Raw genomic sequence first — 72,089 nt, 5'->3', positions numbered from 1 at the left:
TGGAGGAAGCTTTCCCCACTGAAATCCCTTGATTGGTGGATCTACTCCCTTGATTAGTGGAACACATTCCTAGATTTTCTCAATCATTGGAGTTCCACAATTTGTGCCATAATTCCATAATATATTGTTGACTTATTATTTATTATTGATCCTCCAGTAGTAGGGAACAAGTCCCTAAATTATCTCCTCCTCCAACTCTTCATAATCTGCCCAATATTCTCATAATATTCCACAAAAAATAAATAATATTAGGCACAAATATTCAGTTATTCATAAACCTTCCTAATGAATATATTAAAGTTAAAAATAAATTATCTAATGCAAAAAGAGAGGTTTAATGTGCTGAAAGATGGTCATAGGCCTTAATTTATGTTTTAAATTAGAGGCATGGGCCTTAATTTATGTCTAATTTAGAGACCCATCACCTGCTTCGATGTGCCCTAAAATGAAGAGGAGACATCTTGACCATGGATGGATAATTTGGTGAGCTTCTGAATGTCATCCACATGGATGGGATACTCCTTATCGATCCATAGTGAGCCATTATGTATCCTACTGATATGAAACTTGGTACACCTCATCGCTTCACCAATAGTACCAAATACAGGAAAATCTCACAATTTCATAAGGGTAGACCAAAATTCAGGTTTGAGTATTTAAATAGTGTCGGCAGATGGAGCTGCAAGAGAATACATATAAAATTTTTGACTTAAGGTTGTAAACAATGATAGGTCAGACAAATCATTGTCAACCAGAGTAGCCTTCTCATATTTCCCCAATATTTCCTCTACAATCTCAATGTAATCATCGGAGAAATAAAAAAAGTAACAGTAGATTTATCATAGTGGCCCATAGTGGATGATCATTGGATATAAACTAATTGAACAGGGGGATGGCGATGAACTTGAGACACAAGGGGGAATAGACACAGAATCCAGGGCAAAAGACTCTAAGTATACAAACACAAATGAGTAATAAGCTTCTGTGTGTGGCACTTACAGAAAAAGAAACAACATAATGTGGAATGACTCAACAGTTGGTGATTAACTGTGACAACTTGAAAAAATTGGACTCAATTCAGGTATTGACGACAATCAGGACAAAAATCCCCAAGATATGACGCAAATGACCCAAAAAGGAAATGTCACGACGACAAATTTAATGGAAAGTACTTTAATTCTTTAAATCATAAATCGAATCATGAAAATTTCACTATTATGGGGAAATTAATAAATTATTGAAATATTTGCATTAAATAACTGAATAAAAGATGAAAATGACAAGATACATCTCCCTGAACACAATGGGTTATAGTGGGTTGCAACTAAAAAAATTAAGACAATTGACTAACCCAACTAGACTAAGAAAATAACTAATGCAATTGACTTGATCCTAAACCTAACTTGTGCCCCTTTACAAAAAGTGAAAAACCAAAGTGATTTTAGTGACCATAGTAGGGCTTCAAGTGTGCACTAGTCACCCATCCAAGAAAAATAGTTCCATCAAGTTGTGTGATCTTAACAACTCTAGACTCTCTTATTTTTGAAAAAAAGAAAGGACCCAACCAATGCATTTGTAGTTTTCCAGGGTGCTTAAGGTAATTACTTTCATATAAAAACACTTGGTCTCCCATGGAAAAAGACTTCCTTTTGATATGTCTATCATGTCAAGGTTTTTTCCTTTGCTTCTCAACACTTCAATAAAAATCTGCAAGAAAACATTGCTCGTCTAATTTCCACAACTCTTGTAGACAATATCAAATAGACTCATCATCAGACATTTTGGTGACTTGCACAATAAATAGATTCGGAATAATAAATTTAGTAGGTAACATTGATTCTCTTCCATACACAAGCTAAAAGCGAGTATAATTGTGCAGGCATTTGACAGTAGTGCGATAGGCCCATAATGTAGTAGGAACTTTCATCCCAATCATCCCTATTAGCGAAACATACATTAGTGAGTCCCTTCTCCAAAACCTTGTTAAAAGCTTCAACAGTCCCATTCGCTTGCGGATTATATGGGCTACTAGTATGATGTTAAATCATGAACTCCTGCAATAATGTAGCAAGAGTTTCATTGATGAAGTGTGATCCTTGATCACTTGTGAGGCTCCTTGGATAATTAAGCATTGTAATAATATTTTCAAATATGAATCTAGCGACAGTACTAGCGTTATAGGCCATTTTGTCGCATCTAGTCAATAGGCATACAAACCATATCGATCATCATCCATGAACATATTCTCATCATTCCCTACATAATGCCCTAAGCATGACCTTCCAAATTCCTGAGTTTTTGGGTCTAATTGCTTCAAAACAATGCTTTTAAGCCCCAATGCACCCTGGCCCTTTAGGGACCTGTGTTCAACAGCAAGTTTCTCCTTACTACACTAGCGCTAATCAGCAATAGCTTGTCCCTTGCTGGGGGTGTGTTGATTTTAGAAATTTAGGAAAAATAAAAAGAATCTCGAAGCTTCCTCTTCCAGAATCTTCTAGGAGTTGTTTGAACCATTTACCTTGGATAACAAGTTTGAATCCTCTCTAATTCTACCTTGGAGATTTCACCTCTTATCCCTTGAGCTCATCCTCCCATCATAAGTGGATCTTACGCCTATATTGGTAAATGGATAATAATTCCTAAAGTACCACACTCTCCTATATATTTACTTCCATCCACAACATCAGGGTTTGATTTTGGAGATTTATCATGCCCTCATGTTTTTGCCTTGAGTCTAAGAGAGACATATATTCATGCATTAGGGTGACATTGAGGTGTGCATTGTGACAAGGAAGGAAAAGTCAACTTGGGGAGATCTATACAAGATCAGCACTATATTTGGTTGTAAACTCTCTTCTATTTGTATTAATAAAAAGAGTATATTGTTTTCCTATATGTGTTATGTTATGTTTACATTCATATATGCCAATTCCTCGTTGATTCATTGAATAGAGTAATTGAACCATGTTACATAGATTTTGTAGATCCTTGGTTTGTTTCAACTGAATGTGCAGGTTCTAATTACAACAATTGAAGCTCGGGTTGGTGCTTATAAGCCTGGAGGAAAGTAAATCTTGCAAAAAAATTCCAAGTAGGCCTCTTTTTATCTTTCAATTTCTCTAAGGAAAACTTTATATTCTTTGCTTTAAGTTGTTCTAGACCAGTCCACTAGGTATAGGGGAGATACTTTGTCCATAATCATAAATCTCACATAAAAAATTGGCGACTTTGCTAGGGATTGTTTCATTCCCTTAGTGGTTTCCTTGTCACTAATACTTGTTTCACCTCTTAAATAGACCTTCATTGCCTCACTCATCTCTGAATTGACCCTAGGAAGACCTTTCATTGAGCTTCGTTTGATTTTTTATGTCGAAAATTGCCCTTATCTTGATCAGTGCTCCCCCTAGTTTGGATATGGAGCGTTGCAGCGCTCCCCATCCTTCTCAGTACCTATGCTGCAGAGCACTGGTTTCCTTTCAACACTACGGTGACCCATGTTTGATGCAAAAAATTGCCTATTTGTGATTTTCTCTCTAATTAGTTTTATTCTAGCTGGTTCTCATTGTGTCCCTAAGTGTGCTTTGGTCTCTCATAAGCCTTCACCTTGTTTTCTTTTGGTTTTTAGTGACTTTGATAAGAATTTGTTTGGATTTTCCTTTGCTCTTGTCAATTAGGTCATTAGCAAACTAATTGCTTAATCGTTGGTTTCTTGGAAGAAATTTTGTTTCAGTCATCGTTCTGAATATTTTTTAATATCATTGATTAAGCAAGTATCTTAGTTTTCATCTGAAAAGAAAAATCACATGCATTTTGCATTACATATATGGTTTTGTGTGTGAATTGGAATTGGAACAGTTGCATTAAGGGAATTGCATTTAAAAAATATTGTTTGTTGTATCTTGTATGTTGAATCATTATTTGTTCTCTTCCCTCTCATAGATTTTCATTGAAAAGAAAAATTCATTTTGTCATGATAGATTGCACTTTTATGATATTCAGCTGAAATTCACGGTGAGCCTTGAAAACTGAAACTTAATTCACCATAAACTTTAAAATTTATTGAATCAATCTTAAGGATCATTTGAAACATTAAATCAAACATTTAGAGGTCTAGGCTAGAGATGTGTTATGATGTCTTTAAATGTAGGGGCTGTCATTTTTTTCCAGCATTGCATTCTGGTGGTGATATCTCATTCCACATACGTAAGTGTATCAGATCGTTATCCATGTACCTCTGGGTATAATGGATGGGGCTCCATGCATGAGAAGTAAATGGGAATGCTCTCATCATATGGTTATGCATTAGACAACATTACCATGGACTGCACTTCCATGTATCGTCAAGTGATCTAGGTCGGGGTGTGACAAAGGACTCTTCCAAGACCTTTTACTTTCGTGATATGTTAAATTTAATTTTTAAAAGAACATAAATGAATACATCTGCATGTTTTAAAGAAGAGGAACATGACAATCATCAGCACATGAAAACATAAGTCATTGATAACGGAGTTCGTCCAATAGGTACTACGTCTTTGGGCCCCGGTGTCAAGATGGTGTAGGTCGTTGCATTAAGTGCTATCAATAGTGATGATGTACATAAGAGGTGATGTCGCTATCATATAAGGAAAATGCCCTCAAGCAGGAGTGGCTCCAAGAGATGTTCCACTACAGGAAGTCTCAATCAAAATGACTCCTATCAGTATGACATAAACTCATGCATGATGATAATGAGCATCCCGCCAACATGGCATAAAAGGGATCTCAATGCAAACATGCATGGCGACACATGAGTATCCCATCAACATAACGACAAACGGATCTAAGACAAAACATGAAGAATCATGACAATAAGTACATCCCACAGATGATTTTGCATCACATCAAGCAGGAATCATGAAAACAAGTAAGAAACAAGATCCCTCATCAAACATCAAACAGGGATCTGTACAGCACAATGCATAGAAAAAAGAAGTACATTGACACATTACATATACCTCACATCCTGGGACCATCTGAAGAAAAGGATGTCAAGTTGCTGAAGTTGTTCGTACCATCGATCTAGCGGCGTCGAATCTCATTGGAATGACAGCTCGCACATGAATGCTGACACCTGCATTCCACTTAGAAAAGTGGCCGAAAAATGAAATGATAAAATGGAAAATCTAAACACACCATCAGATTTGTGGCATCGAATAGTGCAAAATTGACTGTCAAATTTCTGAATTCTAAGAAAGTGAAATTATAGGCTTAAGGAATATTTTAGATTCCCCCTTAGATTCCTTAAAGATTCCCTCCTCCGGATCCTCTATAAATCGGATGCTCAAATCAAGAAACTGACTACGTCATCAGGTTCGTGTCTCTGAGAAGTGTAAGATCGACATAAAATTTGTCCAATTTGGACACTACACAAATTTCACCCTCCTGAGAATTTTGCTGAATCATGGTTCTGCCTGCAATAAATTAATTAAAAAAATATTACGTCTCGATTTCTGTGGCCGCTCCTGGTTCCTCCATGCCTAGGCGCACTGGGAAAATGTTGGGTTTATATTAAATTTTTGGGTGGAGTTTTATCAAAAAGCCCGTTTGGGCGGATTGGTATAAGATCCAAATTTGGTGGAGGAGGTCGGGTGGTAAACCTCGCCTCCTCCATGTTTAAACTTTTCTTGTTTTAATAAAACCGCAACATACTGTTTTGGAGGGGGGTTAGGTCCGCATTGGACAGCCTGCCCCATAACTCCCATATCTCCATTGAATTAATTAGCGTATTAAGCATTTAATTAAATGGGAGGTTCGATGGTTTATGTGGTGCATTTGTTTGAGTTGTACATGGGGCCGCCACATGGTGGTGGGCCAGCCCGCGTGGCTAGCATGGGTACCCACCGGCCTCCTCATTAAAATGATAACATATGTTCTTATGGAGAGGTGTGGGGTGGTGGGGGTGGTGGTCCACCACCTCCTTTCTATATATATATATTTGTTAATTTTTAATAATAATAAGGCCATTTCGAAAATTCCAAAATTTGACCAAAGGAGTCAAATTAAATAGGCCACAAATTTTCCCAGAATCTGGCCAGAGTTGGCCGGATTCTGTCCACCAGAAAACTTCCAAATTGTGTCTCCATTAAGCCTACCTAGTCAGCAAAAGTCAACCAAAACTTTGACTGGCTCGTTCTCCATCATACGAGCTTGGATTGACAAACCATTCGCATCGTTTCGATCAAGACGACGAGATCTACGCTCTGGTCCTAGTTCGAAAGAATTCTGATCACTTTTATTTTCGAGCTTCCATAAGCTCTCTTTGTCTTATGTGTGTCTCTGGAGCCACCTGGATCAATCCTCCCCACTAAGTAGCTTTTGGTCCTCCAAAGGCATAAAGAATAATCTGCAACTTCTTTGTACCTTGTCTGTATCACAAGCATCCTGAAAGGTCTCGCTTCCATCTCCTTCACCTTTGTTCTTTGGAGCCTTAAGCGATGAGCTGACACCTGCAACCTCTGTAACCTGTAGTACATTTTTTTGCAAATTACATGCTTGACTTTCATAACCAACTAATGACCCGAGCATCCCATACTTTCCACGATTTTATAATACATACTCGGTGGTCAAGTTTACATCAAGATGGACACAATACTCCAACTACGAAAACAAGGCCAAGATATCATTGTTGCTTCAACAAGTGATGGAAAACACTTCATCACTGCAACACATGACTTACAAAGATAAGGCCAAACACTATTTTCTTTGACAAGTGATGGAAACACGACATCACTTTCAGAGATTAAAATGCAACTTAAAATAAGACTAGACATCATTGTTTCCTAACAAGTGATGGAAACACGTCATCACTTTTACATTTTAAAATGCAACAAATGACTTACAAAAGTACGACCGTGACATGCTAACATGTCTGGAAACCATTTTTCACTTATCAATGTGAATGGGTCACCCCCCTATGGTAGTTCTGCTTGTCGAACAATCGTTTCACCTAGTTCATGCACCGACACTTTGTCTTTAAGGTGTTGTTCTGGATGGAGCCTCCAACAAGTGGCTCTTTGATGGCCACCCTTGTCGCAATGACTGCAATACATCTTCTTCCTCCATATTTTCTTAACATGTTTCTTTCCCTATTGTTGAGAGGGTCTTTCATGCCTCCTCCTTTTGTGTGCTGCTATTCTTTTCCAACACTTAGAAAATGTATGGTTATGTAATCCACAAAAGGTACATGTTTTTCGATTCCATGATTTACGTTCATCTTTAACAACATGATTATAACCAAAATGAACATTCGAATATCGAGAGTGGTTATACCTTTCCTTGTTGTCTCTGGTGTAAGTATGGCGATGAGAGCTTTCCTCAGCTCTTTCCCTGCCATGGGCACTGCCATGGGATGATGGGGATGTGTTCCCATCATTCTCTTTCCTCGACGATTTCAACGATGTCTTGGAAGCATCTGACACCTTCGAGCATTCTCATTCGATGTATGCAAAACCTGCAAATTGAGGTCTCTGCACAACCTCCAATGGTTGAGTAATGCCTTGGTTATTAACACCAAGTTATTTTTCCTCCTCCTGCCTTGTCCTGGTAAAGAGCCTCATGTTTGTCCCTGTAATTGGGATCTCCAAATCTCCAATAGAAATCATACTATGTGAAGATGAAATCGAAAGGAAATCAACATATTTTACCTCCTCTGTCGATTTGGAAAGAACTGATGAGGGCTTCTCATCATCTGTTGTTGGTGGTTCGCTAGCTATCTCGACGCATTCCCCAACTTCCTTTCTGACATACCCAATTCCTACCTGATGGGGTAATTCTTCTACTTTGATGGGGTTGACAATGCCTTGGCCATTAACACCTAATCCTTTTCCTTCATACCCCATTCTCTTCAATAGTTTGGAGCCAATTCCTGTGGTATGATTTTCAAAAACAACGAAATCATCATCAGAACACATACATGAAGATGGAGAACTACTTTTTACCTCACATGGGTCACGCTGCAGCTTTTCCAAGGCCTCATCCTTAGCTTACAGTTGTTGTAACAAAATTTGTTTTTCCTCCTTCTCTTCATGTAGAAGCATCTTCAATTCAAAGTTCTCTGTTTGAAGATTTTGTTTGTTGTGCTTCAATTCTTCCAGGGCCTCTTCCATGGCTCGCAACTGAAGTTGCAATCGGGCCTTTTCCTCTGTCTCTTTCTATAGAGTTTCATACATTATTTCCACCCTTTTGGAAATTTTGAGCATGGTCTCATACATCGCTTTTTCATCTTATGTCGTTGCATTTTCCATTGTTCCCGCTTTCAATTCACATCCACACAAAGACCGCTCTGATACCACTTGATCTAGGTTCGAGTGTGACAAAGGACCCTTTTGAGACCTTTTACTTTCATGATGTGTTAAATTTCATTTTTAAAAGAACATAAATGAATTCATCTGCATGTTTTACAGAAGAGGAACATGACAATCATCAGCACATGAAAACATAAGCCATTGATAACGGAGTTCGTCCAGGAGGGACTACGTCTCTGGGCCCCGGTGTCAAGATGGTGTAGGCCGCTGCATTAAGTGTTGTCAATAATGATGATGTACATAATAGTTGATGTCGTTATCATACAAGGAAAATTCCCTCACACGGGAGTGGCTCCAAGAGATGTTCCACTACAGGAACTCTCAGTCAAAAGGACTCCTATCATTATGACATAAACTCATGCATGATTATAATGAGCATTCTGCCAACATGGCATAAAAGGGATCACAATGCAAACATGCATGGCGACACATGAGTATCCCATCAACATAGTGACAAAGGGATCTTAGACAAAGCATGACAAATCATGACAACAAGTACATCTCACATATGATTCCATGTCACATCAAGCAGGAATCATGAAAACAAGTAAGAAACAAGATCCCTCGTCAAACATCAAACTGGGATCTATGCAGCACAATGCATAGCAAAAATAAGTACATGAACACACTGTATATACCTCACATCATGGGACCATCTGAAGAAAAGGATGTCAAGCTGCTGAAGTTGTTCGTACCATCGATCTCGCGGCATCGAATCTCATGGAAATGACTGCTCGCACATGAATGTTGACACCTGCATTCCACTTAGAAAAGTGGTCGAAAAATGAAATGAGCAAATGGAAAATCTAAACACACCATCAGATTTGTGGTGTCAAATAGTGAAAAATTGACTGTCAAATTTATGAATTCTGAGAAAGTGGAATTCTGGGCTTAAGGAATCTTTTAGATTCCCCCTAGATTCCTCAAATATTCCCTCCTCCGTGTCCTCTACAAATCAGCTGCTCATATCAAGAAACTGACTACGCCATCGAGTTTGTGTCACTGAGAAATGTAAGATCGACATAAAAATTTTCCAATTTGGACACTACACAAATTTCACCCTCCTGAGAATTTTGCTCAATCATGGTTCCGCCTGCAATAAATTAATTAAAAAAATATTACGTCTCGATTTCTGTGACCACTCCTGGTTCCTCCATGCCTGGGCGCACTAGGCAAATGCTCGGTTTATATTAAATTTTTGGGCAGAGTTTTTTCAAAAAGCCCATTTGGGCAAATTGGTATGAGATCCAAATTTGGTGGAGGAGCTCGGGTGGTCAAATGGAGGAGGTTGGGTGGTCAAACCCCATCTCCTCCATGTTTAAACTTTTCTTGTTTAAATAAAATTGCAGCATACTGTTTTGGAGGGGGGTCGAGTCCGCATTGGGCAGCCCACCCCATAACTCTCGTATCTCCGTTGAATTAAATGGTGTATTAAGCATTGAATTAAATGGGAGGTTTGATGGTTTATGTGGCGTGTTTGTTTGAGTTGAACATGGGTTGTACATGGGGCTGCCACATGGTGGCAGGCCAGCCCACTTGGCCGGCGTGGGCTTGATACTCGCTGGCCTCCTCATTAAAATGATAACATATGTTGTTATGGAGAGGCGTGGGGTGGTGGGGGTGGTGGCCCACCACCTCCCTTATATATATATATATATATAGATAGATATCTCTCTCTCTCTCTCTCTCTCTCTCTCTCTCTCTCTCTCTCTCTATATATATATATATATATATATATATATATATATATATATATATCTATATATATATAGATATCTCTCTCTCTCTCTCTCTCTCTCTCTCTCTCTCTCTATATATATATATATATATATATATATATATATATATATATATATATATATATATATATATATATATATATATATATATATATATATATATATATATATATATATATATATATTAGTTTTAATAATAATAAGACCATTTTGAAATTCCAAAATTTGACCGAAGGAGTCAAATTAAACAGGCCACAAATTCACCCAAAATCTGGCTGGAGTTGGCCAGATTCCATCTGCCGGAAAACTTCCAAATTGTGTCTTCGTTAAGCCTACCTAGTCAGCAAAAGTCAACCAAAACTTTGGCTGGCTCATTCTCCCTCATACGAGCTCATATTGACAAACCGTTCACACCGCTACGATCAAGACGACGAGATCTACGCTCTGGTCCTAGTTCAAAAGCATTCTAATCACTTTTATTTTCGAGCTTCCATAAGCCCTCTTTGTCGTATGTGTGTCTCTAGAGCCACCTAGATCATCGAGTATATTTTGGAAGTCCACCATAGGTCGCTATCCTCACCTTAGGTAATAGAATCGGCACCCTTGCACACTGTGATACACCAAACACAACATTCAGGGAGATTTCCTTCCCATACATAACTCCTTGGTTCTCCAAGGTGGTATATTGTAGTTCACAATTGCTTGGTAATCCCTTTTGCCTAGATTACCCCCTTTTGATTTATTTATTTTGTTAATTTTTAAAAGTTATTAAACCAACGTGGAAGAAAAACCCCCTCAACCCCGTCGTTCGTGTAGGATGCAAAGATTGCCTCCTCTTCCACCTGAGCCAACTCATGGATGTTGTCAGAAGAATAAAAGGATGCATACTACCAAATCTAGTGCTTCAGGAACTACTACCTCTGGCTCTCCACCTGAGATAGATCCACCATAATCATCATTTCTTTTTAGTACTAAAACCGAGATTACTTCTTCATTTTCTACAGAGTCCAACAGAATCGAAAAAGAAGAACCTAAAACTTTATTACCTGAGGTTATTGAACCTGACTATATTGAATCAAAGATAGTACAAACTAAGGTTATACAACCTGAGGTACCTCAGTTACCTACATCTATTACTTCAGGACCTTCTTCTATTCCTCTATCTCAGACCCAACAACAAACCATATATCTTGGACCTGACAGTGAAACCCTTCCACATGGTCTTGTGAGTATTGAAGAGATTCCTTAGGAAGAGTCTCAACCTTCTTCTCTAGTTGACTTGAGAGGAACTCATATTTACGAGGCCCACCCTTTTCCTTCTCCTCATACTCCATAACACACTCTTTTGTCTGATTCTTTTCCTTTCAACTCACCTGTGAGTTTCTCATGACAATATTCTTTGGCACAATTAACCATGATTGAATCTGCTATGTTTTCTCAACCTACATCTACTACTATGACCGAGACAACCCATGTTGCAACTTCATCCATGTTTGTAACATTGCTAGAGACACATTTATATGGTGGTTCATTTGTCCCCCCTGATTACCAATCATTATCTGGTACCTTTTCTGGTGCAGCATCTAGTCCATGGACCTCTCCCATGTCATATTTTTTCTGGAATACCTTCTAGCACTTCTTTAATGAGCGCTACATAGTCTACTCTTCCCCCTTCATCACAACCAACCTTTGAGCATAAATATGGCCCATATGTTAGCAGATATGGGCACTTACAATAATTCAATTCATCTTATGTTGGGTACCTTCCTCCTGAGGGGAATTTGCCTCCATATTCCCCTCGTCTATCGGCTGGGGGGGAACCTGTTGCGGGAACATATCCAACCTCTCATCAAATATCACAATTTAGTGCTCAGCCTCATCATAGTCCTCCACATTCAGGAATGATTGTTAATTCTTGGAAACCTACTCTGCCTATACAACCTAGCCCGATTGTGAATCAAGTTCAAACTTATCAACCTGTTCCATCTTCATATCAAATTTATGTTGGTCAACCCATATCTCAACTTGTTCAAACTCAAGTTCATGTAAGTCAACATTTATAGGTTTGACATTTAACTTGACCTCTCCCACTGGTATCTGGGGCCTCTCAAACCCCACTTACCTAGCCTCTTCAAGGTCACTTACAGCCTCCTCCAGTTGGACAAGATATTCCTCAAGTCCAGATAGGTCACCCTCTATATGGTATGGCGCAAACACAATCTATATAGCCTTATGTTGGGATGATGCAAAATCCCACAAGGCAATCATACTAATTGTATCAATGAGTACCTTGCTAAGGTCACCAAATTCTCTATCAAAATCAACATATCCAAACCCATCCATTTCAATGTTTAGAAGGTTATCTTGGTGCTGGGAAGCAAGGTTATGTATTGTGGTTACCAAAATCCTCCCTATCCTAGAACACGATAATTGTTGCTCAAGCCATCCCATCCTATCCAGGATATCCTCCACCACACCTTAATAGGCAATTGCCATTTGTAGAAACTCTTCAATTACCATATTTAACCAGGCTTACTAACGATCCCATTGCCCGTTCTCCTTGGGGGTCGGTTATTCTGACGAAATTGTCCAATGATATCCCTAAATTCAATGGAAATCATAGAGAATATCCATCTACACATGTGATGAGTTGTCATTTGTGGTGTTCTTCAAAATTTATCAATAATGATTCTATTTATTTACGACTTTTCCAGTGCACACTTACCGGTATGGCATAAAAATGGTATATTAAACTACCATGAGCTTCTTTCAATAATTCTAGTGCCTTGGCTACCACATTCCAAACACATTTCAATTACCCATGCGATATGAAGTTGGAACTAAACTTTTAACCAATTTCAAATAAATTGATGCCACTCACAATTCCGTTCACATTCATGAGTGGTGATGTCATCGTCAGTTGGTTAAAATTTTGTTCCTGACCAATTGTTAGTTGAATGGTTTATTAAGTCTCTATTGCCATCCATCATAGAAGATGTCGCTAAGGGCGGTGTCATGAACGAAAGGTAGGTAATCGCTCGAGACCAGTATTTAGATCTCATTTATACCCAATCGAGCATGCTCTATGATAAAATACCAAATGATATGTGACCTTCTAATATTGTTCCTCAACCTCCTAGTAAATAATCTCATGCCACCGATGGCATGATTGGTTTTTCCAATCAACATTCGATGAGTGAACCATCTGGCTCAACTCTCGATGTGGCTACCAAAAACCCTCTTTCCTCCACTCTTGCGGCTTCTACTTCCGAGATCAATTTCAATCAATCATCCAAAGGCAAATCTCAATAACTAGGAATTAAGAAGAATGTCAAAGGTAAAAATAAGAAAGATAATCATCCGCAGGATAAATAAAATAATCAATCTTCTGAAGAGAAGGATAAACTTCATTATCCATGTTTGATTGGTAATGAGGAGCACTTCACTCGTAACTGTCCACATCGATAAAAATTCAATCAGTTCCTTAAGTCATCCACTTCACGCACCGTGGTGACAGATCCATTTCTGAATCAGGAGACTAATATGGTTTCCCAAGATCCTACTTCCTCTAAATCGATTTTTATGCTTTCCTCTACTAAGCCAAAAAATTATGTTATGTTGGCCACTCGAAATAAATATTGCAGTGACTTGAACCCATTGAATAGTTAGGCTACTGATCAACCTGCTACTTCAAGCACATCTCCGTCATATCCTAATCTAAATGTGCTTCCTACTTAGTTTATGATTAAGCCTTTGAAAGGCGTTATCTGTAAATCTACTTTCAACCCTCGTGCAAGAGCTACTAGGAATTATAACATAGTTCAAGACCTCGCTCAAGCTCCTTCGGCTATGTCCAATTTTGTACGGTGCTGGAAATCCATCAACTAAGGGGTCTCCCTGATGTGAAGTCCCAATTAGCCCTCACACTGTTTGGAGTAGGAGCCCCATCTGGAATATCAGCCCAGTTACCAGTTATCTTAGATATATTTCTTGGCTCTAACTATCAACAAGAGAGATAGTGCACATGCGCCTTCGAAAAGCAAGGGGGTGTGCCTGGTGAGTGTCCGATCATATGCATGTTAAAGTTATTTCACTGCAGAGGGGAGGAAAAGTGAGCCTGTAATAGAGAGGTGTAATACCACCCTATTAGAGACACACATGAACGAGAAGGATATGTGCAACATCAAATGGAATAGTCCATAGAGGTGCGACAATCATTGAAACCAATATAATGAGGAATATTTGTCTAATATCCAGTGGAATAGTCCACGAGGATGCGACAGCAATAATAGCAATTACAGCACATTCTCAATATGATAAGTACCAAAATAACTAAAATAGTTCAACTACTTTAGCGCAGATGAAAGAAAACATGAATTACAAGCATTCAAAGAATAGTATTACAAATATCCATAATCCATGCATGATGAACATGTTGGCCTTGAAGGCTTTTGTTATTAAGTAAAATTTCCAAGACACGTGTATACAATGAACATCACTAGCTCCAACAGTGGAGTGTTGGAGCCACTCCTTTCTCCTCAAAAGGACTGATCTATCTCTCTAATTCCTTGCAGGAGGAGCCAAGGTGAAACGTCTTTTGCTCATACAATGAGGGTGTATATATAACGAAGGGGTGAAGCTTCACCCTCCTTGTGACTCTTTGACTACCCTCATGACTATTTGACTTCCTATGACTTTTTGACTTACATGACTCTTCACATTCCATGTGTGTCCTTTGGACTTCCACTTTATAATACATTTCGAATATCATTTGCATTATCCACAATGATGATGTGGCATATGACAACTCATGACATCACATCACATGACACTCCTGACATGGACTGTTTGATGATGTGGCAGTCTTAAGCCATTGCAACTACTATGTGTTGAGTGTCTTCTTGAGAATGCTCTTATTTTCACTTTTGTATGACTTGGTGATAAGGGATCTTCAATGATCTTAAGTCTTGAGTTGTGATCACAAAGTGATGTCCCTTTGCTTTCTCGTGATTGATCAACTTGCATATTCAGCTACAAGAGTGTCTTTGAGCATGTTTCCCTCCTTCATCACTTTCTTAATCATATCACCATAGCATGGTAAGGTCCCTGCATTAACAATTCATTCCTGACAGGACAACATGAGTCTAATAAACCCCTACTCTAAGATGGTGCACATTAATCCATTGTTTAAGCCAGAATTGGGTGACAAGATGGGAAAGAGGCTCAGTAACGATGCAATTACACAGCTCAGGTAATCAGGGGTGAAGCTTGAGCCTTGAGACTGTGTAGTGCACATTTCATGTTGGGATGAGGAAGAAAATTGCGTAGTTTAGGAGCTCAGGATGACAGGCTGAGGGGACAGGCACTAGATCATCCTATTGCATAGTTCTGGAGGAAAGATGAGCCCAGGTGACAGCATAATTGTGCAGTTCAAGAGCTCAGTGCTAAGGATTGACCCTTGAGAGAATATGAATTCTATAGCTCAGACTAGACTGAGGAAGAAAACTCTGCAGTTCTACGAGCCAATGAGGCAAGCGCGAGGGGATGGAGACTGAGTGAACACATTGCGCAGTTCCGAGAGACGAGGGAGATTGGAATATTAGTAGTTATGCATATCAAGAGATGAAGGGGGGATTTGGAGGCTATATATTGTGAAGTGTGCAGTTGAGACCAAGCTGGGAGAAAGAATTGCGCAATTTTAGAGGTCAAGGCCGGATCTTGAGCACAGAAACTACACAATGCAGCAGTCCTAGGAGGTAGGAATTGTGCATCTTGAATTTCCAAGGAGGAAGTGTTAGAAAATTATATATTACAAAGCAATGGAACACATAATATATTGTGGAAACACAAACACAAAAAATGCATAAAACAAGAGAGACACAGATATATGTGGTTCACCCAATTTGACCTACGTCCACGGAGAAACAACAGTCCTTCCTTTTATATTATCCAACAAAACGAAGAGATACAACCTACAGTAGATCTGTTGTAATTTCCCCTTCACTCTCACACAGTCTCCTCTCTCTTTCGCACTTAGAATACACATATGTGTAACTGCAATACAATTCCCTCATATAAATTGATGGGTTTCCTTCTAGGGAAAGAAACCTTAAATTAAACATAACTTATACCATAAGATCATCTGCATAATGAACACCTCAAATTGACTATGAAATTACAATAATTTGCAAGGTAATTTTTCATTTATTTTTAGCTTCGAGGGCGCTACCCCCAAACCCATGCCAGGGGGGGCTCATAAAATACCCCCCTGATGGAGATTAAACGGGAAGCGTTGTCTCCCTGTTAGGAATTAGGGTCCAACATGAAGAAACCTCTGAATAAATAATATAATTAGGCTCCACACCCAATAGGAAGGTCACAGCTAGATGACTGAAACTACGTAGTGCATAGTTCAGGGAGGCCGGGTGAAGCCAAGTTGCTTGGTCAGGAAGATTTCTCAGAAATGGCTAAGTGTAAGACCAGTTAGACTAATGTGAACAATGATAAGAATGAATGTGATCTCACACTTAGAATACTTTACAACACAACAACATATATCACCCTGGACACAAGAACAATGCATTTCCCTCAGTGTGAAAACTTTATGACCAGTTACAGCAAGTGTGACACTTAAGATACACTTTGTGACAACTGTGACGACACTTGTGCGACAACGCTTAAAACTTTGTGAATGAGTCTGAAATAATTTTACATGGTTATAAAAACTCATATTCACAAAGATAGGCCCTTTAAACTACCATAATAGCTTCTACACCTTATACGACAGCTAATCATGCCAAAAGATGACAGTTTACCCAACTTGCAAAGGGGAGAAAAATACTTCAAGAAATTACATGAAATGAGTTTCGTTGTTTGCGACAAAAATGTGCAAGACCATGTAAGGCTCCAAAATTGAGTTTAAACCAAAATTTTGGAGGGTGTTGTAGCAGCCACAACACTTGGTGACACACTAGTAAAACTCCAGCTTCTCTGCTTCGGTTAAATTGTTCTGTGCAGGGCCTTGGTTCTTTAGGGAGTATTGATTCATCGTGCATATTACTTTGGCCTCCCACTTACCCCATGAATAGACACGGTCCCCTTTAATACTTCTTAGTTGAAAACAACATAAGATTCAGCGATATCACAATGTTTCGAGTTGGGAAGGGTAGTGTAGCTCGCAAGCTTAAGATTTTCATAGTATAATTTTTCATCTCTAGTGTTTCTCTGGTGCTAGCAAGCCTGGACAGTACCACGGTGGAGTCATGCAGGAACACAAACATTGCACTATTTCCAGTGAGCCTGGACAGTACCCTGGTGAAGTTTCTTTCTTCACCTCTATGTGCAGGAATCCTTTCTCTTCTTTCGCCTTTATTTATTTATTTTAAAGAGGACTATGCATTGGCACTTATTCATTTTTTAGTGGAAGAGGGATCCCGACTTATTGAGAAAAAAAGAGGTTGTTCCTTCAGAGAAGCATATAGAGACCTATGATTTAGGTTTGGTAGTTTAGATTTTTCCCCTTTTATTAATTGGATAAGCATGAAAACACCGAAACACAAAACTAGTCGTAGGCATAAGGTTTCCTGAATAGATATAGGTTCATGGTTGGACCAAAACTCTCCTTAAAGACAAATCGTATTTCCGTCAAAACTTGATCGACCAAAAGATATAACCTACACAAGGAATATGGACTAGAGGTTAGCCAAATGTTGAAGTGTCACAAGACTCTTTAGAGTTTGGCCACACACATACTAAGAAGCCAAAACAGGTCCAAGACCGACACTCATTCTCATGAGGAGAGCAAAAGGATACAAACAATAAGAAAGAAAACAAAAGAAACTAAATGAAAGGAAAGACAACACACAATAAGGAAAGAAAACCAGAAGCCAAGAAAAAGAAACTAAACCAAACCATAATGCAAGAGAAAAGTAAGAAAAAACAAGAGAGGTTGAAGAGAACAATACAGGATGGGTGCAAGAGAAGGAAAGCTAAGATGCAGCTAATCCTACTCTTAACCTAACAACTAGAATATTGGGGTCACGTATAATGGAATTTCCAATGTAGCCACGGTAAATGTTCCCGAATTACAATAAAAAATATACGACCAATTAAAATATATATAAAGAAATGTGAAAGAGAAAATATGAGAGCTTGAATAATTTTCACAAAAACTTGAAGGTCTTGCTTATGGGCAGAAAGATGTTTCACAACCACTACTTTCATCCAATTCACATTCTTACCTCTTCGACAGAAAGCATAATAAGACAAACCTCGAAGACTTCTTGTGAATGAGAAAACGCTGAAACCTATTTATTGCAATGGAGCTTGTCGAATAAGATTTGTCCAACCATTTAGCCGTTGGATCATAAAATTCATGATTATCCTCTTGAAAACCCTGAAATCTCTAAAAATAAGAATTTTCAATTAGAAGAACAAGATTATAACGAGAATCTTGTGAGGGAAAATAGATCTGATCATATTCAATAGTTATGTCGAGACAGTGAGGACCTGACATAACCATTAGTAGAGACTGAAGTGCGTCAACCACTCAACAAGAATTTGAACACTAAGATGTTGAACAATGAAGATTGAAGGATGTAAAACAAATGCAATTGGATATACTCGTGGAAAAATGTTAACATGAATGACAGTCATCAAAGACAAAATAATGATCAGATGAACTGATTAAAGCATCAGATTCTCAGTTTGTAATAAACGAAGATAAATCAATTTGAATAGTTCTGCGAATTCTCTAAAAAATTGAACCAAGTTCCTCGTAAGCCAAATGTGACAAAGTGTTTTCCTGTAACTAGTGACAAATTTTGCAAGCATCGTAATCATGAAAAAAATTTAAAAGGGATGTGAGAACAACAAATACATGAGACCATTCAGGACTTGGTAAATGGAGAAGAACTTTATTCGTGTGATAACTCATGTATTCATTATTACTCTAGAGGATTTTAGGTGCAATGAAGGGGAATATTTTCAATATAACATTCACAAGAAAAATCAGGAGCTAACAATTAAGAGATGAATTTTATAGGCATGATTCCTTCGGCCAAAGATATTCTTTGAAATGATCAACTTCACAATTCCATGACTCTATAAGAGACACACACTCCAAACTCGATTTTCATGTGAGAGATTCACGTGAAGATGAATAAACTGAAGAAAAAAAAATCCTAAATCCGGTCAGAAGTAAAATCTTGAAAATTTGAAAGATCATACCCGAAATACCAAACATTTTTCAAAAATAAATTTACATTGAGTGAAACCATGTAGAGAGAAGTGTTGTGCGAGAAAAACCAGATATGGCTTACCAGAGTCGCGAGATACCAACATAACCATCAATATAATATGAAGGGTCTGGTAATTCCTAGAACTTTCCAGAATTGTAAAATCGCATTTTGAAGATTGTACCAAATCGTGCATGGTGTGAGGATGGTTGCTACCACTAGTTTCAATAAAGCCACTACTCACTGGATGGTAGCCATCTTTGTCTCTAATTTCACTGTATTTTTCAACTTCAACAACTAGATTACTCAATTTGAAAGGTTCTTCTGATCACAAATTCAAAGATGAACAAATCAGGGAAATTTCATGACCAATCTGATTTGAAGAGTTTTCTTCATGCAAGAGAAGAGATGATGAGGGGTGGAAAGAGTACTCAATGATTCGATTGTTTTCATTTGCATCATGGACAATATCATTGTCTTGTGTCAATTACGAAGTTAACTGATCGATTGAAGGACTTGAAGAACATGGAGTATCCCCATCGCAAGCAGATTCATTGCAAATGGTAGAGCATAAGGGCTAGTGAGATGAGGAAGTTTCGATAAGTGCATATTCTTTGACCAAATCAGATTATGGATCTAAATTAAAATCTTCATGAGAAACCAAAAGATCAACTAATACACCTGGGCATTCATGATCACATACATCAATAGAGGCATCATCATTATAATAATTGTTTCCTGAGGCTAAGGATTGATTGAAAGAATTAATTACATTTGATTCACTACAGATATTAGCAGTTTGAAGATCATCCAAGAATGGAAGCCCATCATCTTCAAATGGAGTATTTTTTAAAATAGAAGAAATATTGAAAGCATATTCACCTTCCTTCTCCTCTGCCTATGTAAAGTGATTGCCTTGTACCTGATTGCAATTTGAACTAGCAAAACAAAAATCAAGAGAGTGTGAAAGACTAGCTGGTGGAGCAGATTGATCGAGCGGATCACTGTACAAAGAGTCATAGCATGTAGATGATAGAAGATCACAGAAATATAGATCATATTGGAGGCTAGAGTTAAGAATGATAACATTATGTGGTAGAATGGGGAAGTTAGTCTTCCCCATGGGATTCAAGATCCATTCTAGGATTTCCTTCATTGAATCAAAGTCATGAGAAATGGAAGAAGAATGAGAAGGTGGATTAGGAATTTGATTTACGGATTTTTCAACTTTATTACCATCACACAAAGGCACCTTCATTAGAACTGGAAAAGGAGGAAGACAAAGAACAAAAGGAGCAGTAAATTCCTCCTCTAAAATTAGTGGTGCCTCATGATTCACAAGAGTTGGGGAAGTAGGAAAATCAGGGGGTTCAAGTTCACCGTGTAAATAGATAAGAACCAAGTGCTCAAACTATTGTTTGAAGAAATCTTTATTCATGTCTTCTTCAGAAATTTCACAATAAAGATGAAGGAATCGATCAGAAAAATCCTCAATTGATTCATTAGGCTTCACTCTTAAGAGATTTATTCTTTTACAAACATCTCGGTAATTATACCTGTCAAAGGCTCGATGAAGCTCCATGAGGAAATGATGAGTGGAAATGATGGAAGAAGGTAACAAGGTATGGCACCATCGATTAACTCGACATTCAAAGGGTGAGGAAGAAAAGCAAACGAGAAAACTCTTCATCATTGATTTTGTAAGATTCACAAATTTTAAGAAAATCATAAATGTGCTTGGTTATGGATGTTCCATCCTCACCATTAAACTTTAACTAGGACAAGTAATAGATAGGATCATCGAGAATTGAAAGTGATAAAGGGAAAATTAGAGAAACACCCCAAGAGTAAGAATTGAGTATGAGTCATTTTAGATAAGAGATTCAAACTAGATTCAACGAGCTCAACTTATCATTTGGCCCTCCTTGTAGCGCCATTGTTGATGGTGTTGGAAGTCCGTCAACCAAGGGGTATCCCCGATGTGAAATTCCAATTATCCCTCACAATGTTTGGAGTAGGAGCCCCATCTGGAAAATCAACCTAGTTTCCATTTATCTTATAGATATGCCTTGGCTCTCACTGTCAGCAAGAGAGAGAGTACACATGCAACTTTGAAAAGAAAGGGGGTGTGCCTGGTGAGTGTTCGATCATATGTGTGTCAAATTTCTTTCACTACAGAGGGTAGGAGAATTGAGCTTCTAATAGAGAGGTAGTAGTACCACCCTAGTAAAGACACACATCAACGAGAAGGGTAAGTGCAACATAAAGCGGAATAGTCCACAAAGATGTGACATTCATTGAAACCAATATAATGAGGAAGATCTGTCTAATATTCTGTGGAATAATCCACGAGGATGCAAAAACGATAATAGAAATTACAACACATTCTCGATATGATAAGTACAAAAAATAACCGAAATAGCTCAACTACTTTATCATAGATGAAAGCAAACATGAATTAAAAACATTCACAAAATAATCTTACAAATATCCATAATCCATGCATGACGAACGTGATGGCATTGAAGGCTTTTGTTATTAAGTAAAAATTCCAAGACACATGAATATTGTTGTAGCTTATTTTTTCCTCTTAGATTTGGACCATGGACATAAGGTGCAAGTTAGTATGGAAGTTTCAATGCAACATTCTGATAATATACTTGATCTTTATGTTGGGATGGAAGAGTTGCATGGCTACAGTTCACAAGAAATAAAGAAAATGTTGGAAGATTCTCATAACGTGACATTGTGCTTTATTACTCATAAAGGCTTTTCGATAAGGGTTGATATGGAAAGAGTAGCTTGGCAGTTTCCTTTGCTCTTTTATTTGTTCTTATATCTTTAAATGGTGTTGAGTTACGCCTCCATTACTTGCTATGTATTGTTCGAATTTTAGATATTCTCAGTGATTTAGTGCCCCAACATGTCACACTTGAGTAGATATTGTTGGACGAGTTGATATTTATGGAGCAGATTATTGATTCGGTTTTATTTATGCTTGTGGTACTTTCACATTCGGAGCAAGATAGTTGCATTGGTACCTTCTTGACTCAATACCATGTAACATGGGTTACATGTACCCTTTATCTCTTAATAGCTTTTGTGTCTCCTCAATCTATAACTTATGTCTAGCAGTGTGAAGCTTCATTAGAAGCACTCCATTCCCTTTGTTTACAACAGTCATTTGGGGAATGACTTTTACAAAACAAGGAACTACGCCAAAATCGTGATGTTGGTCAAGGTATCGTTAGCGCAGTGCAATTGATAAGGAAAAAATGATGAGAATGTAGTTTCTCATTTGGAAATTCAAGTTGCACATCTTAAAGCACATATCGAACAAATTTTTGATGGTGTTGATGATGCAGATTTACAGTGTTGGCCAACAGTGCAATTTTTCTCAATGTCATCATTTTCCTTCCTTTCACCTTAGGGTGGATAGTCCTTTTTCATACTTTCTCGACTTGTCGTAACAAGTACTAGTACAATACTTTCAACAGGCATTTCTTCCTTGGACTCAGCGTTGGCTTTAACTAGCATGACGGTGCAAATTACATTGAACTCTATTGCAAATTTATTAACAGAAACTCGAACAGACTTCATACAGTCAAGTTGGAGAGGCACTTGCAGAGCATCTAATACCAAGTGTGACTCAGTCAGATGCAACTTCAAATATTATTACAAATGAAATTCCTATATATATGTTAACAATAGCAGGCATTGATGCCTTGCAGATTTCTAAAATGGCTACTCTTGCTGAGAATGTAATCGACAAACCAAAATTACAAACTTGAGCACTTTGAAGGCGAAAATGAAAAAACAGAAAAAAGAAGCATTTGAAATTATGAGACCAGAATTTGATGAAGATCCCAATCCCAATCCCCATTTTGATGCAAAAATGGGAATTAACAAAACAAAGCTCTTAAGGCCGAAGAGGATGACTTTTCAATTTGTTGAGGAAGGCACATGGTCAAAGAAGGCATAAATATGGAAATTAAGGAGTCAATTTGGAGAAGCACAGGCAAAGGAGTAGAAGAAATTGCATACACATTTGCGCCTTGCAAAGAAAAATATAGACAGGAGATGATAAGGCAAGGTTTGATAGAACCTCCAAAGCCAAAATTAAAGATGAATAATCTTATGAAGGTACTTGGTGCTGAAGTAACCTAGGATCTGACAAAGCTTGAAATGAAAATTCGCAGTGTTGTTGTTGAACGTGAAAAAGCACATGTTGACAGAAATATTACACAAAATCTCACTCCAACTTAGTGTCGTGAAAAGAAAGAAAACATGCTTCAAAGTGGATATTAATCCCCAGGAGAATCGATTGACTAGTTGTGTTTTAATGTATGATAGTATGAATGTTGTCGTTGTAGAAGGAGGTAGAAAATCCATCAAAAGGTAGGGGAAATTGGTGCTTCACTGGATCAATTGGGTTGTTTTTGTTGTGAAGGAATAAGATGAAGGGGACGATGATGAACTTCCTATCAACAAATGCCAACTAGTATGGTAGGGCAGTGTGGCTAAGCAATGTTTCAATAAATTCATGATTCAACGGTACAGAACTGATGCAGCAGCAAAGAAGTTCTTCGCTGATGTTGGTGTTACACATTATTAGGATCTCTCAGTTAATTTTTCTGACCATCAAATGTATTAAATAGTATATAAATATAATATTATAAAGTGGAGGATGCAAGGGAAGTTGAGGCAGCACTGTGTTGCTCAAACCGGAGTGATATTGTTGGGAAACGCATCAAGCTTGAACTCAACCATCTTGGGGAAACAAGGTGAAGCTTGATGAAACAACTCAGTCAAGAACAATCAATGGTACAAAATCTTGTGTCTAGATCCAACGGCACCCTGGTGGCACAAATTTCACGTGTTTTACACAAATGTGTGCTCCCATAAGGCAGTTCCCAAACCACCTATCTAAAAATTGATGGCTATTACAAAAGAACAACCTTGATTTTCTAGAAATGGCATAAGAGCCCCTATAAGTTGTTTAATGTTTCTCTGATGTGTGCAGAGGACAAACCATGGGTCCCACTTAAACCTCATCTCTGGAAAATTCAATTACATGATCATGTTATTAAATTTATAAAGTTAAAAAGGGGCTCGCTAATTATACAAAGCATACACATTAAAAGAGATTCCCCTTTATTTTCTTTTGGCTTTAATATTATGAGATTTATTATATCATATTTTTGTAAAAATATTTTGAGTAGGTGTATAATTGTTTCAAAAATAGTTTTATAACCAATTCTAGGACAGTTTGAGTAGGGCAGGTAATAAAAGAGCAGAAAGGAGACATGGCAAGGGTTCGGAAGGGCACAGTCATCCATGACCGGCAATGTAAACAAAACATTCTCTCTAAAATCTAAAGGTGAAATTGCAGTTTGATTCCAACATTGGGAAGTTGCAGTGATTGGTTTTCTCTTGAGTTTCAACATTCAAATTTATGTATTTTCCTCTCTTGGACAGTGTAAGACACAGATGGTGCTTTGGTTTAGTTTTTGATGAATTTACTTAATTGTACTAAATTCATCTTGAACCCCTTAATGAAGCCCTCCACATCCGGGAATTTCATTTATATTTTCTCAGTCTTACAATATTCATTTTACAAAGTTAAAGCATAGATTCTTAATTTCCTATGCCAAAACTCTGTCTCTTCCATTTTTTGCTTGACACCTCCACTTTGCAACTCTCATAGCCTTTCTGGCCACTCTTCTTTGGAAAGCTAGGGTTTTGAAACTAGAATCTTTGCTTGCAATCTCTCATGGCCTGTCCTTCCTTCCATTGGTTTCAAATTATTTTTAATTAATCTGAATATGTCTCGGGCTTGAGATACCCATAACCAAAAACCGCCTCCTGAGAGATACAACATCTTTTGGCGTCGTTTCTAGGGAATAGACACATGAATTTATTTTTCTCTGGATACTAAGATTCTATTTCTTGATGGTGAAAAAATTCACTGGAGAAGAAATCTTGCTAGCACGAAAATGAGGAAGAAATAGAGAAAAACCAGGTATAAAACTTTGAGGTTTTTCAAGGAATCTCTATGTTTTCTTATCTTGTTTGTTCCCCCCTACACATTACAGATTCTTACATCTTATTCTCAAAATATTATAAGACTCATCAAACACATTTTTTGTTGAAAAAATAAGACCTCCCTTCTTCACGTATCATTGATCTTGGGACATCTTTATCCCTTGAATCTGACAAGAGAAATTGTTGTTGCATTATAATCCCTTAAGATAATCATCCACATTCTAAATATAAAGAAGATGATTCATCATCTTTGGCACCCACCACTTCGCATCACAATCAACCCTTTGCTTTTCAGCTCAAAATCAGGTAAATCTTTAAACCCCTGAAGCTTCCCACAATTCGTCATCAGTATCCTTCAAAAGGCTTCAAACTTCTACCAAGTTCCTCTAGAGAGAATGATGATGTTACAACCGAACAACATGTCTTAAAATTTGAATACTTTATGGACAAATTTCAAATTATTTATGAAGATGTGGCTTTGAGGTTGTTTTGTCATTCATTAAAGCAGGAAGCGCAGCAGTGGTTCCAGCATTTAGAAGCAAGTTCAATTAATTCATGGCAAGGTTTTCAACATATCTTTCTTAGATATTGGGGTGAGCACAAGTCATATGAAAAACACCTTTTGGAATTATATACTATCCAGAGGCAGAGTAGTGAATCAGTCACTGAGTTTAATAGGAGGTTTCAAAAAATTTATTTCAGTATGGCAAAAGAAATTCGACCTCCTGAAGTTGTCGTTATGGTGTCCTATTCAAAGGCTTATCTTATTGACTTAGATTTTTATCTCAAGGAGAGAAATCCTTGCACTCTGGTGTTTCTTTATGCATAGGAAATTGAAGATAATTTATGGGCTTGTGGAAAATTTTCTTATCATATTGAAAGAAAAAATATTGTTGAAGACAAGAGGGTCTTTCAAGAAAACAATGGAAATTCTCTGCAAGAAAATGCAGGTTTGGAGGTAAGGAAGGGTTTTAAAAAGTGGGCAGAGGATTTCCATATTGTTGAAAGACAAGAATTCAAGTATTCCAAGAATTTAAATCAACAACTCCTTGCAAAAAATCAACAATACTTTGAAGGTCCGGTAGATAGTTATAATCATTTTAGTAATTTTGTGAATAAAGGAGAATCTAGTGCAGGTTCTCAAGTGTTATTGCAGGAGGACAAAGATTTTTGTCAAGAGATGGCATTGCATGAAAAACATCAACATCATGGGGAACAAACTTTAGGTTTTTCTTTTGAGCCTAAAAGGTTGTTAGCAGAGAACAACAATCAAGTTCTGCACTTTCAAACCTCGAAAGTGGAGTTTGTGCAAAGGACATTGCAAATAAAAAATTCCTTTGAAGATCCAGTAGCTGACTATATGTCATTTTTCTTTGGTTGGCAACAAATATTATTTTTGGTGTATGTGCTAAATTTTTTGTCTAAATTTTGTTTATGGTGCATACTAATTTGTTTTTGAATCCCAACTTGGTGACACTGGAAAGTGGATTTCACCTGAAGGACTCCAATTATGTATATAATACAACCTATAAATAAATAAGCTCAACGAATGAACATTTTATATTGAAGTTGTAGTACTTCTATTATACCATTTTCACTTCAAGAATAAATATCCTGGAAGATAGAGGTTTCAAGGAGTTTGTAATTTTCAAAGATTTTGGATTGGGATCAATTTCCGTTTTGGTCTGACTCCATGCCCAACTAAGTTCATTGATCTACAATTTCTCAATACTTTACTATCAAAGCATTGTCCCCAGCTCGAGCCAGATGTTGTAGCTTATTTTTTCCTCTTAGATTTGGACCATGAACATAAGGTGCAAGTTAATATGGAAGATTCAATGCAGCATTCTCATAATACACTTGATCTTTATGTTGTGCTGGAAGAGTTGCATGGCTACACTTCACAGGAAATAAATAAATTGTTGGAAGATTCTCATAATTTGACATTGTTCTTGATTACTGAGAAAGACTCTTTGATAAAGTTGATATGGAAAGAGTAGCTTGACAGTTGCCTTTGCATCTTTTAGTTGTTCTTATATCCTTAGTTGTTCTTATATCCTTAAATGGTGTTGAGTTATGCCTCCAAGATTTGCTTGCTATGTGTTGTTCGACTTTTACATATTCTTAGTGATTTAGCACCCCAACCTGTCACACTTGAGTAGATATCGTGGGATGGGTTGAGATTTATGGAGCAGATTATTGATTTGGTTTTCTTTATGCTTGTGCTACTTGTACATTCGGAGCAGGACAGTTGCATTGGTACCTTCTTCATGCTTTACCATGCAACCCATACCCTTTATCTCTTACAACATTTTGGGTCTCCTTAATCTATAACTTTTTTCCAACAGTGTGAAGCTTCATTAGAAGCACTCCATTCCCTTTGTTTACAAAACTCATTTGGGGAACAACTTTTACAAAACAAGGAACTCTGCGAAAATGGTGATGTTGGTCAAGGTATTGTCGGTGCAGTGCAAATGATAAGGAAAAAATGTTAAGAATGTAGCTGCTCATTTTGAAATTCAAGTTGCACGTCTTGAATTACATGTTGAACAAATTTTTGATGGTGTTGATGATGCAGATTTATAGTTTTGGCCAGGAATGCATTTTTTCTCAGTGTCATGACTTCCCTTCCTTTCACCTTAGGGCGGATAGTCCTTTTTCATACTCTCTCGACTTGTGGTAACAAGTACTAGTACAATACTTTCAGCAGGCATTTCTCCCTTGGAATCAGCGTTAGCTTTAGCTAATATGACGGTGAAAATTACATTGAACTCTATTGAAAATCTATCAACAGAAACTCGAATGAGCTTCATATTCAATTAGGTTGGAGAGGCACTTGCGGAGGATCTAATACCAAGTGTGACCCAGTCAGATGCAGTTTCAAATATTCTTACAAATGAAAGTCCTATAGATCTATTAACAGTAGCAGGCGTTGTTTCCTTGTAGATTTCTGAAATGGCCACTCTTGCTGAGAATGTAATCGACAAACCAAATTACAAACTTGAGCACTTTGAAGGTGAAAATGAACAAACAGAAAAAAGAAGCATTTCAAAATTTGAAACCAGAATTCGACGAAGATCCCAATCCCAAACCCCATTTTGATCTAAAAATGGGAATTAATAAAACAAATCTTTAAAGCCTAAGAGGATGACATTTCAATTTGTTGAGGAAGGAAAATGGTCAAAGAAGGCAGAAATATTGAAATTAAGGAGTCAATTTGGAGAAGCACAAGAAAAGGAGCAGAAGAAATTGCTTACACAACGGCGCCTTGCAAAGGAAAAGATAGATAGGAGATGATAAGGCAAGGTTTGATAGAACCTCCAAAGCCAAAAGTAAATATGAATAATATTATGAAGGTACTTGGTGTTGAAGCAACCCAGGATCTGACAAAGCTTGAAATGGAAATCCGATGTGTTGTTGTTGAATGTGAACAAGCACATGTTGACAGAACTATTGCACGAAAACTCACTCTAGTTGAGCGTCGTGAAAAGAAAGAAAATACGCTTCAAAGTGGCTATTAATGTATAGATGAATCAATTGACTAGTTGTGTTGTAATATCTGATAGTATGAGTGTTTTAGTTGTAGAAGGAGGTCGAAAATCCATCAAAAGGTAGGGGAAATTGGTGCTTCACTAGATCAATTGGGCTGATGTTGTTGTGAAGGGATATGATGAAGAGGAGGATGATGAATGCCCTATCAACAAATGCCAACTATTTTGGCAACGTAGTGTGGCTAAGCAATGTTTCAACAAATTCATGATTCAACAGTACAGAACTGAAGAAGAAGCACATAAGTTCTTCGTTGATATTGGGGTTGCACATTATTGGGATCTCTCAGTTAATTTTTCTGACCATCAAATGTATTAAATATTATATAAATATAATATTATAAAGTGGAGGATGCAAGGGCGGTTGAGGCAACACTTCATTGCTCAAACCTGAGTGATATTGTTGGTAAACGCATCAAGCTTGAACTCATCCATCATGGGGAAGAAAGGTGGAGTTTGACGAAACAGCTTAATCAATAAAAATCAATGGTTCAAAATCTTGTGTCTAGATCCAACGGCACCCCAGTGGCATAAATTGCACGGGGTTTACACAAATGTGTGCTCCCGCAAGGCAGTTTTTTCAAACCACCTAATGAAAAATCGTGGAAAAATCGATGGATATCAATCATTACGAAAGCACTACCTTGATTTTTTGGAAACTTCCCAAGAGCTCCCGTAAGATGTTTAAGGTTTCTCATATGTGTGCAGAGGACAAACGCTAGGTCCCACTTAAACCTCCTCTCCGACAAAGTCAATTACATGATCGTGTTATTAAATTTATAAGTTAAAATGGGGCTCGCTAATTATACAAAGCATACACATTAAAAGAGATTCCCCTTTATTTTCTTTTGGATTTAAATATTATGAGATTTATTATATCGTACTTTTGTAAAAATGTTTTGATTTAAATATTATGAGATTTATTATATCGTACTTTTGTAAAAATGTTTTGAATTGTTGTATAATTGTTTCAAAAATAGTTTTATAACTAATTCTAGGACAGTTTGAGTAGGGGAGGTAATAAAATAGCAGAAAGGAGACATGGCAAGGGTTCAAAAAGGCATAGTCATCCATGACTCACAATGTAAACAAAACATTCTCTCTAAAATCTGAAGATGAAATTGCAATTTGATTCCAACATTGGGAAGTTGTAGTGATTGTTTTTCTCTTGAGTTTCAGCATTCAAATTTATGTATTTTCCTCTCTTGGACAATGTAAGATGCAGTTGGTGTTTTGGTTTAGTTTTTGATAAATTTACTTAATTGTACTCATTAAAATTAATCTTGAATCCCTTAATGAAGTGCTCCACATCCAGGAATTCCATTTATATTTTCCCAATCTTACATTATTATTTCTAAAGAGTTAAAGCACATATTCTTAATTGCCTATGCCAAAACTTTGTCTCTTCCATTTTCTACTTTACACCTCCACCCTGCAACTCTCATAGCCTCTCTAGCCATTCTGCTTTGGAAATCTAGGGTTTTGGAACTAGAAGCTTTGCTTGCAAGCCCTAATGGCATGTGTTGTATTAGTGGGCCCTAACTCGGGTTCAGCGTTAATTAGCCAAGCAAATCCCTACATTACTGGCCCTTTTGGCATCAATCCATGGAGTGCGGACTGAAGTCTCACCCAAAGCAGTATGGGGGGATGCAAGAACCAAGTTTCTGCACCTAGAGATGGTAGTGATGTCGTTTTATACCCTAAACCTTCCTTCGTGTGGATCGATAAGCCTTTTAGGGCTTATCGATATACTTCTCTTATTCGGCTTCTAGACCTTCGCGAAGGTCTGCGATCGTCCTTCACGGACCCTAAACAGGTGATTTATCTACTTACACGCTTCTGTAAATGTTCTTACCTCTATATTTACCCCGATCGGCTTAAGTATCTGATAACTTCAACATGCATTAAGATATTCTTCACGTAAACAGATATTATTACTTGCGTTCATATAACAAAGTAAAACATATAGATTTGCGCATCAATATAGCATTAAATCATAAGCCCAATATTCTTCATAACATAATCGCATGCATTCATAACATAAGTAAATAGATCAACACATGTAATTCCAGAATAATCCTCTTTATTAATGCTTCAGATCTTCTTTACAGACTCTAACTATCCTGCGCACACAGCTGCAAGGGTCCGCACACTCAGTTGCGGACTTCTACCCTAGGCCTCTGCGCACACAGCTGCAGAGCCTCTTTCCTATGCTAAGACTCTTCGCTCTTAGCTCTTACTGACCCATTACATCAACATCCAAGAACTGAACCCCCTTAGACTTTTCTAAGACTTCCCCTTTTATACAATCCCAGGTCTGCAGACCATGGGTAGATCTCCTAGAGCCGACATGACTTACATAAAAGAAGGGCAGAAACCCTTTATGACACTTTACATCTTCACTCTCTGCAACCACAAAATGTGAAGACTTTGCACTTTTTATACAAAAACTTGGGTTTTCTGCCCCAAAACTTGGGCTTTTAACCCCAAAATTGCCTCTAGGGAACTTGTTCCCAACAGCATGTCCTTCCTTCCATTAGTTTCAAATTGTTTTTAATTAATATAAAGATGTCTCGGGCATGGGTTCCCCACAGATAGGAATTGTCTCCTGAGATATACAACATATACAATGAACATCACTAGCTCCAATAGTTGAGCGTTGGAGCCACTCCTAACTCCTTAAAAGCACTGATCTGTCTCTCTAATGCCTTGAGGGAGGAGCCAAGGTGAAAATTCCTTTTCTCATACAATGAGGGTGTACATATAACCAGGGGGTGAAGCTTAACCCTCCTTGTGACTCTTTGACTACCCTCATGATTGTTTGACTTCCTATGACTTTTCGGCTTACATGACTCTTCATATTCCATGTGTGTCCTTTGGGCTTCCACTTTATAATACATTTAGAATACCATTTACATTATCCAAAATGACGATGTGGAATATGACAACTCATGACATGACATGACACTATTGACATGGACTACTTGATGATGTGGCAATGTAAATCCACTATTTTTTTCATGTGTCGAGTGTCTACTTGAGAATGTTGGTTTTTCCCCTCTGTATGACTTGGTGATAAGGGATATTCAATGATATTAAGTATTGATTTGCAATCGCAAATTGATGTCCTTTTTCTTTCTTTTGATTGGTCAACTTACATGTTCAACTACAAGAGTTTATTTCATCATGTTTCCCTCCTTCATCTATTTCTTCATCATCTCGCCATAACATGGTAAGGTTCATGCATCTACAATTCACTCATGACAAGACGACATCAGTCTGATAAACTCCTAGCCTAAGATGGTGCACATTAATCCACTGATTGAGTTGGAATCGAGTGAAGGCTGGAAAAGAGGCTCAGTAACTACACAATTGCACAACTCAAGTAGTTAGGGGTGAAGCTTGAACCTTGAGACTCTGCAGTGCATAGTTCAAGCTAGGCTAAGGAAGAAAACTTCACAGTCTGGGAGCTCAGGATGATAGGTTGACGAGACATGCACTGGATCAGCCTATTGCTCAGTTATGGAGGACAAATAAGCCCAGGTGATTGCGCAATTGCACATTTCAAGAGCTCAGGGTTGAGGCTTGAGGCTTGAGATTGCGTAGTGTGCAGTTCAGGCTGGATTGAGGGACAAAACTTCACATTTATGGGAGCCAATGAGGTAGGATGAGGGGATGGACACTGAGTGAACACACTGCACAGTTCTGGGAGACAATAGAGGTTGGGCAATTACACAACTATGCATATCATAATCTCAAGGGATGAGCTTGAGGCTAGAGATTACAAAGTGTGCAATTCAGGCCAGGCTGGAAGAAGGAATTACTCAATTTTGGAGGTCAAGTTTGGAGCTTAAACACAGAAACTACGCAGTGCAGCAACTCTAGGAGGCAGAAGTTGTGCATTGCGCAATGCCAAGGGGGAATGTCACAGCTATGTTAGTGTCAGTATCTTCATCCCTCCATCAGTGATCAAATTTCTCTTTTGCATGCATAGTAGGTGTCCCATCCGATCAGCTGCATTCCATTAGGTCATGGATCAAATGATGGTAGTGGTTCATTGTCAGTTTCCCTCATGCCATTTACCTGCTGGCCTATTTTCACATGTTTAGGTCATTTACTGTTATTTTATTTCATTACATTTGCAAAAAATCATTTTTAGGGTTTTAGGTTTCATTAGGTCTAGGGTTTGCCACCATGGTCATCAAAAACTCAATAAGTGGTATTTACCTCAAAACTCTGTTTTGAGGTGAAAACAGGGTTTTTTCCATTTCATGTACAAATTTTATGTAATTTCAATGTTTTTATATGTAAGAAGTTCTAGATACTGCCCTTGGTCACCTTGCCAACTCCAGCCACTGCAAGAAACAAAAACATCAATGCATTAGTTCATCAAGTGATCAAGAAGAGTCAAACTGCAAAATGAAAAATAGAGTTTTTTAAAGCAAAGTGAATAAGACTTTAGAAAAGTGGGTTTGTTAAATGAAAAATTAAAGCCAAGGGGATATAAAGCTCTTCTTTGGTTTGAAAGTCTTCATTTTGTGCAAGAGAGTGAGCTAAAAGGAAAAAATCAGGTTTTGGGAGAAAGAGGCAAAATTGAGCAAAAAACTGGAAATTTCACCGGCGCTACGCACCTGGGCACCGGCGCTACGCACCTGCCTGGTGCTACGCAACTGGCGCAGGTTTTGCACTGAGATTTGGTCATGCGCTACGCACCTGCCTATTAAGCTTCAAATAAAATTTCATCACCTTCATTTGCCTCCAAATTCACAATTAACCTCTCAGCAAGTAAGTGAAGCCTCTCATCCTATCTAATAATCATTTTTTCATCAGTGGTGGTGATTTGCATGTCAAAAACACTAAACCCTAGCTGTCTCTTATGTTGTTTTTATTCCCCTTTGATCATCTTCCTACACCCCATTCCCTTACACTAAATTTCCCTAAATCCTTTCCTCTTTCCCTCTCCCAAAATTATTGGCACTCATTCCCTATTACAAAACCCTAACCCTATACATTCCCAAAACCCTAATTCCCATTTCCTATTCCCTTAATACATTCTTTCCACCATCAAAACCCTCATCTACAATCATAATATCAATCAATCCCTCATTTCCCGAAGGAAAAACAATAGTCACTTCCTACATACATTCCTCACCCTCATACTATAAAAATCTCTTCATACTCATCATTTTTCACTCCAAATTTGTAAATATGGAGACAGACTTAGCACATGAGAGGGATGATGAAACTGTTAGTGATTCTTCCCAAGAATCTCATCTACCAAGAAAACCACATAAAAAAGGAAAGCATATCTGGGAGGAGCCCACCACTCTCATAGAGTTACTTGCTTGCCCTCTTGCAGTGACCTGTTTTAAACATCAATCTTGTTATCAATTTTGTGAAATGGTGAAGAAGGTGAAATATCATCATGAGCTTGCTAGATTATTTGCTCTTCATCTTCAAAATGGCCAAGTGAACCTAGTTGGTGTCTCTTTCACCTTGACACCTGAAACCACTGCAGCAGCAACAAGCATCCCTAATGTGGGTGAATAATGGAATAAGGGGCAGCATGTGGGCAGAGAGAATTATGAGCCTTACATCAAGGCTAGTTATCAGAGGCAAATCAGCAGGGTCTTCCCTTTCAAATACTTGCAGGATATTTATGCTCCACTCATGAAACTCATCATCAAGTATTTTACCTGTGAGGGGAGGTTTTCCCGTCTATATACATACCATGTCAGATTGTTGATGCATTTCACAAGAGTAAGGATGATGAACCTCCCATACTTTATATGTAGGAATATTGAGAAGATAGCTCTATATGTGGAAAGGAAACCTCTTCCTCAGCAGTTCAATAGCATTTACCATTTCTCATTGATTAAAATTGTTGTTTTGCATCAGCTAAGCTTGTTGAATATTTCATGGGATACCTTCATTGCACATGAGGTTTTCAAAGGCCCTCAGGTGACTCCATCGGTGCTTCATGAGGAAGGAGGGCTTTCAAACCAGCCAGATGTTCATGAAATTGAAAATACAGGTGTGCCAGTGTTTGTCACTTATGAGAAAGGCACCAGGAGACTTTTTGCAGCTGCCAAATGAGTACTATCTCCACCAGGGGTGGAAGGGGTCTCGTTTTCTTCACCGGATCACAGGCAAATGCTATCTTCACCTAGGGTGAAAGGGGCTTTGCCTTCTTCTTCAGCTAAACAAGTACAAGGAAAAGATAAAGGAAAGAAATAGGTGCATGATGAAGGCCCTACTGAAGGGAAAGACAGAGATTTTGTCTTGGTTGAGGAGGATGATATTGATTTGGGCCCTCAAAGCTCAAAACTCAAAGATATGATCATCAAAGAAAAAGAGGCTGAAATCCAAGCCTTGTCACTTGACCTTAAGAGGGCCAAATGGATCATTAGCTTCCTTGAGCAAGAGAACAAGCGACTGGAGGACAAACAAACTATCATGGAGCTGCAAGCAATTAGAGAAAACAGGCAAGCGGCAAAAAGAAGGAAAATCAAAATGACACCCCTTGAGCAAGAAATTGAGGCTAACCAGGAATCATGGTTAGAGAGGACAAACATTCACTTGGAGAAATTGCTTGAGAAAGCTAACAATGAGAAGAAAATGTTGCACCATATAGCCTATCACTACTTAACCTGGAATAAAATTTGCAAAACAAGGGTGAAGAGGTTAAAGGCCAAACTAAAGAGAGCTTTGAGAAGCAAAAAGGAGAAATATAAGCTAAAGATCTTGGCTAAAGTAGCATTGGCCCAGAATAGCACATAAAAAGGATCACTCATGAAAAATTTCAAGAAATTTGGTGAAGTTTTTGGCATTTTTGGAATTTTTTAGGCAAAAAACAGGTTTTTTCAGCAGGTGCGTAGCGCCGAGCTTTTGATGGGGGCCTCCATTTGCAAAAAGTTTTACATTTTTGGAATCAGCATGAAAATTTATGCATGCTCAAAAATGAATGAGAAATTTTGACAAGTTCTGGACCTCCAAAAGAGCCAAAAACACCCAAAAAATGCCCTCTCTGCCACTTTTTTGCCACACAGGAAGCAGTCTTGGGAGATTGCATTTTTGGAGGGGCAAATGGATTCCAAATAAAAAAATTCAAGTTGTCCCAGAAATTAGACTCACCAAGATTTCCAATGAGCTATTCTACACCTGATTTGGACTTTGAGAAACCTTCCAAAACTGGTCTGGAAAAAGCACTACGCATAGGAGAAAAATTTGCCAGTTTTGCCTGTTTGCTCATAATTTTGCCTATTTTTCTACCAATTTGACTTTTTCTTCTCTCTTTGGTAAATTCATGATGTAATATGATGTAAATTGATGTAATATGATGTAGAAATGATGAAAAATGACTTAAGGAGGTAGATACATCAGTTAGAGTTGCTTTGATGATGAATAAATCAATTTCCATAGTTTTAGAGGCAAGTTGTTCCACTGCCTATTTTTCAGTTCCTAGTTCAGATCTTGTTGAAACAGCTCCTTGACTCATGGATTTGACCCCTGATGGCTAGCATAGGTGGTTTGATGCCTATATCTTGTACTTTCTTAGTCATTTGTCAAGGTTGGACTCTTGTGGATGCATTGAGCTACTTTGTACATCACTTCTGCAGTTTGCCAAGGAAATAAACCAGGGTTTTGCAGCATTTTGTGTGATTCTTGTGGTAATGTGAATTAGCATTGTTTTCTTCTCTGTAATTTAGTTGATCTTATGTTTATGTGTGCCGTCATCTTTTATTCTGCATAACTAAATGAATCAAGTGTAAAAGGTAGAATCCATTGGTGTTGCAGTGCTCTGCCTTAGGGTTTATTTAGTTTTACATGTTTTCTACTGTCTGAAGATGACTCCTGACACTTGCATGCCCTCTCTAGCTCCTCACCAGTCTTTAGACTCACCATTACACTCATTTCAAAGTGCTAAAACACTTGCCTACCTTGCCCCACAGAAACCTCTGCAAATCTGTGTTGATTTCCCGGACCCAAAGTTGCCTTCCCCATCTGATCCAACAACCAACCATTAAAATCAAACAAATTCCTCTCATAAAACATACCTAGCCTAAAATTATTTTTTATATCAGTCATCTCAAGCCTTCCTTGATAAATTTTCATTGAGATTGACAAGGAGAGAGCCCTCTCCCGACCTAGTAGGGCTAGCTACTAGGTTAAGCGTGGTTTGATGTTACCCTAGACCTGCCTTTCTCAGCCTGAGGTAGATTTAGGCCCTAACAAGCTATAGGACTAAAACTGCGCAACACGCAGTTCAAGGAGGCTGGGTGAAGCCAAGTTTCTTGGTCGGGAAGACTTTTCAGAAATGGTTAAGTGTTAGACCAGTTAGACTGATGTGAATAGTGATAAGACTTCGACTGTGATCTCACACTTAGAATACTTGATGACACGGAAACATATATCACATAGGACACATGAAAAATGCATTTCCCTCTGTGTTACAACTTTATGACCAGTTACGACAAGTGCAACACTTAAGATACACTTTGCGATGACCGTGACGACACTTGCGCGACAATGCTTACAAAATTGCGAATGAGTGTGATAGATGTTTACATGGTTATAAAACTAATATTCACAAATATAGACCCTTGAAACCACTAGAACAGGCTTCTACATATTGTGCGACAACCAATCATGCCAAAAGACGACAGTTTACCCAACTTGAAAAAGGGAGCAAAATACATCATGAAAGTACATGAAATGAGTTTTGGTGTTTGCGACAACAATTTCCAAGACCAAGGAAGGCTCTGAAATTGAGCGTAATCAAAAATTTTAGAGGGCATGGTAGAAACTACAACACCACTCTTAAGGTGTTGTAAATTTTCCTGCCCAAAAGAAGGCTTTGCTTTCTGCAATTGGATGTATTGATCCCTTGGATTCCATCCTAGTAGTTTTTAACCATGAGAATCATACGCCTCGACTTCCAGCTACATTATATTTCATGATTCAAGTTGTCATTTGCGGTAAGAATATCCATCGTTCCATTTTGGACGAGGGAGCCTCAACCTGCACCGTTTCTCTGTCTTGCTAAAAGGCTATTGGTTCTCCCGAATTAAGTCAATAACCGACCACTTTGAATGATTTTGATGGAAGAAGCTACAAACCCTGTAGAATCTTAAATTCGCTACAAGTAGAACACCATATCCATATAAGTCGAATTTATTGATAGACTTCTAGATTATAATATTTTACTGGGTCGTACGTGGGTTTATGCCATGGTTGCCGTTGTTTCGACGTATTTTAGAATGATCATTTTTCCACATAAATATGGTATAGTATCCATTGATCAAATCACTTCCTTTCCTCTAGTTCTCAAGTTACTGGAAGCATCCCTCTCGTCGGGGAAACCCCTCACCCATATCAACATGTCGGGGTTAGACTGCTTAAGGATTCCTCTCTCATGGGAACCTTTTCACTTCCTCCTCCTTCACTTCCCGACAGCTCTACTACGGTTGCATATATCAATATGATATATTCTCATACTAGTTTTTCTGACCCTTGGCTAGTTCCATATGAATCTAATATCGACATCTTTGGTGATCGTATGTCACTCATCCCCATTGAGCTTGACTATGAAGCCATTTATTCGGCCTATGCGGCACATTCTACCCTCACCTTTTCAATCAATTGGGTTGATCATTCCTTTGATTATGGCACATCCTATGATCCCTTCTCTTGTACATTCTCTACTAATGAGAACATCATAGAAATCACGATCTCAGATGATGCATTGTGGGACTATCATCATCATCATTCCTCCTTGCCAGATTCCTTCGAGGGTAATCTTAGTAAAATTTATTGACCCAATATCGTTGAGATATCTGTGAATTATGTATCCATCCATGGTATTGATTTTGAGAAAAAATTGTCGAATATTGAAGAGACTATTCCTCTCGATATTTTAATTAAACCCGACATTATCAAGAACTTGCATATCGATGCATCTTTCTCTCCTAATGAGATCAATACTTATAAAGCCCTCTTTTAGGAATTTAGAGGCGTTTTTGCCTGGTCTTATCAAGAGATGTCAGGGATCGATCGAAGCATCGTTGTACATGAAATCAAGACATATCCTGATGCTAAACTAGTTTGGAAACACCTCCATTTGGTCCATCCAAAGAATTTTGTCACTATCAAAGCCAAAATTAAAAAAATTCTATGTGCTAATTTCATCTACCCAGTACCCCTCACTGGTTGGGTGCCTAACAGTGTTCCTATCATGAAGAAACATGGAACAATTTGTGTGTGTGTCAATTACCAGGACATTAATCGTGCTTGTCCTAAGGATAATTATCCTACCATGTTCATCAACCAGATTGTTGATGATTGTGCCAGCTGTGAGATATTTTCATTTATGGATGGATTTTTTGGCTATAATTAGATCAACATTCTCCTAGTATACCAACATAAAACAATGTTTATTTGTCCTTGGGGCACATTTGCATATCAAAAAGTCCCTTTCAGATTGAAGAATGTTGGGGTCACATTTCAGAGGGCAACGAATTATGCCTTTCATGACATCAAGCACATTCTACAACCATACTTGGATGATTTACCTGCTCACTCAAAGCACCGATTTGATCATCCAATGCATCTTAGGGCTATCTTTTTTTGTTCCTAACACTATAAAATTAGGCTCAATCCACACAAGTGTATGTTTTGTGTAAGTTTTGGTCAACTTCTCAATTTCGTCATATCAAAACATGAAATTCTTATTGACCCATTGAAAGTCCAGGTGATCATCGATCTGCCTACTCCTTCTTCCCTCCTTCAGCTTCAAAAACTCCAACGAAAGGCAAACTTTCTTTGGAGGTTCATTCCCAACTATGCCAAATTGACAAAAGGATTTACTCACCTGTTACAGAAAGAGGTTTCCTTCGATTGGGACAACGTTGCTCAAAAGGAATTCAATGCCTTGAAAGATGTTCTGATTCAAGCATACTTGTTGTATCCCCCAGATTACCAATGCAATTACTTCATGTATCTCACCATTGCAAATACTACCATCACAATGGTATTGGTCCAAGAGGACCATGTAGAGATTGAACATCCTATATATTATTTGAGTCAGAACTAGAATGATATTGAGATCAAGTTTACTCATGTCGAAAAGTTGACTTTGGCAGTTGTCCAAGTTTTCCAAAGGTTTTTCCATTATATATTGATCCACAAGACTATGGTCGTTTCTGACTGCAACCCAATGACATACATCTTGTCATGACAGTTACTAGTGGGCAAGTACTCCAAGTGGATAGTCATCCTATAGGAGTTCGATTTGGAGTTCATCAAATTGAAGTCAAAGAAATCCTTAGTCTTTGCTGAGTTGTTATGAAACCTTCCCACCATCGATGCTAAAACCACGTCTAATGATTATATTCTAGATGAGTCATTGTTTCTGATCACGTCATATGACCCATGGTATGGATACATCATCATATATCTCCAAACCCAGACGTTATGGTCTGATACCTCTCTCTTTGAGCAACGACCTATCTGGTATCAAGCTAAACATTATATTATAGTTAGCGACACCCTTTATCGTTGTGGTATCGATACGGTTTTACGAAGGTGCCTCACTCATGAGGAGGCTGAGAAATTCCTAAATGAATTCACGCTAGGGAATGTGGTGGTCATATGTTCAGTTATGCCAACGCACAGAAGATCCTACATGTTGGCTACTTTTGGCCTACTATGTTTTGAGACTGCATTCTCACAGTCCAAAAGTGTCATTCCCGCCAGATATACAATTGTAAAACCCGTGCTCCACCCACTCCTTTGCACCCTATTATCGTCATTGGATCATTTGCAAAATGGGGCATTGATTTCATAACATGTAACCCTCACTCGATTGGGGGCATGGCTATATCATTGTAGCAGTTGAATTTTTTACCAAGTGGGTTGAGGTGATGCCTACATACAATAATACCAATGAAACAACTTCTCTTTTATTTTTTAATCACGTTATTATGAGGTTTTGTGTACCACAAGATGTAGTTACAAACCATGGGAAACATTTTCGTAACCACATGATGTCTAAATTGACTGCCAAGTTGGCCCTCTCTCATGAAAGTTCAACTCCCTACTACCCTCAGGAAAATGGGAAATTTGAATTCATCAATAAAGTTATGAAAACAATGCTTCAACATATGATAGGGGTTCATAAATCGAACTAGCATCTGATACTTTATACATCCTTGTGGGCATATCAAACTTATGTTTGGGCTACTACCAGATTTGCACCATTCCATTTGGTATATGGTTTGGAAGCAATACCTCTGATTAAATGTGAAATTTCATCTTTGAAACTTGTTATCAAGCTCGTTCCTACCACTTCCATAGAAGAGGAACGTCTCTTAATACATCTCACATGCATAGATGAAACATGGTGTGATGCCACCATGGCTAATGAATCCCATGAGAAATGTATCAAGGCGTAATATGACAAGAGTGTCAAGCCTCGGGTCTTCTCAGAAGGAGACCTTGTCTTGTTATATGATCAATACTTTGATAAATTAGGATCAGGGAAGCTCGAGCCAATGCAACTAGGTCCATACATTGTTAAGCACGTTCTTGCTAAAGGGGCCTACAAGCTTGTTGATTTCAATGGAGTTCCATTGGCGCAGCCTAGAAATGGGTTGTACCTTAAAAACTAATATGCTTAAGATATTTTTGTGTAGTTCATTATGTACATGTTGTATATAGGTGTGTTTTCAGTGTGTTTTCAGTGTGTTCCCTTCGAAGTTTCCTACTATTTATGTTAATCTTGTTTACATTTTGTTTGCAAATGTCGGCATCCCTTAAATCATATGTCGGTTATGCTGATGGTGCTAGTCGTAGTACTCGGAATTTTTCCTCCGCGGCATGGGCTATATATGCTCTAAATGGTGATTTAGTGAGTTTACAAGGGATTTGTATTGGTCGCTCTACAAATAACACTACTGAGAATAGCAAAGTGATCGAGTTATTGTATGATGTTACTTCTCATGGTATCCGCCGTATAGTTATCAAACTCAGCTCACAAATTGTAGTACTAAAATTGACTAATGTATATTTAGTTATAATTCCAACTATGCTTCATATTTTCTTAAGGGTTCACCTTCTAGAAAGATACTTTGATTATATTCAATATCAACACACCTCTAAGAATCTCAACACATTGACAGATGCATTGTCAAATCATGTTTTAGATAGACATTTATAATACATGTAAATAAAATTCAATGCACATCACATAAGAGATAATAGAACCATAGGAAACACTGAAGATATTTGTATATCTATATATATATATAGATATCTATATCAAGGTTTAGTTTTACAAAATTTGTGCCTAAGGCAGATATGGCCACACACCCTATCATATCAAAATATACATGTGATCAAAATATGGATATGAGCCTCCTAGGAGACTAATCATAGTTCTCATGGTAGCATGCCACTGCGTGAGCCATCTTGTACAGTAGTCAGTTTATACGGTCAGGCACACTAATAGTATGTTGCTTCTATCTCATAGGAAGTTGGTCAACCCTATTCTTAGCTATTCCATGAGTCAACCCCTTCATGTTACGCTCAACCTTTGCAAGGGTATCGACCACATTGAGATCCTGTAGTACCTCTCCTCCTACTGTAGCAGCCTATACTACTGTTGGTTCCTGTTGTGGGTTTCCTACACGCTGAAGATAAGAAGAACCCATTGGTCGAACGAGTCTAATATCTGCATGTAGAAACCAATAGTTTAGTCTCGAATACATCAAAAATATAAATATAAAACTTAAAATCCAAAATGATCAAAATGTTTTTTGTTTTATCTATGGCAACCCATCGCTCACCATCAGGAAGCACGAGATATGGGTCTCTACAGAAATCCATCCCTGCATATGGATAGTCCTCTATCATAATGAGTTGCATGCACAACCATCTGAATAACACTGATGGGAAGCTCATCAATGACGAACCTGCATGTCTGGACATGAGATCCACCCACCTCCTCATCCATGGGACTCTCAGATCTACGGGCTCGAGTGATATATGTAGTGGCCTGAGCAATGGAATCCTCTCTAAGGTAAATGAAATCACGATAGAACCATAGTGTGGTGTAGGAATATCCTCTCTACAGACAGAGACGATCCCTCTAGCCCAAGAGAGTGGGTCTAGCCACAAACAAGACAATCTAATGTAAATTTCCTTAGATTAGAATCGAATAAGAGGGCCTGCCTCTTATAACATTAATCCTTGATGGTGATCTTGCTTCCTTGCTCCAGCTTCCTTTTGTTCCAGTATCTGAAACAAACTTGCAAGAAACAATAATAAACATGATAGCACAAAATTGAATCCAATCTACTTAAAACGTCAAGGAGTTCTAAGCTATAAAATGTAGTATTACACCCGATATAGGAAATAAACCATTAGTTGTATTAAAATAAACTTCAAAGAGAAATACAACCGAAGCCTTGACATTGGAGATCTCCTTTGCAGTATCCAAGTCCCACTACACGCCTTTTTAGCACTCTTTTCCTCCCCTAGTTTGACATGAAATTGATTCCAAGCTCTAACTCTCTTTCCTCATACTTTAGCTACCAAAGACTAGTCTTTTGTCATCTAAGACTAATCTTCTTCTACCAAAAGTTAAAGATTTCATAATTTTGCAGCTTCATTATGTGTTGTATTGTGTGTAACCAAAAATGGTAAGAGGAAGTGGTTTATATAGGGAGAGGAGGATAAGAATGAGATCCACTCAAGGGGGAAGAAGGTCTTATCTCCTTGGGAAGGTCCACTTTTAAAGGGGTAAGAACCTTATATGGATTTCTCGGCCCTTATCCAACCAAACGAACATCCAACACATCGTCACTAGAAGTTTCTAGATGTGAAACTCCATTTCCTTTTATAAAAACTTTCCAAAAGTAGACCAGAGCAGGTATTGGGCTAATAGTGGTGCCAATCGGCATAGGTCACAATGTTAAAATCTGCGAATTGACGCAGGTGAGACATTGGGAAAGAGCGCTAATCTTAAAAACTGGGTTTTAAGAAGGATTCTCTGGAAATTTTCTAAAGGGAGTGGGGACTACTTTCTTCAAACTTCAAGGGATGCAAGAGCATAGGTTTCATGGTGAAAGTATAACACAGTAGTCACTACTAGGGTTCTCCGGGATTAGGAATGAGGAGTGACAGGAGAGTGAAAAATTACTATGTAACAGATGCCCCCTAAAGCATGAAGTCAGAGCTGAGAGCGATGGTTGAAATGCTTTAAGATGAAGTGAGGACTTGGAATACCAGCATCGGAATACCTGCAACTCAAACATACATGTACATATCTGAAAACTGATAATCATGCTTGATAAAAATGAGAGGCATATAATAATACATGAATCCATGGTATAGGCGCAGCTATCCATCAAGAAAAGGATCATGTGCATGGATCCTTGGCATGGACGTAGCCATCCGACTGAAGGGATCATATGAAATAGATCCATGGCATGGGCGCAACCATCTGCATAGAGAGGATCAAAATGAAAAGACCCACGGTATGGTCGTATCCATTCAACTGAGCAGGATCAAAATGATACCCACAGCATGGTCGCAGCCATCTGTCTAAAGAATCATGTATATAATCATGAATGACTCATCACTCCTCGCAACCTGGACTTTTGTGATCTAAGCCCAGGGTCTTGCGCTCCAACACGACCTAATCAAAGTACAAATTCTAACATGTGAATAGACGTGTTGAAGTCGAACATGCTAGAAAATCACTTGATTATTGGCCAATGATGTGAACCATTAACAAGCACGAGAGAAAACACACATAATGCCAATGGCTCTCAAGGTAATGTCAGTACATTTCACGAACTGTGAATAAGGAACTGAAGTCGAACACTTGTGAAATCATTCGATCATAGTCAAATGATGAGAAACTGTCATCAAGTGCGAAGAACTTTCCATTGAGGCATGCAAGCTCTAAGGTACTAGAAAGGAGTTTCTAGATCAACTTTCTGGATAATGAGCTGAAGTCGACAGGAAGTGATATGTCGAAGGAAGGTCATAATGAATGCTTCATCATTGACACAAAACGGGAAACACAATGAATAAGAGTAATCCAAGATGGTGACGTATGATCAGACAATCTACAAGAAGGAAGACTTCTCTTGAACATGTGGATGACACACTCTGGATTTTGGCAGCATTTGACATCATAGGATCAGAGGTCATGGTGACATGGTAGAGATCATACGAGAGGTTTAAAAATGGATAACCCAAAACCCAGGGAGGCAAGTGACAGAGCGAGGACGTCCCAAAACCCGACACGAATAGCAGATGAGTGTCAATGTTCAAGAGTGACATGTTGCCTCAAGTGAATAATGCACTTGATGAAATACTTCCAATTTTCCCCCACCATTTATGGCGAGTACCCCAATTATTTTTACAAAAGCTTAACGAGGATAGCATATGATTGTAATATAAGTCCATCCTTCGAATGGATCCATCCTAGTAAGTATTACGAGCCCTAGGAAGGAGTAGCTCGTTCTCGTCATAATGACAAGTCCTATGTCATGTAATCATTTAATGAGTCCAAAAAAGGTGAAACTAAACATCTTTTTCAATTTTTAGAGAGTTTTAAAAAGAAGCAAAAAAGAAAACTCCAAAGGTCCCTTTTCGTAAAGTTGTCCCTCGAACCTGAAAAGGTAGAAAACAATATCTGAGAGAACCTCCTAGTCATATTTAACTAAGGTATTCCTTATTTATCCCAGCCCGAAAAAGGGGTAAACATATACTGGATAAACGATGTTTCACAACCTTTAACGAGTTTAAAATGACAAGAGCTCAGCAATATTTTCATATTTTGAGGGTTAGAAAGAGCTCAAAGATGACTCCCTGCTTTTATTTGCTTTAACGAGTCTAAAAGGGAAAAATACTCAGCAATATTTTCATTTTTTACGAGTCAGAAAAGAGCTTAAAGGTGACTCATCTCGGAGGAACGAGTGGTGTAAAGGGAAGCAACTGGTTTCGGTTATGGTGGAACAGCTCAAAAACTAAGAGGTCAAGAGGCTAGCTAGTAAAACCACTCATCGTTGCGGTTCCTCAATAAAGGGTAAAACAACCAAGTGAAAGCGAATGATTTGCCAAAGAGATGGTGGCGATGGAATAAAACAACCAAGGCTCATCTCAAGGGAGAAGCTGTTAAAAATGGAAATCACGAGGGTTAAAATGGAGATGGGTTCACTTTTATACAAGCTTGAACCATGGATAACTCTGCTTGAATTCGGTTTCATGTTTACACAAGCTTGAAATGAAAAATTATGCTTGAGTTTGGTTTCATTTTTACACAAGCTTGAAACAAATACAAACTATGCTTGACTTAAGCTTGCATGCACCCAACATAACGACTCAATTCGAGGTACATGGCCCCCAAGCTTCATTCTTTTAGCTAGGTGGATGGAATGAAGGTTCACTTTCGAGATCCAGGAAAGACTCGACTGGGATTTTACGAGATCTTAATCAAATACTCGATTTGGAAAAGGGCTTTGTTTCATTTTTTAACGAGGTTGACAGAGTAAAAGAACTATCCTCAAGACTCCTTATTTCATTTTTTAACGAGGTTGATACAAGAACAAACTATCCTCGAAATTTGTTTCATTTTTTAATGAGGTAGATACAGGAACAAACTATCATCGGACCCTTGTTTCATTTTTTAACGATCTTGACACAAGACAAGGAACTATGCTCTGGCCCCTTGTTTCATTTTTTAACGAGCTTGACACAAGACAAGGAACCATGCTTTGTATCGTGTTCATGGACCATACGAGAAAATGGCTCCCAAGAGGTCCTCACAAGATGGGAGAACTACACTCTGGGAGGAATACATGTCAATTGGTATCAATGACAGACTGGGTTCCAAAGTCCCCAGTACATAATGTACTATATCATCTGTGTGATCATTAGGAGATGTGGAGACAGAATGGGTGGCCACATAATTAACTTGTGGTGGGATGGTACTACTTACAAACAAGAACCAATAGGGGACGATGGTTGCATAGGAGGCACCTGGTGACCAATGAACGACAATTGATCAATGGTCACTATTCTCCCTCCGTGTGGAAAACAAACCACATGGAAAAATGAAGAAACAAGAGCTCCTATGAAATAAACATAGTCGTGTCCAAGGAGAAGATTGAAATCTAAGGGACCTTGGACTACCATCACGTCTATATAGACAGTCTTTCCTCCCAAAGTAATAGGGAACTTAGGAAGGATCCCTAAAGGTTGACTGGCTCCTCCGTTGAAAGAAAACATATTCTGGGTGACAGGCAGAAGTTGTGCGGATCCCAAAGCTTTCCAAGTAGTAGATGACATGTTGTTAATAGACGAGGCTTCATCTAATAGAGTGCCATGTACTACCATATTATAGGCTTGTACCATAATCTATAAAGGCACATAAGATGGGAGGCGGAATGTAGTCAATTGAATCTAATCAAAAGAAACAACAAAACTAATTGGTGGGGGTATCATACGATTTCCACCATGCTTTATAGGAATAGGAGAAGGAATCTCCTTAACAACTAGGACGAGAGGGCCACTCTTCGATTCATGAGAATTTGAGGAGACGAGAAGAACATGAGCAGTATGATCACTACTCTCTTTGGGAACAGAGTGAGCAACTGAAATCGGAGCCAATTCGACACTCTTTTTGACCAATGGTTGGTCGAGAAAAGACACAAGAGAGTCATGCTCAGGAAGAGCAAGATGGGCAAGAGATGAATCCAATTCAATCTCTTTACCAACTAGAAGAGGGTTAGAAGAAATCCTATGATAACCAACAGGAAGTTGGGGTTGAGGAGCTGTAAGGTTTTCCAAAATTTTGGAAGCTTTATCCATAAGAGGACAAAGGTGAAGAAGATGCATCCCTTCACATAACCTACAAGGGAATCTAATCTTTCCCTTCTTCTTAACATCGTTAGCTGAAGGTGTAGCATCGACATGATCTCTAGAGGTCAATGGGGATGGTCGATCTAGATTTTGAGACCATACCTCTAAGACTCTGGGAATACCATGATAGTCTTGAAGGAGATGGTCACCCTTACACAACCTTCAAGGGAATTTTACCTTCCGTAGAGGATCAAGAGGTTTGTCTACAGGAGGTGCATTTGGAGGAATAGCCGCATGGTTGGACTCTCGCTTATCTGGCTTCTCCTTCTTCATCTTCTTCTTCTTCTTCTTACCCTCCTGGTTACTCGATTTCAAACTTTCACCAAGCGAAGTAGAAGAGGAGGGTGAAGAAATATGGGAAGAAGGTGAGAGGTAAACCTTAGAATCAACATGATGTGGTTCAAATGAAGGAGATGGTTGGGTAGGAGTTGGGGCACTCGGGACCACTGAGGTCGAAAATAACCAGATGGGTAAACCAATGGTTAACCCAAGGAGGGACAACGTTGCCATATAAGGAGCACCAGCGTGTCCAAAAAAGGAAAAGGACCAGGATTCCCATCCGAGGGGAATCCTTGACTGGTAGACTCTAGAAATGTTGCCATTGGAATCAACCCTAAAGAATCACTAGGGAAGATAACTTTAACTAGGAATATTTCGTGGGTAGTTAATTTTAAGACACTAAAACAAAAATTTGCCTTTTCATATTTTAAGAGTCGAGAAAAGGGCAAAAGGTGACTCTAGTCACTTTCGGTTTGAACGAGCTCCAAATGACAAGTGCTCAATGATCTTTTAAATTTAACAAGTCAAAAAGACCAAAATGACTGCTCAGGATAATCTAGGTAAAAGGAATAAATAGGTAACCGTGAACTATAGCATACCTCCCAACGAATTGAAAAGTATGAGAAGAAAATCTCCTCGAATGTTGTGTTCGGTGTATCACATTTACAAGGCAGTAGACTCGGCTTCCTACAGATAAAGGATTGCAAACCTAGTGGGGTCTCCCTTTATATATGCGACTGTACAGGGAGCACAAGTTCGTACTAGCATTGTCTAATGCAAGATCATTGCGAATGACAACGGCTAAGTTTAAAGACATCGGAACACGTCTCTAGACTAGACCACTAAATGTGAGCGTTAAGTTTCAATGCTTCCTTAGGTTAATTCAATAAATTTTAACAGTTGATCTTGAATTAGGTTTCAATTCCAAGGCCCTACCGCTATCATTTGAAAACTCCTATATGTAGCTATATGAGAAAAGAAATCTTTCTTCGATGAAATTTAACACTAATTGAGGGATAGAGAGCACACAATCAATGCAACAATCAAAGAATGAAATATTTCACTAATACATGTCCTAAATGCACTTAATCTCCCCTTAACAACAAAAGAAGTTTAATTTCATTTCCAATGCTTATGATGATGCAATTCTAGCTTCTTAGTGACACTATTAATGCAATATTTTCACTTAAGTAAACTAGAATGATGTTCTTATTTTCATAAAATGAAAAATGAATCTTTCACATAAAGCACTTTAATGAAATTTTTCATAGTTCTAAACAAACAAGCATCGATCAAATCCAAAGCATGATAAATGAAACTAAAAGCAACTTCTTCCTTGAATCAAACAAACCAAACACATAAATGCTTCAATCAACAAACCAAGCAATGTAATCTATGCTCGGAGAGAAAAAAGACACTTGAAATAAGGTAACAAACAAGACTCTTTCACTCATTCAATTGAAAATGACGCAATGAAGATGTTGCGACTGAAAGATGTATTAAATGAAGCAGCAAATCAGAAACTTGACACAATGAGTAAAACAAACAAATGAATGGTAACTAACCTAGATGCCCTAGGGTCATACAAACCATCAAAAAAACTCAAAAAATCAAGCAATGAAACTTCAAGCCAATAAATCAATCAAAACCAGCAAACAAATCATTCTAGTCACTTCTAGGTGGAAGAAGAGAGTCTAAGGGTCAAGACACAGTGGCACTGGAATGGGAAAAAACTCTGATTTTTCTTAACTCAGAGACCGACATGACTTTTGGGCTGAAAGTACCACTGATGGCACAACCAGCGCGACTGTCATGCTAAAACTAGTGCTGATAGGCCTGATTAGCGCAACTATTTGGCCAAAAATAATGTTGATCGATGGGATTAAGAAAAAATAAAAAAAGAACTTCACATAGGGCCAGACTTAACACATCAGAGGGAGGGCTAGTGTCTATATTCCTTCAAACAGGTCAATACATATCCAGAAGACCATAAATAAACAAACTAGGCACATAAGTAGAAAAAAACAAAGTGATGAAAAGGAGATGTATTTCCCCAGTGGAGTCGCCAATTTGTGGTGTAGGAATATCCTCTCTATGGACATAGATGATCCCTCTAGACCAAGAGAGTGGGTCTAGCCATAAACAAGACAATCTAATGTAAATTTCCTTATATTAGAATCGAATAACAGGGCCTAGCTCTTATAACGCTAATCCACTTGATGGTGATATTGCTTCCTTGCTCCAGATTCCTTTCATTCCAATATTTGAAACAAATAAGCAAGAAACAATAGCAAACCTGATAGCATAAAATCAAATCCAATCTACTTAAAAGGTCAAGGAGTTCTAAGCTATCAAATGTAATATTACACCCGATATAGGAAATAAACCATTAGTTGTATTAAACTAAACTTCAAAGAGAAATGCAACCGAAGCCTTGATGTTGTATATCTCCTTTGCGGTATCCAAGTCCCACTACATGCCTTTTTAGCACTCTTTTCCTCCCCTAGTTTGACATGAAATGGATTCCAGGCTCTAACTTTGTTTCCTCATACTTTAGCTACCAAAGACTAGTTTTTTTTCATCTAAGACTAATCTTCTTCCATCAAAAGCTAAAGATTTCATAATTTTGCAGCTTCACTATGTGTTGTATTGTGTGTTATACGGAATTTATACCTACAAATAAGTATATCTTCCCTAAGTGGGTAGTTACACTTAGAACAACTGAAGTAAAGATGTTTAACCTTTTCCTACAATAAACAGATAAGATAAAAGAACCTACTTGTGATCCTTCGCTTCCTTTGATCTCCTTTGAGTTGCTCCCGTCGCTCCCGCTCAAATTGAATTTGCTCAATTGGTACCTGCCAACATAAACAGAAGACGACAACAATCAAAGAATATGATCTATTTATTGTAAACAAATGGAATTGATAACATTTGAACATACATTCATCATAGATATAGACAAAAGTATTGGAAAAGGAACAAACAACTTTATTGATTGATAGAAGGAGAAGTTACACCCAATGTGGTTCGATCTCGTGTCACTCATCCAGCTTAGTCCAAGCCCTCATCACACCAATAGCAACATCAATCCAATAGCATAACATTACTTTGACAATGATTTCAAGTCTCTAAACCAATATTATTTCTCTATAATATCCAAGCTCCTTAGCTCTATGATGGGAGGCCAATTTATAGATGAATGCAAGTGGTTTTGTCATTAATATGGCATTGAATGGTTTTCCATAATTGGATGATTAATTTCCATGTTCAAAGGGATGAGAGGATAGAGGATTAGATGATCCAAGGCTATCCTAAGTTGAGCTCATCTTGATAGGATAGGAGTTGGGTTCCTTCTAGAAGGCTCTAGAAAGGAGGAATATACTCATAATCCACTGAACATTTCGAGGATTCTCGCCTAGCGTAGGCTTGAGTGGGCTTAGGTGCTCTGCAACATAGCCTTGAATGGGGCTACCTACTCTGCAGATCACTTACCCCTAACTAGGGGTGCGCTGGTGACCCAAGGAAGCACTTCAGCAGAGCTTGAAGTCAGGAAACTCTCATGGATGAAAGCACTCAATGAGGTGGCATGTCTAGGGCATGTAGCAACTGAATTAAAGTTTGATAGACCCTTTTTACACTGATCTGATTGTCGGGAGTGATGTACCCAAATAGACTTGTAACAGCCACCCCCTAAAGCATAATGTCAAAAATGATAATGTTGAGTGATATGATTTATGATGTGATGAGGAGGATCTGAAGCAGACAGTGACCTGCATCAATTACAATACATAATATCATGATATCTTTGAATTTTTCATGAATTGCTAAGGGAAGGCATACCCATGCTCAGCATATAAACTTTTCATTACATGTACATAAATCAGATAGTCGTCTACAGATATAGACCCATGATAAGATGACCATCTATGTAAAGCCATCGTACAGATGATTTAGTACTCTCCTGAAATCGCAACCCGAATGGATGAAACTAGATCCGAGGTCCTCTATCTCATCCAATCGTTTGCTCAAGTACGAGTCTAACCACGTGAAAATGTGATCTGAAGTCAAACATGGGAAGGCATGGTCTCACTACCAGCCAATGATGTAAGTTGTTAAGAGACGCGATAGAAATCGCCAATAATGATAATGATTCTCAACGTACTACAATACATTCTGCATGGTGTGAATAGATGTTTTGATGTCAAACACCATACAAAGTCTTTCGGTCAAAGGCCTATGATGTCAACCGTTTGCCGAAATCGAGAAACTTGCCATTGATGTATGCAAGGCTCAAGGTACTGAAAGGGTGTTTCTAAGTCAACTTGCTAGATAATGTGTTGATGTCGACAAGAAGTGACTTGTCGCAGGAGGGCCTTGATGTATCCCCCATCAACGACATGAAACGAGTGTAACGATTTTGAAGACAAAATGTGACTGATGACACAATGTTCAGGAATGGTGGTCATGAAAATGAAGGTTTATGAGTATTGCAAAGGATGAAGTTTACTAAGTGACTTCTCTTGAACATGTCAGTGACACTGAATGAATTGGAAGCATTTAGCCAAAACCAAAGTGATGGATGGTGTGATAGACCATAGTTATGATAACCATAAAGTAGATAACCCAACCCAAATAGTTACAAAGATGAAGTGAAAGTGTCATGTTCAAGAGCAATTTGCTACCATAAAGTGATTTATCCCTTTTTCCATTTTCCCCAGTCACTGTGACCAGTACCCCTTTATTTTTTAACAAGCTTAAGGAGGATAACATATGCTTGATGTATAATTCTACCCTTCGGGTGAATCCATTGCTATTTGATGTTTTAATGAGTCTAGCGAAGGTGAAACTCGGTCTTGTCATGATGGACAAGTTTTTCGCTATTTGATGCTTTAACGAATTTAACAACAATGATAACTCGGTCCTTTTCATATTTAGAGAGTTTTAAAAGGAACAAAAAGAAAAATCCACAAGTTCTTTTTCGTAAATTTGTCTCTCAAGTCCGAAAAAGTGTAAAATAATACAAGAGAGAACCTATTGACCATGTTCGATCAACGTATTCCTTTTTCGTAAGTAATCTATCTCAGTCCAGAAAAGGGTTAAACTTATACTGAGTAGATGTCGTTTCCAATCCATTTACAAGCTGAAAAGGACAAGCGCCCAGTAATCTTTTCATATTTTGAGATTCTGAAAAGAGCTAAAAGAGGACTCTAGGGGGGTTCCTTTTTCGATGTTTAACAGAGCTCAAAAAATAGATAAAAGTATGATATGTGGTCAAAAGTACATTTTATGATCATGCACGCCAAAGTCACTATGTCAGTTGTAAACCTGCTCAAAGAACCACCAAACGGATTAAACATACTTGTTTCATTGGTAAAAATAGGTAAAAACTATAGTTTATTCATTTAATGAACATGAAATAACCATAAAACAAGATTTTACCAAGTCATTTTACCATTTGACATTTACCATTCAGATTTTGTGCTCTGAACCAATTTTTTACCTCAAACTTCAGCAGCTGATTACAGGAGATTTTGTGGATAATTCTTCGTGTTGTCAGGACCAGGTAGGATATCTACCTCTTCTCTTTCATTTAAGGTCATTCTTTTTCAATTTCAAGCAAAATTTTTATGGTTTTGGGGTCCCGAGGGTAAAAATATCACGCCCTAGGATCAACGCACCCTTATGCATCGAAAATTGCGCTGCATAGTAGTCAAATAGAAGGGAAACTGCTCTGCATCACACTATCTAAAGATCAGGGGTGCATTGGGCGCAATTTAGAAATTTGATTCATCATTTCTACCCAAAATCTATTCAATTTTTTTCATGAAATGGATCCTAACTAAACCTATGGTGTGATTTCAAACTTTGATCGGATCATAATGGCTATCACATGGCGTGAAAGAGAACAAGAAGAATAGGATATGGTTGCCCTAAAGGATCTTGGTACTGTTGAGGCCCTCAGAGATTGTGGGTTACTTGAATATTTCAGGTTATCCAAGATGAGGCAATAGTTAGAACTATTGTAGTTCTTGGTTCATTCATGGGATCTAGCGGAACAGGTTTTTCACATAGGGGACAAAGTGCTCCCTGTATTGATCGATGTTATTTACTTTCTCACAGGATTGTTGAGACGTGGTGCCCCCATTTCTCTTTCAGGTTCTTCCCATGGGGGTGAATTAGTGAGGGACTACATTCAACAATTTTGTCGGCCAGGTACACAGCCTAGCAAAGATGGAAAGATAAACATTAGGGATGTTTGTGATATGCCCTTGCAAACAATCCTCTTTACTATCGCAAAGTTAGCAGGTAGCGTGACACTTCATGTCGCGAATAGATCATACATGTATTATGCGCTCAAGTGTCTCGAGCCAACTATGTTCAACTGGGGTGAGGTGGTATTCTCTTTGATGAAAGAGAAGCTGACTAAAGTAAAAAGTGGTAAGATGAAAAATTTCTGCTATGGATCAATCTTGATTGCTTTTACTTTGGAGATAATTCTATTGATGCAACCTCAGCATGTGACACTGATTTTAGTTGGTCCTAGAGATCCACGGATGCAGAGGGTAGAGTTGATGGCTAGACATGATGGTTAGCCATCAATCTCATTTTCTACCGCATTCTTCAGTTGGCCCCGTCGACAACATATTTTCATAGAGGAACATCCATATGCAGGGATGGATTTCCATATTGATCCAGATTTGAGATTACCAGTGGGTGCTTAACGGGGTGATATAGGTAAATTGTTTTGACCATGTATTTTTTATTTTTTTGAGTTTTTACATGTTTTTGTGTTTTTTGATGTTTCCAAGACTAAACTAAAAATGTTCTCATGTATACAGATGTTGGCACTGTTCAACCAATGGGTCATAAACAGGAGGTAGGTGAACCAGCGGGGAGAAATGTCGAAAGAGCAGTTCTCCAAGGTTTAGATTTGATCGAGACACTAGCGGAGTTGCAACATCATATAGAGGGGTTAATCCTTGGTATACCGGATGTTCAGATCCAGGAGTTACTGATGAGACTACATCACCATACTATTGGTTTACCTAGTCGTTGGATGAGACTACTGCGCATGATAGCTCAGGCAGTGACCTGTTATCATGAGCATCATTAGATCTACTTAGGATGATTTACTGTATGCATTTTGAGGTTTTGATGCCAGATGACCAACATGTCTTGGGCACAAATTTTGTAAAAACTTTGAACATCTATCTATTTTACTTTCAGTGTTTTTGTATGGTTATGTGTAATCATATTCAACTATAGATGTGAATTGAAAATCTACTCTTGACATATGTCGAAAATGTCTGTTTAACATGTAATTCACTAAAGAATTGGTCAATGTGTTAAAGTTTCTGGAAATGTGTTGATATTGAATGTAATCAAAATGTCTTTCCAAGAGAATAATTCTAAGGAATATACGACGAATAGTTGGATTTCGGACAGTATAAACATTTGTAAGTTGTAGTACGACAAGTTGTGAGTCTAGCCTAATGATGATTCAACGAATGCCAAGTGAAATGGCATCAGAGAGGAGTTTGATCAATGGGCTATACTCAGCAATATTGTTTGTAGAACGATCGATACAGATCCCTTGAAAACTCACTAAATCGCCACTTGGAGCGAATATGGCCCATGCTGCAGAAGATAGGTTCTGCTTACTATGACTAGCACCATCATCATAACCAACAAATGTTTCCAAAGATTTCGACATCTGCAACAAATGAAAAGCAGATTACTAACCACATAAAAACTCTAAAAATCACAATGTGACACACACACGCAATCAAATCATATATACAGTGTTTTTACTACGCACGATAAAGCATATTAACGTTTAAGATACAGCCCGTTTCGGGGCTGCAACAATGGAATTGCATCACAATCAACCAACTCGTAAGCGCCTTTTGCCAAAACATGCTTAACAATGTAGGGGCCCATCCATAGTAGTTCAAATTTTCCTGTTCCTAGTTTATTGGCTTCCTAATCATAAAGCAAGACCAAGTCTCCTGCTGAGAATATGCGAGGCTTGATATTGCAGTCATATTGTGCCTTAATTCATTTCTTATGTGCTTCGTTGGCCAATGCGACTTCATGACGTGTTTCATCTAGATGGATGAGTTATAAGAAACGTGCTTCCTCATCATAAGTGTCAAGTAACAAGTCAATTACAAGTTTTAGTGATGAAATCTCACATTGTATTGGCAAGATTGCCTCAAGACCATACACCAATTGGAAAGGTGTGAATCCAGTTGTGTTTCTTACGGAGGTTCGGTAAGCCCACAAAGCTAAGTGTTGGGTAACAGAGGTCCCGCATAACAATTTTGGGTCTAATAGCCTAGAAAGTAGGATAAAAATATTGTAAACCTCCGAAATATGCGGAGCGCAAAATTTAAAAGGATCAAGTCAAAGGGTTTTCCGCCTAAGAAATAATATAGAATAATAGGAAGTAAGTCAGTCTGCGGACCATAGGAAGGTATAAATAGAGTGCGGCTCTATGAGGGAAAGGTAGTTATTTTGGGTATGATCTTGGATCTGAATTGTAATGGGTTCTTGAGAAGAAGAGTCTAAAAGCGTCGGTAAGTCCGAGTCGAGTGTTTGGGTAGTGAATAGAGGCTTTGCAGTTGTGTGCGCAGAGAACTGGAAGAGTCCGTAGCTGTGTGCGCGGACCCCTGTAGCTGAGTGCGCGGGGCAGATCTGAATGTATTGGTGATAAAGTGGAAATAAAGATAAGTTTCTTCTGAAAATTCTGCATTAACGGATCTGACTTTACGGTTAATATATTTGTTTGATCTATATGCTTATGTTATAAATGTATGTGAATCTGAGTTTATTCTAAGTGCGTGAAATGGTTAAATCTATTAAATGGTTTCTTAAAGACCCTGCTAAGTAGATCTGACTTCCAATACTTTATCAAATAGATTAGATCTGTAAACAGCATGATAATAGAAAGTAGAAGGTATTCTGGGTCCGGATCTGCGCGAATCCAAAGCAGCGTGGAGCTACAGAAAGGTGCATGAAACATCTAAACCACATCTAGACATCCCAAGGGTGCGGAAACCTGGTTCCAACACCCTACCCTGCTACCTCTAGTGAGACCTCAGTCTGCTATTCGTGGGCTGTTGCTGAAACGGGTCGGTAGCTGTGGGATTTGTTTGGCTAAATAATTCTTCTGAACCTGGGTCAGGCCCATATAAGCCAACAAATGGTTCCGTTGCCGGGACCGGGATCTACCTAAGGGGTGTCTGATGTGAAACATAGGGACTCTATAGAGAAAATAATTGAAGGATCGAAGGGACCAGGAATAGTAGTAGTTCAAGGGTAACAACGACGAGCACGATCCAGTTACCGGTATTCAAAGGAGCAGGAGGATAAGACCCGAAACAATTCTAGTTTGTGTTAACATCAATATGGAACGCGCAACGAATTGCGGATGATAATATCAGAAAGTCTACCTTAGTCAGCGCGCTGTAGGACTGAGCACTGACATGGTACATAAAGTACTCAAGAAATCACCCAATGGCAAGGACAACAAAAATCCAAACTGAATTAAAGAAGGAGTTTAGCGGCCAAAGTCAGAAACATAGTCGATCATAGGGTTCAAAGAGATCGCGATGGTGCCTGGTGAAACCCGTGGGATTTGGACCAAAGACTGAAAAGTACTATTCGCGAAGGTAACATGACATTAACATATGCGTAGCACTACACTTGGCTTATGGCATCCTTAACACCACATCTGAGGACGGCTCTATCAAAACAGAAGATCTCAACCCAGGCTGAAGCATTAGAGAAAGCGATGAGGTTGCACGACACTCCGTTACAAGACCTGGGGTTGGGAATTCAGCAAATCCAAGCACAGATCCAAAATTTGTGTTTGGAAATGAAGAAGTTAAAACAAGAACAGGCACCGCGACCAGAAGTCGGGGAGGAAGTATGGTGTAGGAGCCAGGGGGATGATAAAGATCACTACCCAGTCTCAGTGAATTTTGTGGCAATGGGGGGACCAACACCATTGCGACGAGAGGTAGGGCCGAGCACAAAAAATCTGCTCTGGTGCACAATCTGTCAGGTGGGAGGAAAGCAAAACACGGATAACTGTCATCTGCTGCCAAATTACAACCAAACCCTCCAATAGCTATTTTGCAACTTTTGCAGATCAGTGGGCCACAAGGAAAAAGACTGTCGTAGCTACCAATTGTTAATGGACTAGTCACCTGCTTATAGAATTCAGACTGAGATGCGAAGTCAGGATCCAGCCGCAGCGATCACATGCAGTGGGTTCCAGGGCTGTGGACAAGGAAGGGGCAAAATGGGGCCAGGAAGGGGTCACAGGTAGCTAATCTGTTATAACTGCGGAGGTCCAGGACATTACGCGCGAGATTGTACCAACTCGACTAGAATTTCATGCAATTATTGTGAGAAATTCAATCATGAGCTGATAGATTGCCCCACGCTGACAGCACAAATTCGTGAAATAAGGGTCGCGCAACCAACAATGACCTAGAATGTGCAGATGATGAGGTCTGAACCCCGCGAGGAAGATCCCCAAGTAAACATGGTACTAAGAAGTGGCACGGCCACAGGAGTGGATAGAAGGGACTTAAGTAAGGAAGACGCAAGGGCTAGTAAGGAGACGAACCTGGAAGCTAGGGAAAGCTTCACAGAGGTCTCTACCCCAGGTAGTAGGGATCAGCATGAGCTCGATAGGGATCCCTCGATGATGACTACCTTTTTAGAGACATGTATAAAATTGCTTTGTGACAACAGGGAAGTTAAAGGCTTACAAGAATTTATAAATAGATGCGCAGGATGGAGTGAACCTTGTGTCGTTTGAAAGTTGGGAAGACATGCGTCCCAGAATGGGAGGGAAATGGGACTAACAGCACAGATCAACGATTATGACATGGATCAGGTCATTCTGGATCTGAGCTCAGATGCCAACGTACTGCCTAAACAGACTTGGGAGTGCATGACTAAGCCTACACTACAATGGTCCCCAATCCAATTACGGATGGCAAATCAGCAGAAGGTCCTACCCATGGGAAGGATGAAAGGAATTACGGTAGATATTGACGACGCAAGTACTCGGATGGACTTTGAAGTGATTGAACTCATGGATGAAAGTACACCTTATCCTGTGTTGTTAGGAATATACTGGGCTACCGACATGAACAGGGTTATTAATTTAAAGAAGCGGACAATGATATTTGAAACAAAGTTGCTCTGTGTAGTCATTCCGCTAGATCCGGCTGAAGGACCATGTTATATTGAACCTGTGCGTGACAGAGACGACATAGATCATAGCTACAGAATTTCTGCATAAAGGCAAGAATGGGTCAAGACAATGGAGGATGGAAGAATATCACAGGGTGATAGAGAATCTCGCACTTCCGATTCAGATGAGGAAGACGAGCGGTGGCACAATATATTGAACGGAGTGACCACACTACACTGCAACATGGTGACTAAATCTCTATACTGCGTAAGAGCCCAGGATTGCAAATTTCCAAAGTATTATGGGTTGATGATAATAGATGATTTCCTGACCAAATTTGAAATCTTAGTACCAGAGCACCAATGGTTTGATGCAATGAGGTGGGTGTTGCGCGTGACACCTGCGCGATGGTGGGGCACACATGAAGGGACTTTCGAAGATTGGTGCGCCTGCAGGCGCATGATGAAGATCAGCTTTGGGAAGCTAGAACTACGTATAATGGAGAAATACGATGGACGTGATGACCCGCCATGCACCTTACCAGATGGATCAAAGAGTACAGAGAGGAACCTCAGCCAGAATGGGTGCACTTATTTTATCACACCCTGGACGTCATTCCCAGAAATTGGTATACTGAAGCGGAGCTCCAGCACGACATAGGCAAGTGGGATATCTTGTGCGCAGGGTTTTTGTCGACATTCCTCTTTGAATATCAATGGATGGATCACGTGGACAAAGCGTTACAGCTAGTAAAGGCCACCATTTTCAAGATGCCACTAGAACTAGAAGAAACTGTGTAGCCCGACTGGTCGCAGCAATTGAGCCAGGCCCTCGAATGCTATAATGTCCAAGTAGAAGATGATGAGGATGATCCACGAAATGTCAATATTCCGAAATCAAAGGGGAGCCGTGAGGTGAGCGGACCTGAAATCGAAGATCCAGATATCACGGCACCATTGAAAACGAAACAAATTAATATCGGAACCGAAGAAGAGCCGAAGTATGCAACGCTTGGGGACTATTGGGATGACGCCACAGTGGAGAAGGTCGTCGAATTGCTTCGAGAATATCACGATTTGTTCCCAACAAAAATCACAGAGCTAAAAGGGATCCTAGGAGACTTGGGAATGATGAAGATAACGTTGAAGCCAGATGTGAAACCAGTAAAGCAGCGACCCTACCGATTGAATCCAAAATATAAAGCAAAGGTCCGCAAAGAACTGGACAAGATGTTGGCAACAGGAATCATTGAACCAGTCGAGGTGTCCGACTGGGTAAGTCCGATGGTTATGTAAGAGAAGAAACAGAAGGGTGAGATTTGCATCTGTGTGGATCTCAAGAAGCTCAATGATGCCTGCATTAACGATCTGTTTCCAACACCATTTACAGATGAGGTACTGGAAAATGTGGGGGGGCAGGAAGCCTACTCCTTTACGGATGGGTTCTCAGGATACCACCAGATCAAGATCGCGACAAAGGACAAGAGTAAAACATCATTCACCACTAAATGGGGTTGTTTTCAGTACACGGTGATGCCCTTTGGACTGAAGAATGCGCCGGCAATATTTTCACGAATAGTGGTAGCGGCATTCAAAGAATTTATACACAAGTTCTTAGAGGTCTATCTTGATGACTGGACCATGTTTGGACTGGTTAAGAAGCACGTAGCGAGCTTACGGTTGATGCTGGATACTTGCCGCCGACACCAGATTGCGCTAAACTTAAAGAAGTGTACTTTCCTTGTCCCATTCGGGAACCTGCTGGGCCATGTGGTCTGTAAGCAAGGCCTGATGGTGGATCCAGCAAAGATCGTCATCATACTCAATCTGCAAGCGCTGCGAAGTGTCAAATAATTACGCACCACACTGGGACACACGAGCTACTATCGGAAGTTCATAAAAAGCTATGCACAGATCACGACTCTGATGGACCAGTTGCTGAAGAAGGATGCTACTTATTGCTGGAATGAGGAATGCAACAAAAGTCTGGAGACACTTCAGGAAAATATGGCATCAGCCCCTATATTTGTCTTTCCAAAATGGGACATTGAATTTCATGTGCATGTAGATGCATCATGTATCGCGTTGGGGGCGGTACTTACTCAACTAGGAGTGGAGAGAATTGACCACCCGATTGTGTTCGCAAGTCACCGGTTGTCAAAAGCTGAGAAGAATTACTCCACTACCGAGTGCAATGGATTAGCAATGGTATACGTGCTTCAAAAATTCCGCCATTATCTGCTTAGAGGCCACTTTAAGATGTATACCGATCACTCAGTGTTAAAATACCTAATGAAAAAGCCTGTGTTGGGGGGGCGCATTTGTAGATGGTTACTATTATTCCAGGAGTATGACTTTGAGGTCATCGTAAAGCTGGGACGTCTAAACGTAGGCCCAGATCACCTGTCCTGAATTGAGACCGGCGAAGAACCCACAAATCTAGAGGACAGACTCCCGGATGCATAGCTATATGCGGTGCGCGTAGCGGATGGTCACTTTGAGGATATAATCCATTTCTTAACTACAGGAACCGTGCCGTAGGGATATTCTGTTCAGCAGAAGAAGGAATTGGTGATACACACAACAGACTTCATCGTGATTGCAGGACACCTCTACAAAATGGGCAACGATGAAATATTGCGTAGGTATGTCCTGGAGTTCGAGCGAGGACAGATCCTGGCCGAAGCACATGGGGGGGTTGTTGGTGGACATTATGTAGGTTGCACCACAGCCCAGAAGATTCTTCGCGCAGGATTATGGTGGCCCACTTTGCATCAGGATTCGAAAGCATACTGTCGAGCCTGCGACGTATGTCAACGGACAGGGAAACCATCGCGGAGAGATGAAATGCCGCTCCAGCCATAGATGATGCTACAGCCATTCGAGAAGTGGGAAATCAACTTCGTAGGACCTATCGAGCCACGAGGGAAGATGGGCGCACGCTATATCATCACCGCGACATAATATTTGACCCGATGGGCAGAGGCACAGCCGGTTAAGGATTGCACGGCTGCAACAACTGCGAAATTTTTGTTCGAGAACGTACTGACAAGGTTTGGATGTCCCAAAATTCTCATGAGCAATTAGGGAACGCATTTCCTGAATGAAACAATCAGTGCACTCACTAAGGAATTCCAAATATATCACCAACAGAGTACGCCATACCACCTGCAAGCGAATATGACTGTTGAGGCATTCAACAAAATCTTGGAGACAGCGTTGACCAAGGTTTGTAATGCACGGCGAAATGACTGGGACTTGCACATACCTGCTATGCTATGGGCATACCGAACCACGTGCAAAAAGTTTACAGGCCAGACACCTTTTCGGTTACTCTATGGCAAGGAGACCGTTATGCCTATGGAATATATTGTGCCTAGTTTGTGAATCGCGGCAATCACCGGTATGGCAGACCGCGGGGCTTTAGAGGAAAGGCTCGCACAGCTAGAAGAACTGGAGGAGGAACAATTTTTGGCTGGATTCCATCAGTGAGTACAGAAACAGCGTGAGAAAGTGTGGCATGATCGCCATATCAAGGTACGCACCTTCAAGGAGAATGATCTAGTATTGCTATACGATAGTAAGTTTGAAAAATTCCCTGGCAAACTCCGAATGCATTGGTTGGGACCCTATGTCATTAAAGAATTTACCGATGGGGGCGCGGTTTAGCTCGCCAAACTCAATGGAGACCCCTTCCTGGGTCACATGAATGGCAGTCGCCTGAAGCTCCTATACAGGTGGGCCGGCCACCTAACTAACTGTTCGAAGGACAGTCTCACCGCTCCAGCCAGTTGAAAGAGAGTGCGAGACAGTAAAGCAATCTGGGGGAAAGAGGCCCGACTACCAGGATACGCATCGATCTGGCCCATCACTAAGATCGTGGTCACCCGGTACAAAGTACGTTGCTGCGTTGCTAAGAGGAGAGGTGACCGTTCATGTCACTATTCATGACAAGATGTCTACATTATGGCGAAAAGGAGCAGGTGGCGGGCAATTAAGAGAAGGAATTCGAACCAAATATGGAACGAGCTGCAACAGACTTTACACGAGGACACTAGAACAGGTAGGAACCAGTGAAGTTGAAATTCGATTCGCTTATAAATCACCAAGGGGCATACACCGGGTGACCTACGCTTCTGGAAAACATATGTTGCGTCTCGATATGGAGTTGTTCATTATCTCTGCACAAGGAGTAAGCCCGAGGGTGGTGATATGGCTGAGGGAGAAGTAGGACTCTCTAACGAGCATGGTGTTGATAGCTACAGGCGTCCCACAAATGACAGCATCAACAGTAGGGAATGTACTGGAAAAGGGGAGACACAAAGCAGAATTGGTCTGAATGTTGTCGCCCCACCTAGGGGCTGGTCAGCAAACCATAACAGAAAGGTGAAAGGATGGACAAACAGAGACCACGGGTAGAAACAAAGTTAATAAGTCGTCTCTGAAGGACCTTGAGGATTGGGATCTCGCGGACAGTAGCACAGGTCTTGCAAAATTGCAACACAAGCTGCAGCAGACAGTGCGAAGAGTAGATACGAAGGTTGAAAATGGTTGCGGTGGTACAAGGAGGTCCTAGATGCAGCTCCCCCGCTAGAGTTAAAATCCTAGGAAGGGGTGTTCTATGTTAACCGAGCAGAGCAGAATGAGCATTATCGGTCGCCAGAATTGGTAGAAACAACGAAGCTGGAGCCAGACAAAGCGTTGTAGGAGACAACGAAGAAGCAGTAGGACGACGAGTGTCACTCAAAGGAAGGTGAACCACGAAGCCATGGTAGCACGTCTCGCCACACCAACAAGTGACTCAGGATGAGTCACGATGATTGTGTTGGGGGACTGTTGGGTAGTGGAGGTCCCGCGTAACAGTTTTGGGTCTGATAGCCTAGAAAGTAGGATAAAAATATTGTACACCTCCGAAATATGCGGAGAGCGAAATGTAAAAGGGTCGAGTCAAAGGGTTGTCTGCCCAAGAAATAATATATAATAATAGGAAGTAAGTCAGTCCGCGGACCATAGGAAGGTATAAATAGAGTGCGGCTCTAAGAGGGAAAGGCAGTTCTTTTGGGTATGATCTTGGATCTGAATTATAATGGGTTCTTGAGAAGAAGAGTCTGAAAGCATTGGTTAGTCCGAGTCGAGTGCTTGGGTAGTGAATAGAGGCTCTGCAGCTATGTGTGCAAAGGCCTGGAAGAGTCTGCATCTGTGTGCATGGACCCCTGCAGCTGAGTGCATAGGGCAGACCTAAATGTATTGGTGATAAAGTGGAAATAAAGATAAGTTTCTTCTGAAAATTCTGCATTAAATCTGGGTTATCACAGATCTGAATTTATGGTTAATATATCTGTTTGATCTATATGCTTATGTTATAGATGTATGCGAATCTGAGTTTATTCTAAGTGCGCGAAATGGTTAACTCTGTTAAATGTTTTCTTAAAGACCCTGCTAAGTAGATCTGACTTCCAATACTTTATCAAATAGATTAGATCTGTAGACAGCGCGATAATAGAAAGTAGAAGGCATTCTAGGTCGGGATCTACGCGATTCCAGAGCAGCGCAGAGCTGTAGAAAGGTGCGCAAAACATCTAAACCACATCTAGACATCCCAAGGGTGTGGAAACCTAGTTCCAGCACCCTCCTTTGCTACCTCGGGTGAGACCTCAGTCAGCGCTTCACGGGCTGTTGCCGAAAGGGCCAGTAGGTGTGGGATTTGTTTGGCTAAATAATTCTTCCGAACCTGGGTCAGGCCCATATAAGCCAACACTAAGTACAAGATCAAATGCCAGTTTCATTTGTGAACTCCTATCATTCATTGAAGCATTCGCTTAAGGACTTTGTTGATGGATTCAACTTGTCCATTAGCCTATGGATAATAAGGAGTATAACTATTATGTGAGATTCCTAACTTAGCAATTAATTCAATCATCATGTGATTGCGAAAATGCGAATCATGATCTGTAACTATAGATTGTGGTACACCAAACCATGCAACCACATGGTTGAAGAAAAAAAGTGCAGTTGTCTCACCACTGTTGTTTAATGTAGGCATCGCCTCAGCCCATTTCATAAAATAGTCAACGACGACAATAATATACCCATGCCCCCTGGCTGAGTGAGGGTTACATGTCATGAAATCAATGCCCCATGTGATGACAAGATGTAGTGGTGCAAGTAGTAATCGAGTTTTACGATCAAAAATATGGCATGCATGACAACTTCTGACAGTAGTAATGCAATCGTTAAATATGGTAGGCCAGAAGTAACCAGCACAGAGAATTTTCTGTGCAGTAGCTCAACCAGATAAATGTCCACCACAAGCACTGGAATAGAAATCATTTAGAAATTTCTCGGCTTCCTCATTTGTGAGGCACCTACGAAAAATCATATCAATACTGCGACAGTAAAGGGTGTTGCCAATGATCAGATAATCTTTAGATTGATATCGAATACGTCATTGTTGCAAGTGAGAGGCATCGGACCGGAAAGTTTGGGTTTGGAGATAGATCAGTATATCTCCATACCAAGGGTCAGATGATGAGATCAGAAACAAAGACTCATCCAGAATTGATGGTTTTGTTGTTGAGTCGATAGCAGTAGAGGGAAGGTCGCAAAGAAGCTCGGCAAAAACTAGAGATATCTTTGACTTGTATTTGATGAATTCCAAATCAAAGTCTCGTAAAATGATGATCCATTTTGTATATTTTCCCCCCGGCAACCGATGTGACAAGATGTATTTCATAGGGTTGCAATATAAAATGAGAGTGGCCTTTCGGAGCAGGATATAATGGTGAAATCTCTGTACAGCTTGAATGGAATCCAAAGCTAGCTTCTCCACGTAAGAGAATTTAACTTTCGTATCATTGAGATTATGACTCAAATAATAGATTGGATGTTCAATTCCATCTTCATCTTGTACTAAAACCATAGAAATGGTTGTATTTGTAGCGGCGAGATACAGGAAATAGTCATTCTGATAATTAGGGGAATACATTAATGACGCTCGGATCAGGGTATCTTTGAGAGCATCAAAGGAAGCTTGCGCAACGTAGTCCCAATGGAAGGGAAATTCCCTTTTTCAAAAGATGAGTAAATCCTTTAGCCCTTTCAGCATATTTTGGAATGAATCTCCTTAGAAAGTTAGCCTTCCCTTGGAGTCTCTGTAACTGAAGTAAATTGGAAGGTGGAGGCAGATCAAGAATTGCCTTAACCTTCAAGGGTTTGTCAAATTCGTTCTTTGGACACTACGAAACCAAGCAAATGACCAGAACCAACATAAAACACACATTTATGTGGATTGAGTCAAATTTTGTAGTGTCGGCGCCATAAAAAGATGGCTCTCAAATTTTGCGGGTGATCAGCCCATTTCCGTGAATGATCAGGCAAGTCATCTAGATGCGGTTGAACAATGTGTTTGATGTCGTGGAAGGAAAATTCATTTCCCTCTGAAAATTTGCCCCAACATTATTCAAACCAAAAGGGAGTTTCCTTTATGACAATGTGCCCCAAGGACACATAAAGGCAGTTTTTGATTGGTCTTCTGAGCAGATATTGATTTGATTATAGCCGAAAAAGCCATCCATAAATGAAAATATTTCACATCCAGCACATTCATCAATTATCTAGTCGATAAAGGGAGTGGGATAGTTGTCTTTTGGACAAGCATGATTAACATCCCTATAATCAACACACACTCGTATTGTTCCTTGTTTCTTCATGACAGGAACAATATTGGAAACCCAATCGGTAAGAGGAACGGGGTATATGAAACCAGCATGCAAAAGTTTTTCAACTTCTTCTTTTATGGCAATAGCCTTCTTTGAATGAACAGGACGGAGGCATTTTCGTACCACCTTGACATCAGGATACCTTTTAATCTCGTGTTCAACTATACTAGAATCAGTACCTGGCATTTCCTCATATGACCAAGCAAATATATCGTGGAATTCACGAAAAAGAGCACGGTAAGTTTCGAGTTCTGATGGAGAACAATATTTTCCAACATGGATGTTTTCTACAATTCCAGGTTTGGTTGAAATATCGATATAAATGGTTTCTTCGATATTCGATAAGTTTAGTCCGGAATCAACTATGTCTATAAATACAGAATTTGAAAGGAAATCAACGATTGAAGGGCGATTTAGTTCATTTGGAATATCTTCTATGTGGTTTGGAAGATGGGGTCGATGATGATAATCTGCCCATGGTTCTTCTTCTGCCATCATTGATTGGATGATTCCTTCATTAGTAGAAAATGTATGTGAAAAAGGATCAAAGGAAGTACCATATTCTAACAAACAATCAACCCATACAATCAGTGATTATGGATTTGGATTTGTTGCGCAAGCCAAACAGATTGATTGCTATGCGAGCTCAATTAGGCTTAGTGGCATGGTTTCATTACGCATATAAACTTCAGAATTATTGGAAATCTTCCACGAGTCAGATGAAATGGAAGATATCATGTTATAGGTCTCAACTATTGCAACTTCCGCCGTTTGTGATGGTGACGGTAGTGAAAAGGTGCCCATTAGGGAAGAATCTTTGAAGAGACCTACTCCAATGTTCTAAAGAGATAGCAGAGGTCCGTGAACTAACGGAATGCTTCCAGTTTCTTGTGAACTAGAGGAAAAGAAGGTGAGTTGATCAATTACTGTGATTCTTCCTTTATGAGGGAAAGCGATCATACAAAAGTATGTCGAAACCACAGCAGCCATAGCATAAACCCACGATCTTCCTAGTAAAATATTGTAGTCAAGGGGTCTGTCAACGACCTCAAATTCAACAGTTACAGTTTTTCCCCCTAGTTCTATCTACAGGTTACTTAAATTTCCATAAGGTGTATAAGTGCGACCATCAAAAGTTTTTAACATCGTAGGTGATCGTGACAAAGGCGGTGAACCAAGTGTTAATTTCCAGCAATTCATTGACATGATACAGGTAGGTGCACCTTCATCACCAATGGTTCGGTGAATGAGGTGATTCAAAGCATTTACTTGGATCAAGAATGCTAACTGTGCTGGTAATTGTGGTGTATAACCTGCATGGTTAAAAACTACGAGATTGGAATCCGTTAGATCAACTCCACCAATTTCTGACAATAAAGCATGCTTTTGGGAGGCACAATTTTGAAGCACCTCAAGCATCAACATAGCAGAAGGTAACTGAGCCAAATCTTCTACTATGTTATAATTTATCGTTGCTCGAGCTCGAGGGTTGAATCTCCCTTAGGTAGTTTTATTGTTAACTTTGGTACAATGGGTGGTGGAATGGAGTCAGACAAAGTCGAAGTCGAAGTATTGGGTTGATCTATAGCCTGGTTATTCAACGATGATGGTGGATTACCGTAATCTTTACTTTGTGTAGTCACCAAAACATCAGTCTTAGGATTAGTGGCAGATAGCATAAGCACTTATGAAGTGGAAGCATGATCTGTAGCAACCAAATGAGTCTCTGGGTTTGGAAAAGGGTCTGTCAACACAGCGGATGTACTAGAAGTCTTAAGAAGTTTTGAGACTTCAAAGCGGTGAGGAAAGTCTCGTGTAAAGTGCTCCTCATTACAAATTAAACATGGGTAATGAGGTTTCCTAGCTGGAGAAGAGGAATCAAATGATTTCTCTTGAGGGGGAGAATTTTTTTTCTTTTTGGTTTTCCCCTTTTTCTTGCTTCTAGGCTACTTTTCATTTTTACCTTTGTCAGATGACATGACATTTATTTCAGAAGAAAGTGTATTATCAGGTGTATTAGAGGTTTTATTTGAAATAGCAAGTGTTTTACTAGATGGTCTACTTGTTGTTTGAGTGCTTGAAGAACCTATCACACCGTCACTGGCATGAGAGTCCTTACTGGATGGAGGTGATGGAACAGTAAAAGTTGGTATAGGTGCATTTGTAATCTTATCATGGAGTGTGTCACACTAGGTGTAAATCAAGTCTAAGTATTGGGCACGAGCAATTACTTGCTCTTCAGTAACAACTCCTCCTTTAGCCACATCCTCGGTGATAGATGGCAACAAGGATTTAATAAACCACTCGGCTAAAAGCTAATCAGGAACAAAAGTTTTTACCATTCGACGACAATGATGCCACTCATGAATATGATCAGAAATGTGAGTAGTAGTGGTCTATTTAAAGTTGGTCAACATTTCCATTCCAGTTTCATATCTGATGGGTAACTGGAAATCGGTTAAAAATGTAGTGGCTAACACTGTGAAGTTGTCAAATGAAGCTCGTGGTAATTCAATATACCACTTTGTAGCCGGACCAGTGAGCGTTTGCTGGAAAAGACGTAATCTTACTGAATCATCATTTAGGGAGTTGGATGAACACCATAAATGAAAAGTCATAATGTGATTGGACGAATCTTCTCCAGGGTTTCCATTGAACTTAGGAATATCAGAAGGCAAATTGTGTGGAATCACCATCCACCAAGCTGAATAAAGAATGGGAACATTGGTAAGCTGATTTAAATCCGGTAATTCAAGTGTTGGGACAAAAGGGAACTGTTGGTTTAGTTTGGGTTGGGCGTAACCATGGTAAGATGGAATTGCCTTGGAAATAGGCCTTTGCAAACTAGCATAAGAAATATGTTGTTGGTAACCTTGATAGGGGGTATAAGGTTGTTGTTGGGAACCAGGATAAATTTGTTGTTGACCAAAACCAACATAGGCTTGTTGACTAGAACTTGGGTAAGCTTGTTGTTGACTAAACCCAACATAGGCTTGTTGACCAAGTCCAAGATAAGTTTGGTACTGTTAGAATTGTTTTTGTTGGTATTGTGGCTTCCATGGTTGTTGATACAATGGTTCTTTCCCACCAGTATAAGTTTGACCAGGTTATGGATAAATTGGACCAATATAAGTCTGAGTCATCCCAGTTAATGGTAAACTGGCCTGAGGTTGTTGGATTTCAGACACAAATGGTTGTTGTAAAATGGCCTGAGAAGACTGAGTCTGTAGACCTAAAACTTGAGGGTAAGAGGTTGAAGGATCAACTTGTAAAGGTTGAGATACAATCAACTGAGCTTGCGACTATGGTAAAGTCGTAACGACAGGCGTAGTAGGTATGGATGAAACAGGTTGTATTGGTTGTGATGAATACACAAGCCTTGGTTGAACAGGCATTGTAGGCTGCCATTGACAAACAATCATTCCAGAATAAGTTGGACCTAAAGATGATGGTATACTACCATATGGTGGACCCCAGAGTATGGAGAATAAGAAAATTGGGCATATTGTTCTCCATATGCAGGTAATCCAGTGTTGATTGGATATATTGAATGGTAACCAGATGGACCAGCTTAATGTTGACTTGATAAATAAAACTGTTCAATGTCCGTAAGTGAAGAACCAGGTAAAATTCATGTGGATGACATGGGTGAAGACCATGGACTAGAAGAAACATCAGAGTGAGTTCCTAATAATGATTGGTAACCCAGTGGGACAAACGGACCACCATACAGATGTGACTCAGTTGTTATGGTAAACATTGAAGAAGTAGCGACAGTAGATGTTGTCGCAACTATAACAGATGTTAAAGTCTGGGATGTTGTTTTAGCCATAGTCAAATGACCCAATAAATTTCCTAATGAATCTACGAGAGTTTGAAAGTAAACTGAATCAAGAGGAGCAGTATAAGTTAACCGAGGAAAAGAAGGATAAATATAAATCCCTGGTCCAAAACGAGTTGGAGTTCTAGGTGAAGTTTCTTCTTCAAATTCCTCTTCAATAGCAATCAAACCAAGTGGAAGGATTTCACCGTCAGGTCTGTAATAAATTTTTGGTGTTTGACTCTACAGTAAAGGAAAAGTCTCAACAGTTATAGATTTCTGACGATAAACCAGTCGATCGTCTTCCGGTACGGGAAGAACTTCTGGTTGTTCAACTTCGGGATCCAAGTGTTCTGGTAAAATAACAACTACTTCAGGATGAATTTCTTAAACAACTTCTGGTTGAGGATCAACCTCTTGTTGGAAAAATTCAGTTACCATTTCACTAAGTTCACTTTCAGTGTCCTCAGGTAATTGTAAAGGTTCCACTTCAGTAGCAGATAAACTAGTAATAGTAGGAGTAACTGGAATCACAATACGTACCGGTATAGGTGACTTTGGTAAATCAAATGAAGAACCAGAAGTTTGTGATGTACTGGACTCAGTTAAACGAGACCACTTTCGCCGACTAGGTGTAGCTTTAGGCAATAAAGGCGGTTTACTCGCTGTCCTACACGAACGACGAGGTAAAGGTTGATTTTCTTCCACGATTGTTGATTGATTTTATTATAAAAAGAAATAAACAAAAAGAGGGTAATCTAGGCAAAATTATTACCAAGTAACTGTAAACTGCAATATACCGCCTTGAAGGAGCCAAGGACTTAACATACATGCAGGTAATCTCCCTAAATATTGTTTTCGGTGTATCACAGTATACAAGGCGGTTGACTCGATTATCTGTGGATGGATAGCAACTTAATGTATTCCTCCCAAATATACCCGAAAATATATGGAGGCCAAATCCGTGTTAGCATTGTCTAATGCGAAACCGCACAGTGAGAGCATTCCCTTATACTTTTTGTACAATAAGACCGCCTGATATACCCAAATGTACGTGGAAGAGCCATGATATACTTACATACGTGGAATGAGGCATCACACTCAGAATTTATCGCAGACTGTTAGCGACAGCTACTATGTTTAATGACGTCGGAACACATCTCTAGCCTAGACCTCTAAATGTTATGCGTTAAGTTACAATGCTCCATTAGG

This window comes from Pinus tabuliformis, chromosome 2_2 (assembly GCF_031772625.1).
Source record: "Pinus tabuliformis cultivar Carrire ecotype Pingquan chromosome 2_2, CPIR1, whole genome shotgun sequence".
Taxonomy (NCBI): domain Eukaryota; kingdom Viridiplantae; phylum Streptophyta; class Pinopsida; order Pinales; family Pinaceae; genus Pinus; species Pinus tabuliformis.
This window is presented reverse-complemented; position numbering follows the sequence as displayed.